Genomic DNA, 72,089 nt, shown 5'->3' on the forward strand with positions numbered 1-72,089 from the left:
GCCGCCGCCGCCGCCTCCGCGGGCGCCCGCCGGGGACTGAGCGCCGCCTCGGCCCGCCGCCCCTGGCACTGGCCTCTCCCGAGCGCCTCCCAGGCTTTCCTGGCCCCTTGTCTTCCTGAAGGATGTCAGACACCGGGCACTACCTCTGGAGGGGCCCCACTGGGAGCCGCCTCTCCTGTCCCTGGGCGCTGCTTCTGCCTCCACTCGTTCTGGACCTCGGGGGACCCTTCGCTGTGTCCCCCGTGCCCCACTTAACCCCAGCTTTTACGCTGGTCCTGGGAGAGGGGCCACTGGGCAACCATGCCTGATTTGGACATCCCCAAGGACCCCACTAGCCTGGCCCATAGCCCAGCGGTGCTGGGACTTGCGAGAGAAGGCGCCAAGGAACGAGCGCCCCCAGAGGCGCACCGCAGCTCTCTGGCTGGGCGGGTGGGGTGGGTGTGTACTGGGGTGAGTGGTCGTCCAGCCGCTGTTTCCTCACTCCCTTTTCTCCAGGACCCTTCCTTCTTATTGCTGCCGGGCTGCGTTCGGTCGGAACCCGCGAAGGCTTCCCCAAGTCCTGCGCCCGAGCTCTGCGATGTGCCCGCCCTTGCCTGGGGCTGGGGGCTTCTTCTCAAGGAAGAGGCTTCTGCCTGCTCGCTGCTGAGTCCCTTCAAGGCTGCCGGCCAGGGGAAAGTGTTGCTTCTCCCCTTGGCGCCACTCTCAGAGGTGCCTCGTGTCTCCAGAAAAGCCCAGCGTCGCTGTTCCCTGTCTCTTCTCTTCCCTGCCCCAGCGGCGCCCGCCGGGAGCCAGGAACTGCGGAGCCCCGGCAACACCTCCCTGGAGTGACCCGGACACCTTGGTCCGTGAGCCCTTCTCCTCCTCTCGAGACTCCAAGCTCGCGGTGGCGGTGGCTGAGCTCCTCTCCCGGTTGCCCGGCCCTGCTTGGGCCCTGGGCCAACTTGAGCAGCGGCCGCTCAAGGAGAGCACCTGCTTCTCAGCTCGTTGGCCACGCGGCTCACGCTGGAGGGGTGCAGCGGTGGCGAGCGCGGTGCACTCCTGGAGACGCAATGCTGACGCGCCCGGCTCCTCCTCACTGCATTTTAATTCCTGGCCACTGTGGCCGCTGCACACTGAGCGGGATGCCTCTTGCAGGAGTTGGCCGCGTGGGGGATGCACTGCACCGATGGGCCCTGAGTGTGAGGGCTTATAGAAGAGATATAGAGTAGCGTCAACACGTGTTTATGCGCAGCCTTGTGCAAATAAGTGTGAGATGAGCTGGAGAGAGAGTGGCTGTGCAGCTAGGGCTGTGGTATCATGCAGTGTGTGTGCGTAGGATGTGCGTTGTGTATGAGTGAAATGCCTATTTCTGTGAAACCATTGAATGTGAAAATCGTGTTTGCAGGCCATGTAGTGTGGCTGCTAGAGAGTGTGTGTGTGTGTGTGTGTGTGTGTGTGTGTGTGTAGGATAGTCTACGATGGGATGCATGTACTGTGTGTGTTGTGTATGTGTGCATACACTATGTGGTGGGTGTGAGTGAGTTTCACTTCTGGATGTAATGCCTAGTTGGTGTGTTCTGTGTATGCCCATGTGTTGAGAGACATGTAAAAGAGTATGTATGCTGCGGTGCAGGGAGTAATTAGTTATTGGGCAGGTTGACCTTGCTGGGTTAATCTGCCCCTTTGAGAAGTTCCCAGGAACTCTGCCTGGGCATCCTTGCTCCGCCTCTTGTCCTAACCTAGTCAGTAAGGCACAAATCTCCCAAGAGCAAGGGCAGGGGGAGACTCCATCTCATCCCAGTGGCTGATACCACAGCCCTAGCTGCACAGCCACTCTCTCTCCAGCTCATCTCACACTGATGGTGGGGCTTAGGGGATTCCACTCACCCCTGGACACTTTTTGGATCTTTAATTTGGTCTTTTTAATATTCTACTTTAACTTGTTTGTGACTCTGAATGAGGTGTGTAGTTTAATGCTGGCTTCATTTCACAGGTGAGATCAGGGAGGCCAAGTACCTGCCCACGGTCACTGGATTCAGCACCCAGGTTTCCTGGCACTTTCTAGTGTCCCAAAGAGCCCTATAGCTTTCATTCTCTGGGCCAGGACCTTGAGGGCAGGGCTGGGATCTTACTCCTGTGGCTGGCTGGCTGTGGAGAGTGCCTGGTAGGATCTTACCTACATTTCCTGTTAAGGACTCACTGAGGCTTCTAGAGACAGGTAACTTGTTGAGCCCCACTGCTCCCTGGGAGTTTCCCAGACATTTCCCAGAGATTCAATTTGACAAGTGAGACACCTAGGAGGGATTCTGAGTGGGAGAGCACTCTAGTGGAAGAAGGGCCAAAGTTTTGTCCTTTGGTGCAAGAGACTTGAGGAATGAAATATTTGGACACAGAGAAGATTTTCACTCACTTTATGATGATGAATTAGGAGTAGTTCAGCCAGATCTGTCAAATAGCAGCAGTTTTCCAAGCAGGAGGGCTGAAGTACTAAGGTGGGCTTCAGAGCCTCCCTCCCGGTGGCAACTCTGAATCCTGACTCTGCAGAAGAGGACTTCAAAGCCCCTTATCTCTCACTCACATACATCCACACAGTCATATACATGAACAGACATGTACACACAGTGCATGTATACACAAACCACACTCCACACACATGCATATATGCCTGCTACATATACTACACAAAATGCACACACAATAAACAATGTATGACATGCCCACAAACATATGTGCATATTTCACTATCTATGCCACTACATATAAACACATTTACATTTATACAACCATGCATTACATATAACACATGCATACACAAGCCCACATGTACACACAATTCACATACACTCATACAAACACACATGCACTGTACACACACACACACACACACACACACACACACTACATATGATCACACACACCTGGGGGCCTTGCTCATTCTCCTGAGGAAGAAGTTACTAGTGCAGTTTTGGATTTGAATCCTTGAGGACATCTGTGCTGGCTGTGGCAAGAAGGGTCTGAGGCTGCCAACAGTGTGAGGGCTTCTGACGGAAGCTCATACTCCAGGGCCCCTAGCTGGGACTCAGAGTTCCAGCCCAGGTATGCCAGTGACCCATGCTCTGGCCAAGGTGGGGTGACTCTGGAGTGGCATGAAGCTCCATTTTATTAAAAGCATTTAAAACACACCACATTTCTGACTTGTCCATCTGGGGTTCACTTTAACTTTCCTGGCAATGTCCCCCTTGAGGTGTACGCATGCTACTTTGGATTTGAGTGTCTTCTATGCCAGGGGTTTTCCTGTGTATTCTCCACATGAGCAGCTTGTTCAGGGTGGGGAGGATGTACTGTTTAGACCCCAAGGGGTTTGGCACAGAAACCAGAGATGCAGGGTGGCTAGTGATCCCAACAAAGCCTGTGGCTCTCTTCACAGCCCATCCTCTGTGCTGCCTGAAATGTCCCAGCTCCTCTCCCTCCAATACTTGGACCAGCGCAGCATCCTGGTCTTTCTCAAACCTCAGCCCAAGTGCTGCCTCCCAGGCAATGATTTCCTCGAGTCTCCCAGATCAACTTTGTTTGGATCTTTTCCCCTATGATCCTGGAACCCTTTGTATTGGTACTTCCATGAGAGTCCTTGTCACAGCACTTTGTCATCGTGTGCATCCAGGTCTTTCTTAAGGACCAGGAGCCCTTTGAGAATAGGGACTACATCTCATTCTCATGTGGGTCCTTGTCTTCTAGCAGTGTTTGGGCACTGACAAGAAACACTGGCCAGGGGAAGAGGGAAATAGAAAGTTTCTTGAACAGGTACTCTATGCCAGGCATAGAAATGAGTGCATATTTCATTTCTCATTCCAACCCTGCAGAGGAAGGATTCTGACCGTTTTTCTAGCTATTGTTGAACAAAGTACTTAGGGTGCAGGATATGAATCCAGTTGTAAATCATTTCAAAGCCCAAGATTTCCCCTTTCCATCATGCCTCTTCCAACAGTACTTTAAGAAATACTACTACTAATAATAATAATATTATAACAAATGTAGGCCTTCCTAAGTGCTAGGGTTCGTTCTAAGCATTTTATATTAAAAAAACAAATGTCATAAATGTTCAAACTGCTTATTCCTCAAAAATATCATAATAGATAAATACTAATGTTTTCTCTAAAGAAGAGAAATTCTTGCCACAGAGAGGTAAAGTAACTCCTGGAAGCCACATAGCTTCTCAGCAGGAGAGCAGGATTTGAATCCAGGCAGCTGGGGGCTCCCTCCCTCTGCACTCAAAGAATAGCTCATGTGAATTAGCTTTCACATCCTGGCCCATGTCCCTGGCCAGAAAAAAATGAATTCACAAGGCAGCACAGAAGCTGACCTATGTAACCTCTCTTCCAAGAAACTGGAATTTAGCATTGTGATTTCTGAACAATGAGCTTTTAAGAAACATTTCCTTTGCTTGTTTATTTCTACAGTATGTGCTGCCCTGCACCTGGCACCAGGTATTCTGTGTGATGTGGGTGTGCAGTGGCAGAAAGATATTCCAGGCAGACAGGGCATATTCTGGGCTGTGACCGCTGCCACAGCTGATTAGCTCTTTTCTCCCATAAAATGGGGGTTTGCAGGGAGGAGAAGATCAGATCAAGTTAATGTGGTTTTCTGTTTTAATAATGCAATTTTAGGAACTGGCACCTTTGTTGGCTTGATGAGGTTTTACTGAAGCCCTCAATGTTCCTATTTATCCCCAGTGAGAACTGGACAGTATTGAGAGGTCACTTAACCCTGCTCTCTGCCTGCTTCAGAAAGCCCTTCAACACCTCCTTGCAGCAACCAGCATCTTGCCTTGTTTAATGCTTCTTCCTTCCACCCAGTTGAAACCTCTCTCCTTATGCATTTCTCCCCTTTCTCCTACTTTATTTCTGGGGAGCCACACAAAATAAGCTTGGTGTCTCTTTTGTTACAGGAACTCTTCAGATACTTTGTAGACTCCAAGTCCTTCTGTGCTGATGGAGCTTCCAAAGTCTGTTTACCCAGCAAGGTCTGCAAGCCAGTCTTTTCTTCTCCAGGTTAAATGTCACCAGTTCCTAACAGTTGTTTCCCCTGTAAGTTCCACTCTTGGGATGGGATCACACATGCCAACATCCTTAGACCGTGGTCCTTCATGCCGGCAGAGTGTGAGTCTATGGACCCAGCATTCTGGTCTGACCCTTCTAGTCTACTGGTCTTTTATTCTACTCCTCATAGGCTCTTAATTCTTGCCTTTGGGATTTTGTGGAGGCTTTGGGTGGCAAGATGGGTCAGTAGGACAGGTTCTAACCTTCCCTGCTTAGAAGGTTGTGTGCACTGTCCTTTGGGATCATGTTGCTAATAGTGATGACACCTACCTTTGTGTGTGTGTGTGTGTGTGTGTGTTACTGCTGAGGATTGAACCCTGATCCTCATGCATGCCAGGCAAGCACTAAACCATGGAGCCACATCCCCAGCACTCAGTTAGCACTACTTTCAGTATTAGAGTTTTTTAATAATATGAGGCACTGGGGCTTTTGTGGCTCTACTTGTGAACTTGAATCTCTGTCTTTTTCTTCTCTCGCATTCATTTTTGTTTCTATATTGTCCATGGCTCTCTGGGACTCTGCCTCCCTTTCTCTTTTCCCTTTCTCTTCTTTCCCTACCCTTTCTCCTCTCCCCACCTGTGCTGGAAGCTTAGGAGCCCTCTTGACACCTTCTTGGCTCATTCTGCAGGTGGCCTCGGTTCCCTAGAGGTGGATTGGGCCTCAGGACCTCCAGTAGTCATGATGGAGGTTCTCATGCTGGTGGAAGGAGAGCAGGGAGGACTCCTCACTCACTACAGTTGCTGCTAAACTTTCCTTTCTTCTCCCCTCCATGGTTTTCTTCACACTTGGCTTCTTCTGGTTCTCTCTTCTTCTGCGCTTTTTTTTTCTTCTTCTTCTTCTTTTTGGTACCAGGGAGTGAACCCAGAGGTGTTTAACCACTGAGCCACATCCCCAGCCTTTTTATCATTTATTTTTGAGGCAGGTATCACTAAGTTGCTGAGACTGGCTTTGAACTCGTGATTCTCCTGCCTTAGCCCCTTGAATGGCTGGGATTACAGGTGTGCACCCCTGCATGAGGTTCTCCTGGGCTTTTTCTTACACTCATAGGATATATTCATATATAGTTGCCCTTTCAGTCATCCTTATTTTACTTGATTTCAAGCTTGGAGACGCCACCCTTTTCTCACCAGCAAATTGCAGGCTTCAGAGGTCAAACTATGGCCAGCAGAAGGGGGATTCCAGGGTGAAAGGACCAGGTCTGGAAAAGACCGGTGGGCAGGCTTATGGACATGGGGCTGGAAGTAGCTTGGCTGAAACACCTGGTCTCTGTTGAAGGAGAAGCCTGCAAAGCAGAAGCTGAATATAAAACCTAATTTAATTCCTCCATTTCAGGCTAGGAAGTCCAGGGCCAGAGAGAAAAGAAGTTTGCTATCCATCACACTGATTGATCCTGATCAAGGCAGGACCAGCACTCAGGTCCTACTTCATTCTCTGCGCACCTTATGAAATTATTATTTTTTAAAATTATCTAGAAATTTGTAACGCATTCACATGGTTCAAAAACACAAAGTAATTTCCAGTAAAAAGTCCACATACGCATCCCCAGCCACCCATTTTTTTTCCTTCCTGAAGGCGAATGAAGTCATCCATTTCCTGTGTGATCTTTTAGAGAACGTTTATGAATATTCATATGTATATATAATCTTCACATGACCCCCATTTTTTACATACAATGTTGCATTCCGTGACTACCATTGACTAGAATAATTACAGTTTCTGTTCTCCAATCTTTTTTTTTTCCCTGTGATTTTATGGTTTCCTTCTTCTGGCACCTCATTCCAACTTCTGTTATCCTCCTCAACTTCTCATTTCACATTACCCTGCTCTCCCATCCAAAAAGGACAGTAGGTTCTTTGACAAGGTGGTACACAGAGCTTGCCATTTTATTATTAGATTTTTTCTTTAACCCTGTGCTAGATACGCTAATGGATAAAAGCTCTCATGTGGATAATCTCCAACAGCAGGTAATGCAAAGATATATGTTTGCTTCTGAGTTGTACAATATGATGTATTTACATGAACCTAATTTTCTACTCATGTTTTCCTTTGGCTAATCATGACAGACACATGAATGCATTTACACACACACACACACACACACACACACACACACACACACACAACTAAGTGCCCTGAGCACACAGCTCTTATTGGTCAAGGAAGGTGTCCAAACATGGATTGGCGAAGAAAGCTAGCTTGGGATTTAGATGTTTCTGAAATTAATATGCAGAGTGGCTGAAACATACCATGGAGAGAACCAGAAGTCACCAGGGCCCAACATGACCTTCACGATCATGCAGTTGGACTGAGAAGAGGCAACGGAGGCCCAGAGGTTAGTGGGTGTCACCTGGTTTCTGAGAAGTTGATCTAACAGTAATGATGATGATAAGGATATTAGGTAGCTGACATTGTCAGACCAGGTGTCAGGTACTGTGCTCAATGGATAAGAATTAACTCAGTTAATCCTCACAGAAACCTCTGAGGTATGTATCACCATTATAGTTCTTTTTTTTTTCTTTTTTTAAACAGGAGGAAACTGTATAAAAATTATCCAGTCAGTGGCTGGGATAAAAACCCAAGTAGTTTGGCTGTACAGTGCAAGGTCCTAATTAACTTGGTTGTAATTAGCTGAAGGTAATGTCTGTAGTGAACATTTATCGAGCACCCAAAGGATGTGGGCCTTGTCTTTGGCACTGAGAATACAGCATCTGCTCAGATGTCCCTGCCGTAGGTTTCAGTCTAGTGAGGGAAGAGAACAGTAAATTCTAATATTAAATTCTAATGAAATATTTACAGGTAGTTCTTATAAAAATTAATGAATGCTCTACCAGCCATGAACTTAATGAGAGGGTCCCTATGAAGGGACCTCCCTTGATTGGTTTGAGAAACTTTGCCATATAATTTCTCTGTTTTCCACTGGATTTTTCCATTTGTTGTCATTTTATTACCCAAACTCTTTGAGCATTGATCTCTGTCCCAGTGGTCTCCCTTTGATTCAGGACAGAGGCGACACACCAGTGCCACCGAACATTCCCCACGTTGAGTATGGCGGATTTTCTTTGTCCACAACATCCACATTTACAAAGTCCTGCTCCTCCTCCTCCTAACATGGGCTTTTGAGTTCCCAGTGACGTCTTTTCAACCTGTGACTTTTAGCTTCTAAGTTCAGGTCACTCTGACAATTACTAGGTCTCCTCCCCCCAGCACCCCATGCCTAGCAGGACTTTATTCTGCATTTGAACTTAAATACCTGAAACTTGATTGTAACCTTGGCCGTGGCCATAAAGTTAGCAGAGAAATGGAGCCTCGCACACTTTTCTACCCAATTTGTTCCTCTATACACATAAGAAAGCTCTCGTTAAAATAGTTAAGCATAATAACCCTCTCCAGCAGTAACCACCCACTCGTATTATGAAAAGGCAGGCAGTGAAAATAGAATTTAATGAAATATAAAACCCCAGGTACAATTAGGCATTTTATTCCCCATGGCTTGACTGTCCCCTTGCTCTTTTCCATCATGACAATCTTGCCCTGGCCCTCACCTCCACCTTGGGGAGCACTAACTCACTGATCCCGAATCTGTCTTGCCGACAGGCCCTCTGCCTTGGCTCGGAGATTTAAGGCCAGTCAATTTGTCAAAAGTTCTACTCAAGCTACTTTTCCTCCTCGCCACAGCTTGCCCCTGTCTCAGGCATCAGAGTGCGTTTTCTCTTCTCGCTCAGAGAAGACCTGGCCAAGCCATTTCCCCAGGGATCTTTGCTCCTAGTTGATCTCCCTGTGCACCCAGGAAGAGCAGAAATGGAGGGATTCAGTTGGTGTGGACCATGCGATTATCCAAACAGAAGAAAAGATGAGACGGGGAGGGCAGGAAAATAACGGAGTATCCACCAGAGCACCCCCTATTCTGTGCATCATGGAAGGTTTCTGCACAGCAGCCCCTCAGGTGGTGGACAGCCCCCATCCCCCATTTTATGGATGATGCTGTAGGAAGTTTGTCTTATTTATTTTCTTCTCTGTCACTCGATGCTGAAACCATGACAGTGTGATCACGTAACTCAACCATTTACTGAGTGCTTAACCAGAGTCAGGCACAGAGTTAAGCCTCCTTTTCCAGGGGAAGGAAAGAAGGCCCAGAGAGGTGAAGTCACTTTGCCAGGGCCACACAGAGTGTTGGAAAAGCACAAACCCAGGACTTAAGAAAAGAGAAAAGATGAAGTGAGTGGCAAGATAATTCTTAGTTTCATAGAAATCCTTAGAGGAGGGGCAGTTGGAGGAACTGGAAGCAGATTTGCTGGGGCCAGATCTTGGGCTCTGGGGTTCTGCGATGGATGAAGAGCTACACTCTTCCCAGTGTTGGTGTGAGGCTGTTGGTGTAGATAAATCCATGTTGGGAGGGGTTCAGGGAGGCCCCCAAGGTTCCAGGCTGATGTCAGTAAGCTAGAAAAGGCCAGATAAGATATTCTGTCTCTTGACATGAAAGTGACATTGCTGACCAAGAGCCACCATGTGGCCCCTGGGTAGGGACTCATCTTTGTAAACCAAGGGGTTCCAAGCCAGCTTCCTTTGTTTCCTGCTCTCCCTCCCTCCTTTCCTCTCTTTCTCCCTCCTCCCCTTCCTCCTCCCCTCCCTCCCTGGCTCAGCCTTGCTCTCCTTTCTAATCAATATTTCCTTAGCCCGACAGTGCTTAAGTTTCCCCACTCAATATTTCTCGGCAGCCTACAGCACTAACACATACCATTAGATTCAAAACAGTTTTCTGAAATTTCTTGGAGTTTTGAAGGCAAGTTCATAAACTTGGTGAGTCACAAGAGCCACGAAGCAGCTCGTGCCCTTCAAACTGGCAATTCTACACACCCTGCAAGATTCCCTGTGGAAATAACCCAAAAGTAAAGAGAAACTGCCCAGGGTGTTCACAGTGGGGCGTTTTGTTGTATTTCACGTGCACAATCACAGGGAGAGAGTCAGACAAATGAGATGGTGGTGCTCTGTCATGAAAACACTGTGCCATTGTTGCAAAACAACACTATGAGGGGGGCTGGGGTTGTGGCTCAGCGGTAGAGTGCTTGCCTAGCACGTGTGAGGCTCTGGGTTCAATCCTCAGCACCACATAAAAATAAATAAATAAAATAAAGGTATTGTGTCCATCTAGAGCTTAAAAAGAAATGATGAGGATGCCAGTGTTTTGCTTTGGATAGAAAAGTATTGAGTAAGAAAGATCTGAGTCCAAAAAGTACACAACCCCTGACCACTGCTGCTGCAGAGAAACATTGCTTCAAACATGAACAATGGTCAGAAAGACAGTAAAATTATCTGAATTTCATGCAAATAAACAAAACCCAGGCAAGCTTGGGAAGGTGAACTGGAGCCAGAAAGGGGTCCCTGTCTCTGTAAAGGGACACCATGGAACTTTGGGGCATCAGCACCTCTGACCATCTTCCTAGTCCTGTTCTGCCCACCAACCAGAGGAAGCAAGCTGGTCAACCTGACCCATGAGTGTTCCAGCATTTCCCTTCTGGCTTCTAGCTTCTAGGTGTCCCTTTATTATCAGGCTGCACCAGGACTGCCACCTGCCTCAATCTACTCAAATCCCAGGGAGTCCCTGTAACCACAGAGTGATCCACAACCAAGACCAACTCAGAACTCTTCCCAACAAGGGAGAGGTATTTGGGTGAGAGTGAGTTCTGAGGTCCTGGTTTTCTTGAACTTTCTGCTTACTGTGTCTCTGTCCTCTGTTCCCAGTCTCTGACTGGAGACCTTAGTGACTTGTGAATGAATCTTGGTTGGGTGACCTGATTTTGTGCCCTTGACCGTGGCTGGACCTCAACCAACAGGGAGGGCCTGAGCCTTTTCCCCGACAACAACTACCCTTCCATCTTGAACTCTGGTTTGAATTTCTCTGTGGCCTTAATTTGCATAATATTCTTCTTTCCTGCTTCGAGGCGGTGCAAGAAGATGTCAAAAAGAAGCTCTAGAGCAGTCGAGATGTACATCACAAAATCCATAATAATTAATAATAGCTTTGATTCACAGAGGACAGCGTTGTGGCAGGACTGGTGCTAAGAACTTTGCACAAATTATCTCAAGCCCCACAGTAACACTAATGAAGCTGCTGTTATTATTTCTGTTTCCATCCAGGATGAGTCTGAGCTGGAGAGATAGAAAGTGATTTATTAAGGTCAAACTCAGGTTTTCCTGATGTCAAATCCTCCCCCCAACCCTTGCATCACATGACACTGAAGCTACCACATTGTTGCAGACCCTTGTCTATTCCTGGAGCCTACTTACTCTTGCTTTATGTACAACCCTGATAACATGCTTGGTTATTTGCTTTTCGGTAACTCAGTAGACTAGGAATAATATGAATTACGAAAAGGAAAAAGTAGGCTTAAGAATCAAGAGGACTGATAGTGTGCAGGGACCGCCAAAGCCTGAGTACAAAGGAGAGGAAAAACCACTACAGAAACAGATAAAAGGACTAAAAAAATGGATGCCATTAAACATTATGGCAAACTCTACACCTTTCAAATAATTCTGAGTCTTTTAGCCCAGAACAATAGCTGGAACTCAGGAGGACGACCTTGAGCCATTAAGATTATACTTCATTCTCTCTAATCCACACATGGAGGTAGAAGAGGATGGGATGTATTTCAGAAGGAGTTTTCACTGGAGGGTTCCAATAAAAAGAAAAAAAAGTCGTGCTTAAAGGAAGACATAAATCCTTAACACTTGGAAACCTTGGCTCCCCCGAAAAGTGACATTTTTTCCAAGGGGGAAGGTCTAAATAACAAAGGTTTCTCTGTCTCATTGTTCCATTGTTTCAGCCATCAGGGTGGATTTAAGTTTCCCTATGGTCATATTTTTTAATGTTTTTATTAGTGTAGTCTATTTTCAGATAATTGTGGGGTTCATTTCGACATATTCATGAATGCATATAACATAATTTGCTCCATTCCAGTCCCCAGTACTACCTTCCTCCTCCTCCTCCCTCCCTCAACCCCCTGCCTCGACTCTGTCTTCTTTCTATTAATTTTTAAAAATTGGTGCATTGTAGTTATACTTGTAAGTGGAATTCATTGTGGTACAGTCATACATGCATGTAGCATAATTTGATCACTTTCATTCCACGGTTCCTCTCTTTCTCATCCCTCCCCCTCCCCCTCGGCCCCCTTCCTCTATCTACAGTCATTATTTTTGATGGCTAAGCAGTTATTCAATTCATGGCTTAAAAATCCAGAATGCTCACATCGTTGTCAGTTGGGTTATGCTTTGAACACAGTCGCTGTAAAATAGGGAGTTTTGTGACATTTAAATGCTTCTATATCTTTTCTGTTTCTTAAACTCAAAACAATGAAAGACCAGTTTTGCCACATTTTTCCCCCTGCCGGAAGAAACAATAAAAGAGAAATGGAATTCTATTTGAAAAATCAGTTCTACCTTTCCTAACTGTATCAGAGATATTTGGGGGTTTTATTCTGTAGGACTTGGAAGTCTTGTTGCAGCAAGTGATAGCGGGCTTCTGACTTATGGAGGTTGTCAGATATCAGAAGGTCTCAGTAAACAGCTTATCTGTGACCTCCTGGACGCAGACTTCCCTTACAGAGTTTTTTTTTTTTTTTCCTTTTGCATACCCACATGTTGATTGATAGAGTGAAATGTCTGCACTGCTTTGGGAAGTATTGACAAAAATAGTCTTTTACATTTGGAACTGGAATTTTACGTATGGGAGGAGGTATTTTGCTCATAAATTCTAAGTTCCTTTTTTTATCTAGAAGCCTTGGAATTAGCCTCATCTAAGCCCTCACCGGCCACCATTCGGGTCGATGCTACCTCCTAAATCACTCTCTGGCACAGGCCTGAGATGAGTTCTCATGGCTGCCTCCTGGGTCCTTTGGTCTACAGCTTATCTCTTACCCTGCTATTACAGTCCTGCACGGGTTCAGGTTCCTTGCCTTAGATTTCCCCTCTCTTGGCCCCAATCTCCCTCTGGCATTCCAGGGATGTTGATGCCATTGCTTTGCTTGAGACCCTTTGATGGCTCTTCACTGCTTGCTACATATCACTATGGTCTGCACATTGTGTCACACAACGGGAGACAGGGAGTAAAGATGTCAATACTCACAGCTTTGGGGATGGCAAGGTAGGCTTGGGACAGCAGGAGCTGCAGGGACTGTAAAGATCTGCGCCTTGCCATTTGCCCCAATGTGCTCTGTGTGTGTGTGTGTGTGTGTGTGTGTGTGTATATATATATATATATATATATATATATATATATATATATACATTTACTTGAAAAAATTCCAGAAGGTTCTACAAAAGTCTACAAAAGTTTACAAAAGTCTATCTTATAAGGAAGGCCCTGCCGGCTCTTGTCTCATCTTCCCCACTGACCTCTTGGGCAACTTCCAACCCCACAAACCCTTCCTCCAGCTATGGAAGCCTCTTGTTTTCCCAGCTTAAATACACATCACATGTTTTTCAACTTCTTGACTTTGAACTTGAGGCCCAGATGGGATCCTCTTTCTTTTTAGCTCAGTGAACTTCCATTCATTTTTTTTTGAGACCCCGCTCAACGTGCCCCTCTTGAAATCTCACCTTTGTTTCCACAAACAGGATTAATCATTTCCTCTACTTGGCTCCAACACAAGCCAGCCGGAGGAACTGGAGAAGGTTATTGAAACTCTCTGAGTCTTAATTTCCTCACTTGAAAAATGGAGATAATAATACCTGCCTTGCAGGGTTAGCATAAAGATTAAATAAAACAACATATGTAACACATTAAGCATGGAGCTTGACATACGGTAAGCACTCAGTAAATATTTGTTGAATAATAAATGGTGGTGGTTATTAACTATCAAACTTTTGCCAGTGCACTTCTCCTGTAACTGTGCAATGGTTGTGAACTCCTCTTTTGTTGAAGATTTTCCCACTTATCTCAGCACAACAGGTTTTGCTCTGCTGGGCTTCCAGATCCACAAAGGAGAAGCCCTTGAGTATACTAAATCCACGAAGGAGATGTCCACTTGTGTATACTAAACACCTTGAACTGTGCCTGGAATTTAGTGGACCTTCTTATTTGCTGATATTTGCTTTCCTCATTTGGCTCTTGTGAGGGTCCAATATAATGTATGTGATATATAAAAAAAATATGTGCATTTTACAAATACCTTGTGAACCCATGCATTGCCCCTTCATTTAAGCTTTTGGTCTCAAGGCAGATGCATGGGATGAGCTGCCAATACACAACCCTGCTTGTGGACTCATGTTCCCTGATGTAACAGTGTGAGGCCCACAGAGAATACTACCCCTGTTATTTGATAGACAGGGGTAACCAAGGCAGGCATTCCAATTTGTATTATGATCTTCTGATATAGGTGTCTGAGTCATTTCTCCATCTTTTGTTTCTAGTACACATAGTTTGGGATATTTTGAAAACTGAGTCCAGTTACCCTCCATCTCTATACCAGGGTGTGACCATCATGTCAAAGAAGGAGAATTCATCTTGGGATAGGCAGGTGAGGGAGACTCTTGGGTGAATTTCATTTTAGATGAGAGGTAGGGTCATCTTAGAGATCAACTTGTCCCATCTCATATAGACAAGGAAATTGAAGCCCAGAGACACTCAGTATCTTGTCCAGGGGCATTCATCCAGCTCCAGAACTCCTTATTTAGCATTCCTCCCTCCTGATAAACTACAGAATCTGTACCACAGAGGAGTAAAAGGCCTTCCAGCAGAGGAAATGACAACACCCGAGAAATATCAGCTGCATATGATCTATGGAGAGCTCCATTCATGCGTGTTTGGCAGTCCAGGCCTGTGCACATGAAGGCGAATGAACATAGACATGTATGAAGGTGGTTCAAGGCCAGGTTGATGCATGTTTGTGCATGTGCATGCAAATGTGTGAGCGTGTGCACATGAGTGTGCACGTGTGTATATGTTTGTGCATGCATGAGCACAAGTACTCGCGCTTTATTATTTAGAAAATTGAGAGGGTTTCTTTATTTTGTTTCATCTGTAGGAAGTCTGGCTGGGGAAATATAAGGATGAGGAAGCTTTTAGAACATTAGTTCTCAATAGGTAGCCGAATGGATTGGAGAAGGTGAGAAAAAGAGGAGGCAGGAGACAATACAGTTTCCTCAGCTTGAATTGATGAAGGCCTGAGCATGGTGGCAACTGTGGGCCTGGAAAGGAAGGGGGGATATGTGAGAGCCATGGGGAAGCTGCTTAGTGAGGTGGTAGGAAAGGTGAATCAGGGGGTGGGGTGAAACTCAGGCAGGCAAACCAGATGGATGCACACACCCCTTAAGATGCTAAGGAGGCCAAAAAGACAAGGAGCCTCATTTAAGCAAACAAGTTTCAACTTGAATAAGGGGGATTTCTTGCCTGGGAGAGAGCATGAAGCTAATTAAGGAGAGTGACTCACTGGCCTCCAGATTATTATTTAAGAAATCTCTAAATGTATATGTTTTACCATTGAGATAATATTGACTCAAACCAGGCAGGGTTACTTTTAGCCACAATGTCTTCCTCTTCTCCTGTCCTGGAGAGGAAGCTGACCTTCCCCAAGGTTTGAGGCCCAGGTTCTGTGCAGGGGGGTTGCTTTATCCTACCTCCAGGACTTCCTGCTTTGTGTTCCTCGATCTTCCTTCTCTAAAAAACAAAACAAAACAAAACAAAAAACACCTGGGAATGAACCTAGGGACATTCTATCACTGAGCTGCATCCCCAGCCTTTTTATTTTTTGGGGGCAGGTAAATTCTGACCACATTGCAGGCACGGGGGTTAGGTACTGTGGTGCCTATCTGAGGGAACAGCCTGGACTTTGATTCTCAGGCTCAGAACCTATGTAAAAAATGCCTCTGAAGAAGTTGGATACTGGCTGTGCGTGGGTTTGATCCTTACCTTGTATCCTCTGCTGTTCTCTCTTTTCATGTTTTTCTAGAAGAGAAAAATTACTTAAATAGAGTCCAGGGATAGTATCTTCTCTGGGAACATACACCTGCTGATTTCAGTGATGTTTGTTGTACGTGAGATTGCTTGGGGGCTGGGAAGAAAAAAATTCCCTTTCCCCTTTAGATATGAGAAAGGAAGGTGGGGCACTTTTGTTCTAGCATCACTAATCTGGTTCAAGGGCTGGAGCTTTCTTAGGGAATCACGGAGCCTGATTCTGCAGCCTCCAGTTAGAGAGGCAGACTTAGGAAAACACAGACCTGTCGGAACTCCCTCTGGGCTCCAACAATTTGTGAGGAGTGTCACAAAGACTGGACTCTCTGCACATCTCTGGCTCCATCCCAGTCTGGGGAGAGGAAGAGGAGGAAGGCAGAGCTCCCTTTGTCAAATAACTCTTACATACAAGGTAACAGGCTGCTTTGCATCTCTCCTGATCTTTCCAGTCATGCTTCTAGGTCTCCAGGTATGATTAGCCCATTGCATAATTAGAGGAAATATAGAAAGTTGAATTAAGTTGCTGGATGTTCCAGGTTAAACCTGGGATTTGAACCCAGGTCTGTCTGACTTAAAGACAGTGATTTTTTTTTTTAGTACCAGGGTTTGAACCCAGGGATGCTTAACCACTGAGCCACATCCCCAGCCCTATTTTGTATTTTATTTAGAGACAGGGTCTCCCTGAGTTGCTTAGGGCCTTGCTATGTTGCTGAGACTGGCTTTAAACTTACCATCCTCCTGCCCCAGCCTCCAGAGCCACTGGGATTAGAGGTGTGTGCCGCAGAGGACTAGCAAGACAGTGCTCTTTCTGTTAAGGGCACATGGGGCAATATCTTACCACACACACATTCTGGATGCTCCTAGCAAGTGTGTGTGTGTGTGTGTGTGTGTGTGTGTGTGTGTGGCAGTGGTAATAGGATGGGGAAGTGCAGGGCTGCTCAGTCTCCCCTGAACATACATTTATCTTACAGGCAGGAAACTTCTAATTTCTCATGTCCTTGTTTGCCCTACTAGGGGCAGAACATCAAGGAATTTGGGAGATGGAGACAGAATTTCTTCTCACTCATGCTTGCAGAATTCAACCCTATTAACATCCTGAGGAGTGTAGGGTGGCAGGTAGCCCTGGGTGCAGGAAGAAAGCTGAAGATTTTCTTTTGAACCCAGAAAGAACATGCTTTCCTATCATTAGCCACATCTCTGAGTCTCTCTCTTCATCTCACTTCTTATTCTATATATTTTCTTTGGAGCATCTTCTGTCTCCCTGGTTTTAACTTTCATGAGTAAAGTAATGACTCCCAAACCTACAATTTCTGCCAAATCTCCCTTCTGAGTGTAGGCCTGCCTATGTGACTCTTTCCGTATGCTCCACTGAATGCTTGACAGGAATCTGAACCTCAGCATGGCAGCACAGGCCCCCTCATCTTTTTCTCCCCAGTACCCTCCTTTAAGTGTATCACCTTATCAGTCTGTTCCATCATTCATTAATCTGCCCAGCAAAGAAACCCAGGTGTCATCTGGCCTTCTTCCTCTGCCTACCCCCAGATATTGTTGCTCCCAACTCTGCATCTCCCAAATCCATTCTCCTTTCTCTCCTTGTCTCCATGCACTGATTCTGTCAAGACCATCGTTATCTGGAATATTGCCATCGTCTCCATCTCCATTCCTATTTGCCCATTCTCCATGCTGCTTCCAAATTGAATCACTTGGCTCCTCCTTGTTCAGATCCTGTAGGGCTCCCCTCACCTTTGGGATCACTGTCAAGTACACAAGGACCTAATTTGAATATCAACGCTACAACCTATTCCACATGAACGAGCCATGCAATGTCCCCAACTCTGTCTCCTTATGTGGAGTTAATGGTGCTGAGATTTAAACTTCTTTTGTGAACATTGAATCAAACAAAAGTGGCAAAAGTTATTAAAAACTAGTACCGGGTGTGTGATAAACAACTGTTACTCATTCTTAAATGGCAGAACCCAATAGTTATTGAGACATCACTTGGTGTGACACAAGAAGTGTCGTAATGTACAACCTTCTACTTAATGAGAATTCTATTGTATAATGGACCTCAATTTAGGAAGTGATTTTTCTTTTTTTTGCTAAGTAGAGTATATTGTGCTTTTCCCAGTGCATTGTAGAGAAGCATCATGGAACCCTCTTATGGAACCAATATGGCAGACCTCACCCAGCCATCCTATGAATAGAAGAGCAGCAGATAGCAAGGGCAGCACATACTTAAGATTTTGGAGAGAAGTAAATAGATCCATAGTGATCACTGAGAAAGACTCAGTGAAAAATGGATATGTGGAGGCAAAAACTCAGGATTTCTATCATTGGTAGACAAAGACCTAGGGTAGAAAGTGAATCTCTCAACACGAGCAGTGTGGGTTAGGAGCAGCCCTCATACTCAACGAAGCATCCTGACATCATTCAAAATGTCCCTTAACCATGGTGGCTAAGAGCTATTCTTGGCAGTTATCACTTATTCTATCAACCAGTATCCTAAGCCATTGTATGGTTTATTGTCAACAATTATGCCAATGAAGGTGTATCTTTTTCATTTACAAGAGTGTGGACTTTGTCATTTTCTACCCATTTCTGTATTTTCTTTACCAAATGCAGAGATAAAAACCCTTCGAGTTACTATGGCACACAGATATCTGGTGCTGGGAGAGATGCTACGCAACATTTGTTAAGAAATCCCTTCTCTGTGAAGCTGATTGACTGTCAGTTCTCATCTCTTCTGTCTTGTGCTTGCCCATTATATATGCTGTTTGAAGTATTCCAATTGTTTCCTGGCTGCATCTAGGAAGAAAGAGACTCTTTTCTACTTGGACTAAGAATAAGCAGAGCAAGAAAAGGCCATCCTGAGAAGCCACAGGGGTAGGGACAGACAGGGCTGCTGCCCAGAAGTCTCCCCTGAGGGATTGATGGTGCACTTAGGCTAGTTAAACAGGGGGTAGTTCAGGAAAAGAGAAGACGGGGATAGTTGTCATGGGTGACACCTTCCTTCTAGAGTTCTCTCACAGATGGCGTGCTGTTCTTTGTGGATCTCGAGATGTTGTTTTATCTGGGTTATGTGGGGGTGGCCATAGGGTCTGAAGCTATAGAGAGATGGGTTGCCTCTGTGGCTTCACCCTTTGAGAGCTGTCAGGTTCTTACCAGTCATACCCTGAGTTTTCTCATTGGAACTCTGAGGAAAGGCTGCCAGGAGGATTCGATTAGAGAGAGCTGGCCTAGGGAGCTCTCAGCACTGTTCTGGACACAGTAATGTCAATCTCTGTCTCTCTCCTTCTTTTTTCTTCCCTTTCACCCCAGCCCATGAGGAGGGGACTCTCTGAATACCATTAGCTAAGTTTGCTGAGATTTCCTAGGGACACAATTTCTTCTAGGCTGAGTATTGTGTTTTCAGGAAGGTGGACATTCTGAGAGGTGGATTTCAGCACAAAAAAACACCATTCTGCCCCCAGGTGAACAGGGAGGAAGTGAGATTGCCAACACTGTGCAGAAGCATTTCTAGCACTTCAGTTCTGAAACATTCTCACTGAAATCTGTTCTGGAGAGAGCTGGAAAGGCAGGGGTTTATTATGCAACATGGATTTGATGTTATGATTTGCACATTGAGTTTTCATTACCAGTCTTCATTAAAAAAAGCAGAAGAGCTATGTTGAAAAGGTTGAATTTTTTTTTTACAACCATAGACAAGTCAGGGGGTCTGACACATTCTTCACTCTGTGGTTCTTAAGAACAAAGATAAATGGAAAAGAAAGATTCTATTTTATGCTTTGAAAGCACTTGCTTTCCATCAGAAAAAAATAGCCAGTAAAGATGTTTAGTCTTGCCAATAAAGCGTGGACCAATCTCTTCATTTTATTTCCCCCCTTTTAAAAATTTAATTGGGGAGTTGACAGGGTAGAGAGATAGGAGGTTGCATGAGACATAAACCCACCCCATCACAAAACAAGTAAGAAAATTGGAGCTCCTGCAGTCGAGGGAAAGCAAGCTAACTTTGGGACCAGAGGAATCTCAATTCAAATCTCATCTCCACTCCTTACCACCTGTGTGACTCTGGACAAGTCATTTAAGGGCTCTGAGCTTTGGTTTTCTCATCTGTACAATGGGGTGGGTAACATAAGTACCTAGCATGGTAGAGCAATTCAGTGTGATCAGGCACATAACATCAAAACCAAGCATCAGGTACCTCAAAGGTACAAATGCATGATTGAAAGAATACCTGGGACATGTAGAAAATATACCAAGGTAGAACAATGCTGCTGTCTAAGAGCGCCTCTCAATTAGAACCCACCCAGGAGTGAGAAGCCTCGTGCCTGCCCACTGTCGCAATTATTCTGAGATTTGCTCAGAAAAAATGATGGAAAAAAGAACTGGGTAAGGAGAAAGTACATTTTGTATTGTTATTCTTAGACATCCTCTATTTATATATCAAAAAGCTTTGAGTTATCTATACCTCTATCTATATGGATACAACAAAATGAGAGACTTAAAAAATCTGTAAAGGGTTAGGAGAGCATATATTTATTGTAATTACTTGGATGAAGGTGGTTACTGAGTTTAAAGACAGAATTTGGAGCTTCCTGGTAAACAAGCCAAGAGCGGGAAATATGCAAAATAATTCTGCTCAACTGAGAGCACATGATTCTACTGTTTAAGGAAAAGAAATGTTTCCTGAGCATTCCATTTCCAAAGGAATTTATCACAAACCACTAAGGAATTTATGACATTACATCTAATGACCCATTCACAACTGCATACATGTCTTCCACTTGCCCGTTAGTGTTTTGGCCCATGATGAAAGAAACCAAGGACTTTGACACCAATTAGACTTGCACTTGAATTCTGGTTGGGCAAACTGTGTGACCTTATGAGTCGACTCACCTTCACTGAGCCCCTTTCCTCTCTCCTCTGCAAGATGGAGCTAATAATTCCCCTAACCCATCCTGCGGTATCATCCTGAGCAACGAGTGAGTAGAAAGGCAGAACCATCCATCTTGGATACTGGTACCAAGTAGCACATTAATAAGTTGGACCAACTTCTTTCCTCCTTCCATGATGAGCAGGTAATTTCATGTGGAATTTCCTGGGAGTGTCTCAGCTAATGAGATGATTCATTTTCAAGCCTTCCTGCATTTAGTTTCATTCTCTCTTCTCCTCCGAGGGCACCAAAGGGAGTTCTAGAATATAGACAAGGACGTGTCCATCCCCCACTTAACAGTCCCCAGTGGATCTCAACTGTCTTCAAACTAAAGTGGCATTCCTTGGCTGGGCATTCTGAGCTCCTCACCCTGGAACTTCTGCTATATTGAGCCACTGCTGTCCAACAGGTACTTCCAAGTCTTTAAATCATTTATCTCTCCCTGGATACATAATAGCGTTGCACAGTCTTTCCCCTCTGCCTAGAACTTCCCTTCCCTCACCTTCCATGTCAGCTAGGCACATGAGCTCATTCATTTTTCAAGATTATATAAATGGCACCTTTTCTGTTAGGGCATCCCTGGCTACCCAGAGGTGTTGTCCCTCTTCCTAGAGATGCCTGGAGACCCTTACATTCTCTTGCAATAGGCTGTCTTTCTCTGGCTTGACAATGGGATCTTTGAGGCCTGAGTGGGCTCACGGTCATGTCTGCCTTTGCTTTGATGCTTAATTTGGTGCTAGTTGGTGCCTAGTGCTAGTTGGTGCTGCCGCCATACCTTAGAAAATGCTTCCGCTTTTAACCTCCTCTGCCCTCTGAACCCCGAACTGCTCCTATGGTAACATTTCCTGCTGCACTGTGGTTCCTTGAGAGCAGAGAAGCAGGGACAGGGCCTATTTCACTTTGGCATCCCCAGCGCTAACCAACCTGCCCATCCATCATGGGTAAATAGAATCTTATTAAAGAATCAATTGATGCATGATGAGTGAATAAATAAGTGGAAACCTCTGAACCCAATCCCACCTACCTATCACCTAAGAGAAGAGACTGAGATTGTGCTTGAAATTTTTATCTATTTCCATCATAGTTGCATCTCATTCCATGGAATTCTCTGGAATTACATCTTAGGTGGGGTTAGGTTCTAATAATGGGGTATAGGGTAAAAATTAGAGCAAATAAAAACCATGCTGACAATTTCTTAGGAAGACACGCAATCGAGAAGGCTATTTATCAACAAGAAGAACCTATTTTATTTCTCTTCTGCACTAGGAAGTTTGATTTTTTATTTAGCGGACCCTAGAAATAAGTAATTGGTTTAGTTTATGGTTGGTATTGAATCATGCTAAGCGAAATAACCCAATCCCAAATAACCAAAGTCAGAATGTTCTCTCTGATATGTTGGCGATAATTCATAGTGGCTGGGGTAGGGAGGAATAGGGGTACTTTGGGTTAGACAGGGGGGAATGAAGGGAGGGTAGGGTGTATGGCGGTGGTAAAGACAGTGGAATAAATTGGACATTATTACTCTATGTTTTTTTTACACGACCAGTGTCATTCTACATCATGTACAACCAGAAGAATGAAAAGTTATACTCCATTTAGGTATGATATGTCAAAATGCATTCTACTGTTATGAATAACTAATTAAAACAACTTCAAAAATAATTGGGAACCTCTCAAGATCCATTATAATCACAGTAAAACTACTGCCCACACATAACTTCTGAATGTTTTACCCGTGATCTAAGCTTCCATCTTCAGTGTAACTTTATAGTTTTGAAAAAGTTAAAATGTTTGTCCAATGGTTTCTGTTTGTCACCTTACAAAAATATATAGGTATCATTAAACAGGGTCTGGGAGCTCAGAGGGAGGAGCCTTAGGCGGGCAGGTGTGATGGCATGAAGAGAGGCTGGGTACCGAGATCAGAAGAGGTTCAAGGTGGAAGAGTAAAGGTGGGCACCATGATAGAATCCAAAGATTAAGAAAGAGCTGGTCTGGGGTCAATGTAGGGACCCAGGAGGGATCCCAAGGAAAGTGGAGAAGTTAAGAAAGAGTTGCAAGTTCTAGGGGCAGTTTCCCAGGGCAAAATCCAGGGAAGCAAGCAGAGAGGTCCAGGTTCCACCAGATGTCTCTGGAAGAATAATAAAAGGTGCCCTGAGACCATGGATGCTCTGCAGCCCTGCGTGCAAGACTCCCCAGGCAGAGCTTTGGTGCTGCAATTACCTTTGTTGTTTCAAAGAGTATTCATTTTCAGATTTTTTTAAAAGCTTTACTTGCAAATGTAATACTTCTGTATTAAAATTCAAGCTTCCATACTGTAATATTTAAAATGGAAGCAAAGAATCCCTTTTCACCACTCTGCTGATCCTAGACCTGCTCTCCAGTGGCAGCTAATCAGTGTGAACAGTTTGGTACACACCCTCCCACGTGTTTTGAGCACACAAACACTTTCATGGTAGCTTTCTAAAAATTATTTTTTAAAAATGTTACTGTCACCTACGTTCTGTTCTGCCTCATTTTTTTCTCACTCAGTAACATATCATGGCATCCATTTCCATCTTTAGCTTTATCGCTGGGTATTTCTCAAAGCGCAGACGACTCATTAAAGTATTAGATGACAGGTGATGGGTAAGACCACATCTTTGCGTTTGAAGAAAGCTTTTGCAACATCCTACTCTCTGTCTCCTGGCCCCGGTGAACCAGAAATTAAAGATTTATGCTACTAATTACTATTTTTTAAATAAAATTTTAAGGACAATGCTTTGCAGGAAATATTCTACACAGTAATTGTATTTACTGATCGTCGCTGCTCCCGAACGGCGATGCACGGTACCAAACTCGAGTAATTAGAACAATAAGCCCAGGTTAATTAAAATACTGGGTAACATTCGGGCAAGAATAAAATCCACTTTGGAGATTCTCCCAACGCACATTCATTTTGTAGGCTCTTCATTCACCCCAGGAATTGGTGCTGACAGGGTGCGACACTGGGCGCTAATCAGCGCTGGTCCACCTTTGATCACACCCTCCCTGCACATTCCTCTTTCCTGGCTCCTGGTCCAGCCTCACAGAACAGGTTCCAGTCACCAGGAAAGCAGCATTGCCATCAAGGGGGCCTAATCTTGGGTACCACTCTCGTGTTATTGCCTTCCATGCCACTTGCCTTAATGGTTACAGGCTGGCTAATTAAAGCAATTAAACAAGGCCCCAATAAATTTGGATGCTGTCTGGAATTTCTTCTACCTCTGCCTCCATCCAGGAGGCTGCTTCCCCTGGAATGCCATGGTCCCCAAGCTTGGTCGATGTATTGGGCAAGCTTCTTTCCTCTCATGGCAATCAAGGGCTCCTATGAGCTTGGAGAGTGGACATAAAGGTCACCCCTCCCCAACAATGCTCTCTGGCAGGGGGGTCTTCCGACCCCAGGATGGGTCAGCAGCCCCTCTGTCGTTCTTCATCTGTCACACTTGCATTGTCAGTACCCCTATACTGTTATCCCTAAGTGCCTGTGAAATTGGTTCCAGGACCCCAAGATATACCAAAGCCCACAGATGCTCAAGTTCCTTACAGAACGTGGTATAGTGTTTGCATGTGACCTCACACATCCTCCTGTAGGCTTTAAAATATTTCTAAAGTGTTTGCAATGCCTAAGGCCATTAAAAATGCCATGCAAACCGTTGCTATTGTATGTTGTTTGGAGAATAATGACAAGAAAGAAGTCTGTCTGTGCTCAGTATAATGCAGTTTTTTTTTTTTCCCTAAATATTTTCAATCCACAGCTGGTTGATGAAGTCTGTGGATGAGGAATCCATGGATATAGAAGGACAACTGCATATGTCCTTGAGCTTCATGAGGACGGACCTGTGCTTTTTCATTCTATATCTTCAGAGCTGTGTTCAAGGCCAATGTATAGGGGTCACTCAAAAAAAAAATTCCCTCATCTCTTCTATCATTCCTTTTCACCTGATGCATATTGGCTTGGGAGAATAATTACATCAACAAATATATTTGGAGGACCCCTTTGGGTCAACTGTTATGCTGGGCACTGTTAGGAAACAGAGAGAATGAACACACAGCTTTCACATGCAGTCTAGTTGGAGGTGAAACACATTTAGGAATGGCTGTAAGTCATGAATCTCATAAAGGAAGGTCAAAGACAGTGCCATGCGCTCTCTGAGCAAGACAAGAACGCTCTGACCGGAGAGATCCGAAGAGCTTCATGGAGGAGGTAACATTTCAGCTGGGGATTTGAGTTTCATGAAACAGATTTGGATAGGTGGAGGGGTGTGTTTGTGTGTGTGTGTGTGTGTGTGTGTGTGTGTGTGTGTGTGTGTGTGTAGGATGTGTCTACATGCAGATTTATAGGTCAGGCAAAGAGAAAAGATTGGGATGCTCCTAGAAAATAAAACCTCCCACATGAGCAAAGACACTGTCTATGGAAAAGACCCAACGGTTGCATGTTTGCAGAGCGTCTTTTTTGTCACAGAGATAAAACATTGTGAAGGTAACAGAATTGCTGACCCACTGTTCCCCAAGGGGGTTCCTATTATCTCTGTGAGAGTCCCACAAGGATTTTGAGCTGTTTCCTTTGCCTTATCCACTGCTGAGTCTTGACAATTCTTTCTCCATAATTTCTTTCACCTTGCTCTTTTCTTTCCTATCCCAACACTGCTCCAGTACAGATCCCATTAGGGATGAACCTGATCCACCATGATAAACGTTAACTTTGAACCCAGAGCATTCTACCTCCAAGCTATATCCCTAGTCCTTTTATTTTTCTTTGGTATTTTATTTTGAAACAGGGTCTTGCTAAGTTGCTGAGGCTAGCCTCAATCTTTCAACCCAATTGCCTGAGCCTCCCAAGTCTTTGGGATTATAGGCATGCACCTCAGGGCCTGGTTTAAACTTTTTAACTCAAAATTATAGCACACCACTCATTGCCCAATCTCTCACGTACTTCCCTGTTTTCTCATTGTCTATACAACAAGTCAAGAATCTTTACTGTTCCCCCGTCAATCTCTTTTAAACTCACCTCCCAATGCTCTTCAACAGTTTCCACCAACTAAAAAAGCCAACCCATCATCTCCCAAGACATCACCCGCAACCTCTCCACTATACTTCTAACAATATGGTTCCTTCCAGAGCACCCTTTTCCTTCCTTTCCAATCATCTTTTCATTTCTTCCAGGTCCCACCCAAGTCTCATTTTGGTGAAGCTTCTACTGAATCTCTAGACTAGAAATATCTTCTTCCACTGATTCTACAAGCATTTGGTGCATTTCCCAAAACTTGAGGGTTGGAATGGCTTCCTATCTCAGCCTGAATGCCCAGCACAGCACTTCATACATCACAAAATTAAAGACTTTTGATAGTCATAAACATACAGTGGTTATCTGATATGTACTTTAAGTCCATGAAAAAACCAATAAATGAACCTATCACTCACGTATTTGGTTCACCACAACAGAACAAATTGTCCAAATACTGTGCACTCTGTACAATGCAGCAGGGGATGCCAGAATGAGTGAGACAGACTCCTTGCAGGAGAAGATATGGCAAGAAATCGGATACTTATCATCAGTGTAATTTGTGCTGTACAGAAGTACAGAATGCTCAGGCAGTTCATTAGAAGAGACCCCCCATTCCAGGTTGAGATATTGATAGAGGTGTCATGGTTGGATTCTGTTTCCTGGAAAGATACAATAGCATTCCCTCCCTTTTCTGCCACAGTTTCAGTTACACATGGTCAACTATGTCATGGAAATACTAAAAAGAAAATTCCATAAATAAAAAAAGACTTAAGTTTTTAATTGTGTGTTATTCTGAGTAGTGTGTAGAAATCTCATGCCACTCACTTCATCCTGCCCAGGACATGGATCAATCCCCTTTGTCCAGTGTATCCACACTGTATACATGACCTGCCTATTAGGCATAGCTGTCCTAGTTATCAGACTGACCATTGTGGTATCACATTGCTTCTTTTCAAGCAATCTCATGTCACTCAATAATGGCCTGGAAGATTGAGGAAGATTGAAATAATGGGTTGGAAGATTGAGGCTAGCCTCAGCAACTTAGCAAGACATGTTCTAGAACCTCAGGCTGTGGTCTACATATCTGTAAGTGTGGTTGACCTACAGGCGAACCTATGCTTCTGAGAGGTTCCAATGAAAAAAAATGGTATGTCCCAAGGACTGCCATCTGGGTCACCAAGGGAGTAGCAGAAGCATGTCCAAGCAAAAGAGGTCTGACAGCTGAGATGGTACAACTATAGGCACAAATGTGGGGATGCCCAATGTCAGAATCACCGATTCAACACTTAACCTGGCATTTAGGATTTAGGACTGAGACAGAAAGACTCAGCCTCAAGTTAAGCTTTCCTGCTCCCAACCCAGACACACAAGTTGTACTCAGAAATAATAGATTCACAGAAGGGAGGGAGTCTAAGTCACAGACTCTCCTTTGATTAGAGGTGACATTTGAATGATGTCATCATTCGGGGATGATTAGCAATTTGCTTGGAAGAAAACAGGAAGAGCACAGAGGAAGAAGTCTGAGCCAAGGTACAGAGGCACAGGAGACCCCGCGTCTTGGGACCTGTGACTGTCACCAGCGTGTGGGGCAGAGAAACGCAGCAGGGTTGGGGAGAGACACGGGCCATCACGGGATGTGGGCAGATTGTGATAAGCCGTGCATGCCACGTAGGCAGTGTGGACTCTCTAGGAGCAACGGGAGCAGGGCAGAGCAGTCATGATTGTGGGGAAAAGACACTCAGGACGTCAAAAGAGTTGGCAGGTGGGCAGTGAGAACCAGGCACGGGATCTGGAATCCAGGCTGCAGGGGACTGGCAGACTGTAAGCACAGGAAGCAGGGGCAGAGAGAGGCTGCCTGCAAAGCCAGAGGCAGAAGTCTGGGCTGAGCCTCACAGGGGAAGATGGAGCAGGGGTGACCCTGCAGGGACCCCCTGCTGGACGGCAGCTATTTGAGCCTGGGATTCCCATAGGCAGGTCTTAGGTAGGGCAAAGCCCCAGTCAGGGATTTCTTTTCCAAAGACTTCCCTATAGCTCTCCTGGTATTAATGCATCCCGACCTCGGCAATAATCTCCATGCTATGTTATCCTCCAACCACCCCCCTCCTCGGGTGCCACTCTCTGTGGGGGAGTAGGCAGGGGCAGGAGAGGTCAGAGAGAGTCCCTCCCTCTGCTCAGCCTCCCAGTACTGCTGCATGCTTCCCTCATCCCAACCTCTCTGAATTATTAAAAAAATATTCTATTTTCATGTATAACTAAAAAGAAAAATATAAAAAAGAAGAAGAAGCGTTTATAACCACAGAGTCCCTAGCCTCTTTAAGTTTGTCATGGGTGCTGTGCACAGGGCCAAGCCATATTGGAACCTGAAGCAAAGGAATGTCACTAAGACAGATGCTGTCTTTATTTAAAATCTGGATCTTTTGATCATCACGGATTTTCTTTTTTTGACATCAGTTTTGATTCTTTTTTTTTTTATCAGAGTTGCCGCATTAAAATTTATCTTGGTTTCTGACATGTTGGGAACACTTCCAGTTTTCCACCTGAAACAAGTGCCTCTTGCTTTTCCTAGTCCTGGTGTCGGGGCAGGGGGGAATTGAAAGAGGTGAGTGCCTACTGTGTGCCAGTGATTGGCAGAGCTCCCCAGTGGTTGAGGAGGTTGATCCCCCCAACAGCTATTCAGGAGATTCTCAGTGACCCACCCCACAAGATGAGGACAGAGAAGCCCAGGGAGGATGTGGCACCCACGGGTCTTGGGTCTGGCAGGTGACACAAGACCCAGGTCCCTTCATCGAGCCTGCTCTTTTTAGCTTGGGTACTTACTCTTGCTGGCTGGAGTCTGTGACTGATTCTGTAAAGCCAGGCCCAATTGATGCTGATGTAACTTGTCAGACAGAAGGTAACGGGGCTCTGTTGACTGATACAGAAAGGAGTGGGACAGTCAGATTTGTCAGTGTGATCATGGCCCAGAGGAGCCGGCCAGGCTCTGACCCTACGCAAATGGCCTTGGTTCTTGAGCAAGAAGTATTCCTAGAGAGAAGGGTGATTCATCAGGCTGTCTGGGCCGGGTAGAAATGCCTCCTGAGAATTTCCAGCTCCCTTTATTCTTCTATGTTGGGCTCACGGCCTGTATGTTCCTAAAAGGTCCTTCCCCCTCATGGAGGGTTATGGAAGATAAGTGGCCCCAGGGTATCGGTAGGGCCTGACTCAGTTTCCACCATCCTGGGGCACATTGACATTCCAGTGAGGTAGCACAGACATAACCAAAAGGTACTCCGACTCTGCAGTCCAACGGACCTAGGTTTAAATTGCAGCGGTACCATAGAATGGAGTAATAATGGCTACTACTTACTGAGTCCTGCCTGGGCCCCTTTATATCTATCAGCTCACTGATCCTCATCACAAGTCTGTATTCTGCAGGTATAGAAACTGGGGCTCTGCAGAGTGCTGTTGCCCCATGACTTGCAGTAATTAATGGCAGGATCCAGATCGTAATGCTGAGTGGTCTGGCTCCAACGTCCTTGCTACGCATGCTTCCTCCAAGTCAAGTGACCTGAGGCAGACTACTCTACTTCTCTGAGTCTCAATTTTTCTTCACCAGTCAAAAGGGCTAGGAATTACTTTTAGCATTTTTTTTTGTGAAATGAGGTAATTCATACAGCAAATATTTATTAGCAAATATTAATTCATACAACAAATATTTCTGTTCCTGAGTCTTTACAAGGCAAAGACAATGAAGATTTTTTTTCTGAGGTGTTCTGGAAAGGCAAAGAGGCCCTTCCATTGGGATCTCATGGAGTATTGGGTGAGACGAGGGACTTCAGCATCCTCTGGTATGTGTGTGGAAGAAGTGAGAGCCCAGTGACAATGAGAGAGGGTATAAGCAGGACAATCCAGGGTGGCTTCTTGGAAGAGATGATGTTCACCCTGAGCTTTGAAGAAACAAGGGGAGGGAAATTCCTGGCTGACAGAGCAGAATGCACATCACAGAGGTAAGAAGGAATGAACAACATGGAAGGAAACCCAACCCTGCAAGGCTCTGGGGCTCAGGTTCCATAGACTGGAGTTTCAATTCTATAAAACTGGGGTCAGAAATATTTTTCCGTGAATATTTTAATGTTGTGGTTCATGTGATGTCCTCCACCTTCTGCTGTCTTAGAGTAAAAGTGACCCTATGTAAAATTGACCCATATGTAAATGAATCAGCATGGATGTGTTCCAATAAAATTTTACTCACAAAGATAGATGTAGCTGGATTTGGCTGATGGGCCACACTCTGCTAAGCCCTGCTCTGCCCTTGGAAAAATTACTCAGGGGGGGCCCAACTTGTATCTTAAGAAGCCACTTGGATTTCTGTGCAAATTGGATTAGAGAGCATAGTGCACAGAAAGGATCCCCTCATAATGTATGACTCTCAGAAAATTGGGGGCCCTTCATTCCTCATGCCAGGCCCACGTAGCACTAGGGTAAAGTTGTCTGTGTGGGGCTGACTCTTCTTTCTGACCTTATCCAATCTCAAGGCTGTGATGACTTCCCAGCTCCCAACATCCCAGGAAGGCAGGAACTGGGCCTCTTTGACATCTTTTTAGCTGTAGTGTTGCCACTTGAATGGGGATTTGCTATTTTGCTGGAGGTCATTTGTTATCAAAATCCTCCTCTCCATCCTGTGGCCTCCCACACGTCCCTGCATTTCATAGCTTTGATTCATTAACTCCAACTGCTGGGAATGCAGGTAGCACTCAGAGTTGCATTTTAAGCAGGCAGGGATGACTGCTTAAAATGTGGCCCCTCTAAAAAGGTTAAAATTATAAATGCATCTTAAATGCCTAATACATAACCAAATGCCACAAATATAGAAATGTCAGCAGCTTCAAAACTCAGAGAGCAAGTAAAACACAGGTCACCTTTGCTCTCTGTGTGCTGTATTTGACGAAGGTCTTCGCTGGTAAGTCAGGCTGCTGTTAGAGAAACACCTTCATCTCCTTGGGGACCAGTGTACCACGCGTGCAAGCTGCCATAGGCTTGCAGAGAAAGACTCCAGAGAATGAGACCATAGTCAGGGGCTAGTCTCTGAACCTGCCTGAGAGTTGGTTTTTTTTTTCTAGTGCAAAGGGAGAATGTTAATTATTCTTACCTTGCTCACCTCACTTAGAAGGCCCAGAAAGTTTTATGAACTGTGAGTCCACCATCAATGTTGAATAGTTTTTCCTAGCATTTAAGCCAGTGCTCTATAAATGCTCATTGAATGACTCTTTGGTATCTTTCCTCCCCTCTTTCCCTGGGCCTCAAGGTTGGCAAACATTGATTTAGACAAATAGTATTGTAGATGGGACCTTCCTCAGGCATGCTTGGGTTTCCTGGGAGATGAAGTCAGAGAGAAACATTTCTAGAATTTGAAGGAATAAATGTCTAACAGAAGAATTTCAAGTGTATCAATGATTTTAGGGAGGGAGGCATTCTTCATCTTCAGCGTAAACCATAGAGGGGCTCCAGCCTAACAAGTGCTTTGTACACATGAGAACAGTGTGTGCTTGGATGGTGTGTAAGCCAGTGCCCGTGTGAATGAATATGTGCATATGTGTTTGCACGAGGAAGCCCAGACCAGGACTAGGTGAGACACACAAGGAGCCCTGGGAACATCATTGAAAGAAGCAACCACTGTCTGGGGCCACTGGTACTTGCATGACCCTGAGACTCTCTGATTCCTTGAATTTTGGGTCCTAAGTACTGCATGTCCTATGTTGCTATACCAAGTCTTGGTCTTGGGATAGTCATGTATATAGGGAAGGGGCAGGATTTAAAATGTTGTTCACAGGGAAGAGCTTATACTCTTATCTGAAAGATCTTTCCAAAAAAGAGCATGGATTTTCTTAAATTTTGGACCAGTTAAGACCATCTAACCCATCCAATCTGGCAGTAATCAATGTTAGAGTACATCATATTCTCCTGGGGGAATTTATTCAAGTAATCCTCTAGATTTCCCTGCTCCCAACCCAAGACTGTGATTCAGTAGTCAGGGCTGGGGACATGGGATCTGCATGTTCAATACGCATCCACTCTTCCCATTCTGAGTAACTCTGATAAAGATTGTCCAAGGACCATGCATGAAGAAACTTTTATAATTAGGGTGACCATGTGATCCATCATCTGAACCAGGTCACTTTGGAGAGTGAAATGAATCTGTGATAGTTTAAATCAGGAATTGGTAAACTAAGCCAGTTTTGACAAATAGTTTTATTGGTTCACAACTGCAGTTATTTTTTGCATAATATCTCTGGTTGTTTTTTTAAGTTATAATGCCTGAGCTGAGCAGTTGTGACAGAGACGCTATGGTCTGTAAAACATTAAAATATTTATTATATAGTTCTTCATAGAAACAGTTTGTCAACCCCCTGGTTTGAATTATTATTCAGCAAATATTTGCCCCTCACCTCTTCCTCCTGTGAACAGAATATACCTTTCTCTGTATCATTGATATTGGGATTAGCCATGTCTCTTACCTTGGGCAATGACATAAGGTAGGGGACATGACATGAACTGGCATTGTGAGGCTTGCTCTCTTTATTCTCTCATTTCAATGATAAGAACACGTCATAGCCAGCCTGCCTGTTCAAGGGGAATGAACGATGTGGAGGGGACCCAGATGCTACTCATATGGAGTCAAGCTCAGCAGAGCCCACCCCAGATCAGCTAATCTCAGTATATGTAGAGACTTTAGAGCAATTATAACTGAGGGTTATTAAGCCACTGAATTTTGGGGTAGTTCATTCAATAGCATCACTGTGTTAATAATTCATTGATGCAGAGACACTATTAATAATAACCCATAGGCATAATCTGGGTATCATTACCTTAACTATAATATCCCCCTTTTATTTAGAGGAAAGGCAAGGTTCCAGAGGGGTTAGGATTTGACCAAGCACATTTTAGGCAACACCTGGATGCTTCATTGCATTGAACCACTCTAAATTCAGTTGTGGATACATTGGCGACAACCTCTAAAGGGAGATGCTGCTTAGTGATCCTTGAGATAAACCATAGTGGGCCCAGGGGGAAGATGTGGGTTAAGCTGAGGGTTTTCCCTGCCTGCTGACTCTCCTTTGCCAGGATGCTGGGTAAAGACCTCCCTCAGAGGGACATTTCTTGAGAAGAATGCTCCCTATCCACTCCTCCCTTCCTCAACAAATAAAATAGAGACAAATGCAACCAAAGGGAAGTGAGCACCAAGAATAATTACATGGCAGTCACATATTTGGATTTAAACTTAATATTGCTTAGCACAAGAAAATGTACTATGAATACACAGAGATCAATCTATGCCACCATCAAGTGGCAGGTGACATTAGCAGAAGATGTCCTTAACTCTTTTGAGAGCCTTGATATTATCAACTCACACAGTACAGAAGGACAAGAGCACTCCCCTGGAGGTAAAAATAAAAGTAAATAAGGAAAAGTAAATTTTGGATCATGATTTCAGAGCTTCAGTTCATAGTGGGCCAGCTCCTTTGCTCTGGATCCAAAATGAGGCACATCATCATGGCAGAAAGGCGTGGTGGAAGAGGCTGCTCCATTCATGGTGGCCGGGAAGCAAAGAGAGCAAGGGGAAGTGGCCACAGAGAAGATGAATGATGGCTTCCAGGGCACGGTCCGAGTGACCTACCTCTCTCAGCCACACCTGCCTACAGTTACCATTCAGTTAGACCATTCAAACTAGGCTGGACAGATTAAGCTATAGTTTTCACAATCCAAACATTTCATCTCTGAATATTCCTGCACTAACATGAGCTTTTGGGGGACCCTTCACATCCAAACAGCCCCTCTTCTTGATAGTTGCCCTCCTCACAGCCTGGCTTCTTGGAGACGAATATGACTCTCTTATCCTTCACTAACAGATTCAATCCACATTAGAACCACGAGTGGCCATGAATTCTCTGCCCAGCCTGCCTAGGCCAGGAAGGCCACAGCTGTGTTTGGGGGGCTTGTAGGACATGGAGATGACTCTTCTTGATATGGCTCTGTCTGATCACTTCTGCAGATCTGTGGATCTCTTGTGGGTCAAGCTCAGATCTTCTCCCCGAATCCCCTTCATCCCTCCTGTTAATTCCAGATGGAGCCTGCTTTGCTGGTTGATAACATGATATTACTCTATCACTTCCTTTTGGGGAGCCCGATGGGCCAGGAAGGGCAGGGTTACAGGACTGGGTTGGAAAGACCAGAGATGTTATTCAGAGGGACCAGAAGTTCTTATATCCAGTGCAAATTCTGGACAAATAGGTGAGCCAAAGTCAGCATCCAGAAGTAGCTCCAAGCAACAGGTCTGAGGGATCATGTGTGAGCCATCCAAATCAGGGCAGGAAAAGGGACAGGCAGATTGGATCATAGAGTGTAGACACCTCCAAAGGTTCCAAGTCTCAGGTGGTTCCTGTCCAAACAGATCAGGGCCAGGTGGGCCTGACGACCTGTCCAGGGCTGGGCCCTTCACCCAAGAATCTTCCTCTTACAAAGTCCATTTATTCTTCAGCTACACAGGGAATCCCTGTTCCCTGTCCTCCTAATCCTCTCCAATGCAGTCATGTGATTCTTAACCAGTTATCTCAAGAATTTTTTCAATTTCCAAAGGACATTTAATCTGCTTTGTACATTAGCTGCCTGTGGTCCAAGCCACTGCCTTGACATTTGTCATGAACTGCCTCACCCTATTATTGATTTTTGCAGGTCTCCAAATCTTTCCTCTCTAGCCAGACTAAAGGCCCTTTGACATAGGTGGTGTGATCTGTGTCTGTGCTTTCTTTCTATACCATACACTTGCATGTGTTCAACCCATCTCTTCTGTGAAGTGGCAGTCGGTGTCACCGTCTTTTGTACCTGAAAGTCATTAGGCCTCAGCAACCGCATTCTCCAGTCTTGAAATTCTGTCTCTACCTTCATCCCATGACCTACAGCCTCAGCCCTGCATAATTCTTGAAATAACTCATGCTCATTACCACCAACCCTATCACCCTACATGTGCTCATCCAGGTGTGTTCCATCTCTTCTCCATGGGGAAATCATGGATGCGTCCTTACAGAGGCCCCTGAAAAGCCTTGGTGCCTTTCCCATAGTTTCCCAGTGGTACCTGGGCTGTCCTCTGCCTTTCTCAACCTTGCAGGGGTCCACCACTCTTTGAAGCTTGGATTTGCTTTGACTCTTCTTTTGAGATGCCTACAAGCTTAATCTTGTGCTCCAGTCTCTGTTCCACCATGGGACCTGCCTGGTTCATTGGCCATGGGACACTTATCATATTCAGGCATTGAAAGTGAGCTTGATGGTCAGCTTGTCCAGAAGATGCTTAGTTCTCCCAAGGTGGAGATCAGCTCTGAGTGGAGACCATGTCTCAGTCATCTTTGTGGCTCCCTAATCACCATTCCCCAGTGCCCAATACAGAGTGGATATTTCTCTAAACAATCCCTGGACTGATTGCTAGAAAAGGAGGTGGCCCTTCCCAGAAGCAGGAGGAGCAGAGTGGAGAGAGAAGGAGGCCTGGTTCATCAGGTGGTCAATGGCAGGGCTGTGTGGCACTGGGCAGGGAAGACTCTACTTGCAGTAGCACCCATGCCCCTGCAAGTCAGATGTCCACAGTCACTGTGACCAGGCAGGCGGGTGGCACCAGGAAGGTCTGGAGCAGGTCATGCATAGGTGTCTGGGGCACAACATTGGATGTAGCTGCCAGGGTCGGGGGAAGCCTTAGAAGAACTGAGTTATCATCCTGATATGGCCACTTTATATTGTGTAATCCTGGGCCAAGGATTTAATCTCCCTGGGCCTCAGTTTCCTTGTCTGTAAATCGGGGATAAAAATTCCTTCTCCTAGGGTTGGCAGAAGGGTTGAATGAGATAATGCAAGAAAGTAGTGCTCACATGGCTTTTTTTGACAATAGTGAATCTTTCTGTGGTCTCTTTTCCCACCTAAACCAGTTTCCATATTTACAAACTACTCAAGAATATATTGATTCATGTCCAGTGAATAGATGGGGTTCTTGTTGAGAACAGAGACTGTGTCTCAGCTTTGTATTCACATGTGTGTTAACACACAGGTGTTGACATGCTCTTGCTGAATGAATGAATGTGAACTGATAGTTGGGGGAACTCACTCCATTCTGTATAGCAAAATCTTGTTTCTTTGGGGCTGAAGACAGTAGCTTGAATTAGCAAACCAAAAGAACATTATCAAAGCCAAATTTAAAAAAAAATAAACAAATAAAAAGAATGTTCCAATTTGTAAACCACAGGAACTCCTGACTACCAAACTGTTTCTGGCCAGAGGTCTTGCTGGGTGGCTGTCATGTACAGATAAGGCTCATTTGTAACTAGTAAGTGTCCATTTGCATTCAAATGTAGCAAGGTGCTCAAGTTCTTAAAAAGAATATGTTTCTTTGGAGTGGGCTAAACATTATCTCTGTAATGATGGAGATTAGTGACTTTTTTTCTTGGTAATATCCTTTCATGTATGCTTTCAACAATGTTTGTTGGGCTCTTTTCCATTGGAAGGTTCCATCTAGGCACAGCAGAAAATAAGGCCAGGTCCCCAGTCTGCATATATATAATGTTCTAATGAGGGTGATGGTCAATAAATAAGTGGAAAGAAAATATGGAACACAGATTTAAAACAGAGTTATGTGCTCATGCCCTATTGGGTGGCTACTTTGGACTAAGTGATTCAGACCTGGGGGAGAGGGAATCCTGAATAGAAAGAAGAATTGGTCCCAAGACCCTGAGGTGGCAAAGAGATAGACATCATCAGTTACAGACAAGGGGGCAGAGTGGCACAGTGAAGCTGGAGAGGAAGGTAAAGGCTGAATTATGGCAGGTGTTATAATTCCTAGAGAAGAATATTTTGCTTTTTGTCCTAAATACAGCAGCTAGGTTATGTAGGGGCATAACATGATCAGATGTGTATCTTTAAAAAAAAAATATCTCTGACTCTTGCATGGAAACTGGGAAGGAAAGGGTCTAAAAATGGAAGCCAGATACCAGTTAGGAAGCTATTCTAGTTATATGATGAGAAATGATGGTGGCTGAGAGCAAGGTGTTAACAGCAGGGATGGAAACATGGAGACATCTATGCAGAGTTGCCAACATATTTTGGATGTAGAATCAGTAGCCTTTGTTGATCTATTATCTGGGGGACTGGGCAGAGAGTCAAAAAGAGGAATAAAGGGAACTCAAGATATTTGGCATGTGGCAGGGTGAGCAGTGGTGATACTTTCTGAGCTAGGAGAGAATCGGGTGGTGGGGAGTCATTTGGGGAGTTGCTCCGTATGTGTGAGAAAATGTGCCAGTTCACCTGTGTGTGTTCACGTGTGCCATCTTGCCAGTTTTCCCCAACACATCCGTAGCCAACTCTGGCGAACTCTCCCACACAGCTGCTGCAAATGCTCTGCTCCATCTGAATACAGGGTGACAGAGCGACTGGGCCAGGCAGCCATCCCAGGCAGGGTGAGCTTTCCCTCCAGGCCTGTCCAGAGGTGGGTCAGTTGTGGGTTTGGAAGCCAAGAGGGTGTCCCATAATACGTTAGCAGGAAACCTCGAAGTGCTGTGTGAGTCTCACACACGCGCTTGCTGAACACTCGCAATAAGCAACAACCTGGAAACAGCACACAAAGATCAACACCACATAGTCCTAGTCTTCAAAGATCTCACATTACAGTTAGTGGAACAGATATCTGCAAATAATATAACAGCATTTGCACAGTATTTAAATAATTTTTGACCACAAGTCATAATACCTGGTTTAAGAAATTTAAAGAAAAAATATATATGTTACATGGTCTTTGGAATTTTCCTAGACAGGGGACAGAATCCGTTTGGGGGGCATAAAAGAGCAAACCTTCATCCTAAGAGCATCTGGTCATAAGTTTTTTACTGTTCTATGATTTAAGACTTTTAAAATATCTACTGTTGTAAGAACTTCACACACATAGACTTTATCTGTGCTGATTCACCTGAGGATGGACATGCCCCTCCTGAGGTCGAGTCACAGGAAACCCTTACACACCAAGGGCCTCCAGTTTCCTTCACAGCTTCAACACAAACCCACCCAGTCAAAAGGAAGCTGCTGGTACCCTTCCCACTAGGCACCCAGGAAAAAAAACATCAAGGCGTCCAGCCCTCGTAAATAACTCCTGGTAAGTTCTGTGCTTTTACTTAAAAGCAGTAACGTATGCACCCATCTTTTAAAACAAAACATAAAAACCATCTCTATCAGAAAAATATGGCAAAATATTACCCAGTAGCAAATCCCAGTGAAGGCTATGGGGGGTTTGCATACTATCCCTTTACCTTTTTCTGTTTCTTAATTTTTTTTTAATAAAAAACTGGAACAAAAATGAAGGGACTGACTTCAGAACCTCAAGACCTCAGCCAGCTCCAACGTGGGTTGCTGACTCTGGAATCATCAAAGGAGCAGTCTTTGTGAAAAAACCAGGACAGCAAAGCAGGACACCTTGGGGAGGTTCACGTTCAAGCTGGACTCAAGGAGCCCTTGTGCTGTCTGTGCTGGGGCAGGGCTGCTGAGGCCACATGGGGACAAGATCCCTTCCCCAAAACCACAGAATTCCATCTGCACGGAGCCGTCCCTCTGGAGCCCAGGTCTGAAATGGTCCAAATGCAAGACATACTTTTCCAAGTACAAAAACCAGTGCGTCTCATGGAGCTTTTCGGTCTACGTGGGATCAGTGTGTTAATAACAGCTTACTGGCACTGAATGAAAAACACACAGGTCTTAATCTTCAGTCTTGAATTCTGGCCAGGTTCTATGTAATAGCTGGCTGCAAGGACTGGGCCCTAAGTGGGCTCCGTGACTGCAGGCTGTGTAGTGAGACCTGAGTTCTAAAACCAGGGTTGGTAGCTTAACAAAATTTACTGGTTGTAGAGAAAGTAACCTTGCCTCAAGGGAGGTGAGCTCAGCCTCGCCACTCTGACAGCAGCCCCTGGTGGCCAGTTCCGTAAAAAGTGTTGGCTCTGATGCCAAAGGCTCCAACCTTCCCTTCTTAATGAAGGTCGCTGGAGCAAGCAGGCCATTCTATGAAACAGCTGGAGGTCAGGAGGGAAGCACAAAACCCCACACTAAGGTGTGCCTTTGGGCCATGTAAGTTACCACGTTATTAGATGACCTGCCTCTTACACTCAAAGTAAAAATGATGTCCTCGCTTTCATAAGTGGAAAAGGGGCAGTGGGCAGAGTGCTTGGCGTGTGTGTGAGACCCTGGGTTCCCACCCCAGCACCACCCCCACCACACACACACACACACACACACACACACTAGGGAAGAAAGAGAAGAGGATCTATTATAAAGGCTCAAGCCACAGGCAGATATCACTTGGACTGTACTGTTATTCTTAATTGTGTAGAAAACCTTAAATATTTCAGGAGTGCAGAGTCCTGTATAAAATAAAGCAGCCTCTGATGCTTACCTACACAGCACCAAACAGTAGGCTAATTTTTACATGCTGAACGCTAGGAATTCTTACTGGAATATAAGGAAACGCTCCTTATGGCAGAAACTTCTAGAAAATGTTGCTGCCATTCAGAGAATAAGAGAACACTCAGGATTGTGAGACCTGATTTCTAGTGGCCCAGATTCACACCATCTCTCCCGATATAAATAGAAGAATGATCACAGGCTGACAGCTGGCTTTAAATGCAGGCAGCACAAGAAGTGGAAGCCGTCAGCTTCAAGCCTACCGACTTCTTGGTAAGGTGCACTCCGTCCTCAGCCATGAGAGAACAATCTGGAAACAAACTGCTGGGCAGCTGCTCTCATCAACAAACTGTTTATTGTAAGAAAGTGGCTGGGTCAAAGGCTAAACGTCAACCTGAACTGAAAGCATATGAGCAAAAATCAATACCGTCCCTCTAAGGAAACCCCAACATGCAGAAAAGGAAGGGTGAGAAGCTCCTGCCTAGCTCTGAAAGGCCCAAAACAAAGTCCACGTACTTCAGCCTGTAGGGCTGTTCTGCATGTTACCACAACTGCTGCTGTTTTCAGAATGGCCTTATGAAAAGGGGCTAAATACTGCATTCAAAGAGATGTAGAAATCAGCTTCCCAGATCCCTTCCCCCTAAAAGTCACAATGGCTCATCTTAGTTTCTTCCTCCTCCGTGTGTTTTACAAAGGGCCCAACACGTACACGGGATGTGCAGGCAGTGCACCCCGTCTTCACATAGGCCACTTGGAAACAGAAAGTCCAACTAGATCTGATCATGAGAAGGAACTTCTTTACCTGAGGGGTGACAGGTCTTGTGATCAAGAAAGAAGATAAAATATTAATAAGTTTTTACCTTTTAGAGACACATACTTAAATTTTCACAGATGAGAAATACAATATCTGGGCTTTGGTTCAAAACAGTTCAGCAGAAGAAGCGGCAGGAATGAAGGAAATAAGACTGGCCAAATGTCGGTAACGGCGAAGGGGACTGAGGGGGACATGGGGGCTCACCGGGTTCCTCCAATGACTTCTGTATTTCTGAAATTTTCTGCAAAATGTTTTCTTTTGCTTATCTTCACAGTTCAACAACTACTTCAAAAGAAAAGAAAAGCTTTCCTTAAATATGAGAATTAACCAACCAACACAAATGTACTAACTGCCACAAGTACACACGCAGACACACAATGCAGTTGTTACCAGGTGTGACCGAGTTCTGAGCCATGTCTGAGACAGGGCTGGTATATTCTAACAAAAAACTGGAGAAGCAGAAAGGGACGGTCCATGGCTTCCTGCTGGGCCTGCGGTCCATCCTGCCAGACTCCGACACAGACACGGTGCCCTAAGGTTCTCCAGGACAGCAACCAGCAAGGGATGGAATGGAGAGAGGGGCAGAGCACTCACCTGGCAGGACGAGGCAGGTGGATCCTGCTCCACACACATTACATAAAGCAACATTTAAATTACTTTGTGACAAATATAAAGTTGCATCCAAGACAGTATCTTATGGTTTAACTGCACTATTGAGCAAGAGAATATGTGAGCTGACAGGGAAACCCAAGGGCCACATGGAGAGGGAGATTTTGAACAGACAATACAGCACACACACTTGGAAAATGCAGCTTCTGTAAATGTGCAGCTCCTACACGCTGCAATCATGACTCTCAAACTTAAAGTAAAGTTAATCCGAGAAAGAGCCTGAAGTAAATAAAAGTAAGCAGAAAGCGAAATACTTTTTCATTGTACTCAAATGTGAAGCTGCACCTATCGACAATTCTAAGTTGTTCCAGTATAAAAATGAATATGGCAATCATCACAAATTCTTAGTAAAGGATACACTGATGTGAACCTCGTAAAAAGCCTTTTTAAAGTTTGTTTTTTAGTCTAATTGCTTTATCAAATTATTTTGTAGTCTGACAGCTTTGCCAAGACTAGCGCAAACACCGCGAAGCCTGGAAAGGATCAGAAAGGCTGTCTTGTCCTCCTGCCTCCTGACAAAACTGTTTTGCAATGAGAATTTGGTGACCGGCCTTTAAAAGGCCATCTCCTCTGATGAGCTCATTTAGCCAATCTGAGATACCACACCCAACCCAACATCACGGAAAAAAAATACACCCAAATGGGAGAATTTAAAATTACAGACTTTTGACCTCCATTGCATTTTTATGGACCAAAAAGCTGCCGAAAAACAAACCGTCAGTGTATCAGGGCCACCAGTGGAAAGTGATACCGCCGGGTAATAACCTGGGCATTCCAGAGAGCCAGGGTCTGGATGTGCCCGACTCTCCAAAAATTGGCCATCTTTTTTAAATTTATGAAACCACTGCTTGATGATTCTTTTAAAAGATAAACATCTTTATTAACAGAGATTTAAAATGGGAAGGGGTAATGGATTTAAACACTACACCATGTACATGTGTATCAAAGCATCATATTGTACCCCACAAATGTGTTTGATTTTTATATTTTTATGTATCAGCTTTTAAAAATGGGAAGGAAACTAATGAATGCCATCACTCAACTGCTCTCCAATAACAGCTGTGTGTAGGATTCAGTTTTGTTCAAAGAGAAGAAAATCACTTGCCAGATGCTTTTCTAAGGCTCAGAAAAGCAGATCCTTGCATGCAGAAGGCAAATTGGCTTTAAAGCACAAGTTTCTGCAGCTCAGTCCTCGGGAAAGACTGTGGTCTGTGACCCCAGCAGTCGGAGGACGCAGGTGTCCTTGCAGACTGCTAACGGATAATGCCTTCCCACCTCCGCTCGGTCAGAATCTGAATTTCAGTCTTGAAGCAAAAACGTCCAGGGCTAAAGCAAGCCCTCTGTTCACCCTTAGCCCAAATCATGTAGCCACACACCTTCCACTGTGAATCTCCCCTCAGCAGAAATGTCCAGACGTTCCAGCTCATGCCTTGGCATCCCCAGGGTCAATGGGGAGAAGACTGCAACCACAAGGTCAGGTTCTAGTTCAGTAATCTTACTTTCTCCTGCAGCTTTAATTAAAGTGGACATATGGGGTTAAATACATATTTATTTACATAAATATGAGTTTAAATAAATGTACATATGTGTGTATTTCTACACATCCATCCACTAACATACATGCTTCAAATTGAGAAAGATGAAACACCACTAAGAAGAATCAAATAAAACAAATATTCTAAAGGCTAAGTTGTACTCATTTAAAATCATGTTCCTCAGTTGATGAAATGGAATTTAGGGCTGGGGTTACGGCTCAGGGGTAGAGCACTTGCCTAGCATGTGTGGGAGGATTTGGGTTTGATCCTTAGCACCACATAAAAAAATAGAATAAACTTAAAAAAAAAAACAAGATTTGGAGTTTAAACTGTACAACTTTTTATGAGGAATACTGTCTCCCACTAAGAACTGAAATCATGATCAACTCCAACATTTCTCCTTTCTAAAATAAATCTATTTTAATTTGTAAAAATTGTATCTATTCTTTGTGTGCAACATGTTTTGATAAATGTATTTGTTGATTCCAGCATTTCTTCCACAGATATTTTTATAACAAAGACCAAAAACATTTTAAGAAACAAAAATGCTCATGCCCCAAGTAACAGAAGTGCATGGACTGGTGCTAAAACACGCAGTCCTAGACACTGTGTGTGGTCCAGCTCAGCCCTGTAGTGCCTGGAAAGACATGCGCACCTGCTCACAGGTGGCCGTGGGGCCAAGGCAGAAAACTGACCATGGAGAAGACAGCTGAGAAGAAATGAGCACTCTTCTATCTGCAGGAGAAAGAGCCCAATGGACAGATGGACAGATAGACGAACTAACCTTGGCTGTGTGTCCTGCTTTCCTAAAGAAGCCAGAGAAATGTACTTGCATGCCCTGGTGTCCCCGCTGAGCTGCGGCCAGGAAAGAGGTACTCCAGCACCCTGAGATGCAGAGGCTGCCTCCACCATCCCACTCAGGCAGGAGAAAGGCCGGATTCAACACCGTTCCACCCACAAATTGCCTGTCAGGTCTGAACCCCCCAAAACCCACCAGTGCTTTCCCAGACGGTCAGCACCATACTTGGAGGAATATTCTCAAACTATTAGCATGACTGAAAACTCTGATTCACATCCCAAAAGCTGAAGGAGAACATTTATCAAACAGCACTCAGGTCTCAGACCCCAGCATTCCTGAGCTGACACGCAGGCTCTGCGGTCGTGGACAGCCTCCTCCAAGGGCCGTTCCGATGCCACGCATGGGACACTGCGCACCCTCGCCCTCTAACCCAACCTTGCTTCTGCACCTGATTGCAGGACCTTTGACCGTGCCCTCTAACCTGGTGCCAGTGTGGGCTTGTTCCCTTGGATGTGTTTTTTAGACCTGGGAAACAAAAATCTGCTGTTAAGAATGTTCCAAGATTTCCTAAAGACAGCTTCAATCGACTTCCCAGGAAGTAGGGCCATAATCCATACCCGCTCACACATGGCAGCTATTAGGAACTGGTGGAGAAGACAAAAAGCATTTGGTCTTGGAGAATTTTTTATTCCGAAAGAGCCTGTTTCCCATCCACGAATTTGTGACTGTATAAGTGGTAGATATAAATAGTATGAGGAAAGAAAGCCGCCCTTCCTAGACACGGTGCCACCCCGAGAAGGTAATGGCTAGGCAGCATGTCCCTACAGCCCAGAGCCCACCTTCCCTTCCCAGACCCCACAGCGAAATCATAACCCAGAGAAAGCCACCACCCCAAAACTCAGAAAAAGTGGAAAACAACCAACTGTGTTTCTCTGTCACCCCAGTTTGCGCTCTCGATTTTTACACTGGAGTAAGGACTCTGCAGGAGGCTAGAGACATGCCAGTGGAAACTAGATCCCAGCAAAGAGGTCACACAGGAGCCGGAAAGCCTTCTCACAAAAGCAGACTTCTGAGGATGAATTAAGGGGAACACGCCACCTACGATTTCTTCTGCCTTTTGACATCAAGTGGCATCAGGCCTTTTGCCCCAGGCACTACGTGTGACAACAGGAAGCCCATCAAAAGGAACAGAAAATGTCCAGTTTCAGTGAAGAACGAAGGAAGAAAGGAGAGAGGTACATGAAAGACCCTTAAAAACACTCCTGGCTATAAAAGCTCTAGAATGCTTGCCTTAATCCTCCAGCTGCCTCGGCTGTGGTACAGTAAAAGAGCCGGCCACCCCCGGCCACCCCGCAGCCACGGCTGCAGCGATTCAGGCTGCACCTGGGATTCTGGCTTTTCTCTCCTATTTGTGTCTCCAAAAAAGGAGCATATCACCTGCACTGCAGAGCAGTACTGGCCGCCTCTGTGCCGGCCAGGTTCAGAACGAGGGCTAAAGGCAGCAGAGGCAGGATTCCAGGCCAAATGCTACAAGTCAAAGTTGCAGGCAAAGTTTTTGGTTCTTCGTTTGAAAGGGGAATTCTAATTAATTCATTAGAAAACTACACCATGCTCTTCTGTGTTGAAACCCAGTCTCTGGGATGAGGGTAAAGCTCAGTGGCAGAGCTTTTGCCTGACCCGGGCAAGGACCTGGGCTCAATCCCCAACATGGCCAAATATTAAACAAATAAACAAAACCCCAACTCCTAAGGCTGAGGAGCTCTGCTTGGCCTCACCCACCAGTCAGGGTTACTGATACTGAGCTCGGGTGCCTGTGTAGCTCCAGAGCGTGCTGCGAAGATCAGAAATATGCTCTCGCAGAAGCCCCCATGGCAAGGGTCTTACACTCGATAGGCACTCAAATGTTTGCTGAATAAAGTGGTCTATTAGACGGGGAGGGGTGAGGACTGCGTGATGTGACTTAGTCTGAGCTTCTTCCCAAAGACACCATTAGCAAAGTCATTGCCACTTCACTACAGATGAGTAGATCAAAACACACGTTGGACACCTAAGCCCTGACAATAAAAGATAATTTTTTTTTTTTAAAGGAACTCTTTGGGTAGAAGGGGCTATAGTAGGAGTTTTTCAAGTTTTTTTATATTGATAAATATCAAAATATTCTTGCCAACAATACCTGTTTTTTAAAGGGAGGAAGTTTCAGAGTAAATAATTTGGGGTTGAGTTAAAATGAAACTCATTTTTGTTCCTAAGCATGTGTTATCCCTTCCACAATCCCACACCACCAAAACAACACACATACACACCACGGTGATTTTGCCCAGTTACTTCAATAACAAACTCAGTTGTCACTTCTTGTTATGGTTACATCTTGATCCCAAGGGTGAAGTAACAGGACACCTTCACAGAACCCTTGCCGGCTTCCATTTCTCAGGTCACCTATGTTCCTAGCCACCATGAATGCCCAAAAGAAATTCCAAGAGTTTCCATTTTAGGGGGAAAAATCTGTGCTCCCCAGTTGCTGAGCAGGAAGCTCAGGGAGCTCTGCAAACGGCCCTGAGCCACAGCCGCCGCTGCCCACCTTCTCCCCACCCTCTGCTGCATCCTCCAGCCTCAATGGGAGAGGGAAAGGGACTGGCTGGTGACGATGCCGAAGTGGAGGGGGGGTCTGGCTCTGTGCCAATGCAAGGGTTCAGGGTCCCACAGGTCCCCGTCACTTGGCCTTGCCACAGGAACCCCTCTGGCTGGGTAGAATGACCTCTTCCCCTTTGTCCTGACTCCGGCAGAGATTAACTGGAAATGGAACCAGAGACCAGAAACAATACAGCTAGATTTTAAAATGGGGAAGAATTGTATTATCTATAAAATCAAATTTTATACAAAATAAATCTATTAAAATCATCCTATGACACATCAAAGAATTGTGGGTTTTTTCTACAAAATCAGTGTTTCCCATAAACACGACCATGCTTCCTCACAGCAAAGTCCCCAACCGCATGGAGGCCGCCATGCAAGGTCACTTCACAATACCCACATCAACAGCACAGCCTCAGTCTCCCAGTCCTGCAGAAAGAAAGCTGCAGGCAGCATGTCACATCCAGAGAGCCCTCCCAAGAAACGGGACAGCCAAGCAGGGCTAGCACTGAAACTGGGAGCTAACACCAGAAGCACCTTCCCCGAGGCACCGCACGCCAACTCGAGAGCTCCTGATCGGTCACACCACTTACCAGAGTCGAGTGATTTACTAGCAAAGCTGAGCCTTTTAAATAACTAAACAGATGCCAAATATCCACTAAGTATCAATATCTACGCAAGATACTTGACCTTTTAACATTCAAGTTTTATCCATATATGGGGCAACTCCCAAGTTCAATGACATACACTAATTTGGTTTTTTAGTTTTTAATAACTGGTTTGCTCATTATAGAAAGTAACATCCACCCATTGTACTAATTTGGAAAACAGAAAGTTTTAAAAGACTATTAAAATCATTCACAAGCCCACCATCAGAATTTACTCCACACATATATACATGGACACACACACACACACACACACACACACGTAGACAGGGAAATACAGAGACAGACAGACAGACATGAGTGTACTACATTTCCTTCCAGTCTTGATTCTGTGGACAGAGGTGTGGGCTTCATGGTTTAACATACTAGAACTCTGCTGAAGCAAGCCCAGATTTTGACCCTGCCCCTGGGAGGCTGAATTACAAGAGGGGTTCTGGTCAGAGGGGAAGCCCAGCTGGCCACCCAGAGGCACACCCAGCACAGCCTTGCCTGCGCTTCTTGTGCACAGGGATGCTCATGAAGACACACGTGGCAGGATGTTCCAGTAGGAGTCTCAGACTTGCTGTGGGGTCTGGGTGTTGGAGAGCCTCAGAACACAACCCTATCACATGGGTCAATGTCCGCCAGGTGGGTTTCTCCTGTGTGGAACTCTCCCATTCTTCTCCATTGAGTCACAGTAACATAGAAGCACACAGGGGCTTCATAGATCTTCTGTGCCACTCGCTATCAAGAGCAGGGTTAGGGCACCAAACTGTATCAACTCGCTGGGAATCAGTAAAACTATTCAAGTAACTCATGCATGCATTTCGTTTACATATTCTTTACTATAATAGGACCTAGTATACGGTAAATGCTAACTCAAACTCATTATGAGCTATGACACTAAAATAATTTCTACAGGCCTAAAAGAAAGTGCCACCAAAATAATGCAAAACTTCTAAATTATACTAGGTGACACTGATAAAGAGAAAAAGAAAAAAAACAAATTTCTCAAGAACTACTTTGTGGTTCTAGGGGCCCATAGGCAGGCAGCCTAGATCAGCAGCGACACCTTGTGGTGGAAGCTTGGCTTACAGCAGCAGAGTATTTTCCAGGAAGTAGGAAATAAAACCCTGAGACATCCAAGTTCTAGGACAGGTGATTCCAGCAGTTGGCAGTACCAAGGTACTTTTATGTAACGTAATCCCACAGGTGTCAATGTGATCTATTAAGGCCACAGGAAAGAAAGCTAAAGGACAACCCACTTGTATTCCCAACTCTTGGGTCTGTGTCTGTAAATATGAATCCAGCAGCACGATGACTAGGTACTCAGATGTGTCTGTCTCAGCCTCAGTGACATCAGGACAACCACAGCAAGAGCAACCATCTGGCCACCTCCAGAAAGGCCATCTCAGTTTATCTATTCTCAAATTCATTGGAAAATAATAATATTAAATTTCTGACAATGTCCTTCTTAGTAGATTCAAGGTCTTTTAAGAGGAGTTGATAAATATTAAGGAATGGATATAGTCTCGGGGCTTAGTTCAAGGGAAGAGCACTTGCCTAGCATGAGGCCCTGGGTTCAATCCCAGTACAGCAAAAATAAAAATATGTACAAGTGTGTGCAGACATGCGTACACACACACACACACACACACAGTACAGCCAGAAATGAGCAAATAGAAAAAAGCAGTCCACAGCAGAGACACCCAAGAAGACCAAACAGGACCCAACATTTCTGAGGCTAGTATGTAAGGTGGGGCTGATAGGGAGCATTTGTGTGTCCACAGAGCAAATGCTTGCTTTAACCAGCCTCGCCTAGTTTATGAAGGGTGAATCAATATTCCCCCAATTGATCAATAATAGGGGAAAATTTTCTCCCACACCTGCTGCCCCAGAGAGTTTAAATAACTGGAAGGTCAAAAATATGTTCTAAGGTAAGTAGACACATAACACAAAGTTTTAGCTTGGGTATTTCCTTTATGCCCACCCTAAAGAATATACCAGAATGGGCTGAGGTTGTGGCTCAAAGATAGAGCACTCGCCTAGCATGCGTCGGGTACTGGGTTTAATCCTCAGCACCACATAAAAATAAAATAAAGGTATCGTGTCCACCTAAACTTAAAAAAAAAAGAATATACCAGAAAAGACCAGTGTTCAAAAAGTCTGCTCACAGGCCACTCTTTCCTCTCTGTTCTCAGTCCAAGAGTCCCAAGGTCCCAGTCCCGAGTCCACCATGGTCAGAGCTCCCAGGAAAGGTGAGGGAGCACTACCAAGGGCCAGTCTGGTCCACGTGGGGGGAGCCCGGGAGCAGACAGGCACTCCTTCCCAGTCCAGTCCAGCTCAGGGAAGGAGGGAAAAGCTTCAGACCGTGACGTTATACTCCCCCAGGACCCACAGTCCTCACCCACAGGGCCCAGCCCCTCCTATAAGGGGCTTGTCTACAGGAACCTGAAATGCCACAGATGGCTTTATTGTGGTGTTTCTGTACGACAGAGTGGTGCTTTTCCTTCTAGTATCTGAATGCATGAAACAGATGAAAGATGGGGAATTCTGAGTTCCTGAGACGAAGGTACAAACAAAAGCCCCATCATAACTCCCCAGAGCATGCATCAGGAGCAGGGCAAGCTGACAAGAGCTGGGTGAGGAAAACACAGCAAGAGCATGTTTCTTAAACAAGAAACAATCCCTTGCTGCATTTTAAAAAATATTATTTTAGTTGTCAATGGACCCTTATTTATTTATATGCAGTGCTGAGAACTGAACCCAGGGCCTCACACATGCAGACAAGCACTCCTCACTGAGCCACAACCCCAGCCCTCATTGCTGTACTATTAATTTTTAAAATTAAACTCATTACCTTTGGTTTTTCTAGACTAGGTGCCAGGCACTGGTCAAGCACATTCTAAACTTTAACTCATTCAACCTCCCAAAAACCTATAATAATCATTATTACATTGTTATTTAAATAATAATTCTTTATATCATACATAATGTATATTATATATAATCATATAGTACATAATTATATTTTATTAAAATAAATTGTTATCATGATATTTTATTATTATAATAAGCTGTTATTTAATAATAATTCACACAGAACTTCCACAGATATTATTTCACTCTGTCCTCAGGGAATCCTGCGAGGCAGCTCTGGGGTTTGACATCTGTCTTCTCCAAGGAGCAGATGGCATCCCTCTGTAAATTCAGCTTGCAAAGGACCCGAGTGGTCAGGAAGACAGTGCCCTCTCTAGCCCCTCTGTTGGGGCGAAGGATATGTTTTGTTCTTCTCAAGGGAGGGCAGGTGAACCCGGCGTGTACGTCACCTGGGCAGCAGGGTATTTTCTGAAGCTACATGGTCACATCACTAAACTCAGATCCCCCTGTTAAGGGGAGACAATGGAGAGACACCCCCAAGATAACCAGATTGTCACTAGGAATAAGAAACTGACAGGCAGGGCCACATGAGGGGATTAGCAGAAACACACACCTGTAGAATTTGGCGGCCTGCCCAAAACCTGGTTTCAACAACAGGGAGCAAATGTAGACCCGAGGCCAGAGAATCCCCAAACACATCCCCAGCTCAGGGCATTTTCCTTCAAGACACAAGTGACAAGGATGGAGATCCAGAGCACTTTTGCCACAAGATGGCAGATGTCTGCACAACACAGGGAAGCTGGGACTTTCTCATCCAAAGATATGCTGAGGAAGGACTAGAACAAAAGAACTCATTTTGATCCCAAACAATTATGGTTCCCAAATGTAGCCATCCCTCGGGATCCATGGGGGACTGGGTCCAGCACTGCCTTCCAATGCACACTGAGGTCCACAGGTGCCCAGGTCCCTCATATCAAAGGACAGAGTATTTGCATTTAACATACGCACATCCTCTGAATCCCCTAAATGAACTCCAGATGACCTGCACACCTCCCACAATGTGAATGCTGTGTGAGTAGTATCACACTGTGTTGTCTAGGGAGTGAGGACAGGAGAGAAGCCTGTACGTGCTCAGTAGAGACAATTAATGTCTCCACTATCTTTTGCAGTTGGCTGGCTACACCCTCAGATGCAGAGCCCACAGATGTGGAGGGGCACTGTTCACTCTCAACACACACAACAGGGATCCTGCCCCTAAAAAGGGCCATAACTTGCAGACCTGACACCTCCTGAATTCCAGTCTTCTCCACCTCCCTTACCTACACACACCAAAACAAGTCAGACACCTGCACATCAGTAAGAGGGTTCCTAAACTCAAAGTCAAAGCAGAAATGGAAAATCATGATAAAAATAAACACCAAAGCCAATGGAAACAGCCACAGAGCGGAGTATGAGGTGCTCACCTCCAAAGCCAACAGCAGGTACAGGGGTGTTAAGGCAGGAGCTTCTCACAGGTCACAGCTGACACCCAGGGCCAAGAGGGTCTCCTGGAGAACTTCGTATCTTCTCATGTTGCTGGATTTCAGCAGGTAGAAGTCTTCTTGGGTCTGCACCATGAAGGAACTGGGAGGTAGTTCTAAGTGCATCTGGACAAAAACACAACACTTGTTAAATCAAGGCACTTACAGTCTCAGAGAGCTTCTTCAACGGGTTTTCTAAAAGTGTGAATTCCTCTCCTCACCAACAGCAATATAAACTTGGGACCTGAATATCTGAAAAGTAATGGCAGTAAAAACAAAAATATTTGAAAGGACCCTTTCATTGTTGTTGTTGTTGGTGGTGGTGGTGATGTTACTGGGGACTGAACCCAGGGGTGCTCCACCACTGAGCTACTTCCCCAGGCATCTTCAATTTTTATTTTGGTGGCCATCCTGGGGGTTAATATCCTGAGTTGCCCAGCTGGCCATGAACTTGTGATCCTCCTGCCTCAGCCTCCTGAGTTCCTGAGATGACAGGTGTGTGCTACCACACCGGGCTCTGGAGGGCCTCTTGCACTTGTTGCTACCAGGCTGAGACGTTGGGTAGAGTCAACCCTAAGGGGTTATCAAACTCTTTACAGGTTGATTTTTATCACCAGCTGTGTGACCTTGGGAAAGTCACTTTAAGTTGGTTGTAAGCCTAAGTCACCTGCAGTATCCTTGTGCTGAGAGCCTAAATGAGGTGCTACTGAGCTCACACAGGGAGGCAGAGGGCCAAGATGAGAACTTCCACCCTGTCCATCAGTCCAAACTGGGAAGCAACCCCTGGAAAACAGCATGGGGAGCATCTGTAGGACCTGAAACACAGGGGACCTCCCCCACTGCCCTACTCGATCTCGTGCAATTCTAAGACTCAGAGCCTCACGTGCTTACCCAGACCTGCTGTTCAGTGAAAATCAAATCATCTCTACCACCAACCTCTGTCTCGCACACTGGAACTTCCAGCTCCCCTGAGATCAGATTTTAGTTGTGTTTTAAAGCCTAGAGCTTCCAGGATACCAGCAAAGTGACCAGAACTAGTTTGCTTTACTTGGTTTTTGTCCACTGAATGGAGACCTTCTGACCTGGAGATTAGGAAAATAAACAGCAAGGTGCCAGCCTTCGGGTACCTGCACAACTCTCGATTCCCACCTGAGCTCTGACCAAGCCAAAGACTGTCCCAATATATTGTCTATAATGGTCCAGATGCTAACATCAAGGCCACATCTGAAAAGGTTTGCAAACACTGTCCAACATGGTCCCCACGCTCCAGTTAGGCACCAGTGGCTGGGGCTTTCCCACAGACTGAGCAGGACTGCCAGTGGGCAGCAGGGTCCCGCCTGTCCTGCAGACAGCTCTGGGCAGGGAGGAGGCAGAAGCGGGAGCATGGATGGGATCTGTGTACTCTTGTCTCCTTGCCCCAAGATGGGCCTCTGCTCTCAAGTAGACACAGCCAGGCTGGTGGACAAGCCACACCACAGTGGACACACTTCCTTTAAGTGAACAGGTGGCCATCCTGGGGGTTAACATGCCAGGAATTAAAATGAAGGAGAAATAAAACAAGCACAGTTCTGTTCCCACCAGAGCTCAGGGAGAGAGGGAGGCATTGAGTGAACACACATGAATTCACTGGATGGGGTGAATACACAGAATATTCTAGAAGCTGGGGCAGTGAAACGTGCTGAACTCATCCTCACACGAGAAGGACACCGAGGGGGACTCCATCCACTGAGCCACCATTAGGTCTCTGAGTTCCAGGAGACAAGCCACTGAATGGGGAAAACACTTCTACTTACTATCTTACGGTTTCAAGATTTTAGGTGCTGGGCCTGGTAGAGTGTGGCACATGCCTGTAATCTCAGCAACTCTGGAGGCTGAGGAAGGAGGATCACAAGTTCGAGGCCAGCCTCAGCAACTTAGCAAGGCCCGAAGCAATGTGCTGATGGAGGCCATGGTTGGGTACTCTGCTATAAAAGCAGAACCAATCCTGCCCTAAGTTAAAGACTCTGTCTCAATAAATAAAAAGGGCTGAAGTTGTAGCTCAGTGGTAAGCACTCCTGGGTTCAATCCCTGGTACCAAAAATAAAATTTAAAAAGAAAAAAAAATGTTAGATGCTGGACTGGGGTGTAGGTCAGTGGTAGGACACCTCCTGGCATGCACCAGGTCCTGGGTTCAATCCCTAGCACCACAGGAAAAGGTTTAGGTGCCATGAGAAAAGAGGCTGCATCTGGCTCTGTGCTGTTAATAAGGGACAGAACAGCACCATGGGTATGTGTGTCAGGTGTGTAACTGGTTCTCCACGGTGTCAAACCTCAGTCTCACCCTCTGCTTATAAAACTACTACCACAGAGACAGGCCTATCTCCATAACTCAGCTTCTAAACTTCAGGCTTTTTAACTGGACTGAAAGTTAGAACATCTCTGGCTACAAATGGGGTTAAAGGCCTCTAGAAGGCAGAGCCGAGGGATCTTGCCAACCATCCTAACATGCACAAGGACCATCCCTCCCCACAAAGAGTTATTAGGCCCCAAATGTTGATGGGGCCATGGTTGGGAACTCTGCTATAAAAGCAGAACCAACCCTTCCCTGAGTTAAAGCTCAATAAGAAAACACAAAAATCTTAGCTGGGCGCAGTGGCCCATGCCTGTAACCCCAGCAGCTCAGTGCTGAGGCAGGAGGATCACAAGTTCAAAGTCAACCTCAGCAATTTAGCAAGGCCCTAAGCAACTGAGCAAGACCCTGTTTCTAAATAAAATACCTTTTTAAAAAGGGATGGGGATGTGGCTCAGTGTTTAAGAATCCCTGAGTTCAATCCCTGGTACCAAAACAAAACAAAATCTTTCTAGATCCATTTTTGAGCTTTATCTGAACAACTTCATGCCAAACTCTTGATACATTTGATAATCAAATAACAGCTTTAATCCATGGCCTTAGATTTTCCCTGCAAACTTGGTCAGCACCCGGAGCATCCAAATGTGTCCTTTTTTCCTGCATCACTGAAATTGAGCAGGCATCTAACAGGCAGCCTGCCTGCTGGGGTGCCTCAGCCAGCACAGCTGTGTGTCGCCTGCAGTGATTTTTCTCCCCATCACCAAATTAATCACAGAGATGAAGACGATGAAACTGAACAGTGAAAGGAAACTACCCAGACTATAATATTTACTGGTTGATCCCACCGAGGGGTCACAGCAACACAGCCTGAGGAAGAAACACGGACCGTGTCACACAGAAGACTGGAAGTCATCTAAAATCAAAAATGGCATTCTAATCCTCAGAATCTGATGTGTATAGTGGCATCATGTTGCCTTTTGTCCTTGGGCTACGCACTGCAGTATCAAGTTTTACGACAGTGATGGGGTCAATTTAAATGGTGCAGCCAAGAGATTGGCTAGGTAACTAGAAGAAGTGGATCACAACAGTGCCGAATCGATTTCCTACTACAAATCTGCACTCAGAGGCAGTAAAATTCGCTCTTCAGAACTGAAATATGGCTCTCAGAAGTCAGGGGTTTAGGTGGATTTTTTGAGAATGCACAGTTACTATAGTGACCATATTTGCAGAGAAGATAAGAAGTACATTTATTAGAACTCCAAAAACCAAACCAGGTGGCTTGCAGCCCTACAGGAAACCTACTTAGATTGCACACATTCATCTGGACCAATGTCCAGATTTCTTAATCTTAAGCATCTCTGTCCGAGTTCTCATCAGAACAGATGGGTGGGCTCTAGGATAGCAAAGAAACTGACCTGACCCACCGGAAGGGCACCGGCTCAGAAAACTCAGGGGATTGGAGCTTCCAGAGGGATAGGAAAGAGACAAGGCCTACAAAAGGAAAACAAACAGAGGAAGTGAGCGATTCTCAAACCCAATAAATAAAACCAAATCCAGGACGGCCACCGTTGGGAGCCTTCTGGGCAAAACACCTTCATCTCCTCAGCTCTTTAGATCCTGGTGCCTTGAGGAGGGAGCATTCCTCTAAAAACTTGTGCGCTCAGTGTGCAGGATTTGCAGTAGATGATGAATGATGCTGATCTCATCTGTGACTTTGCCCCCAACAACAAAAAGCCAAAGGGGAAACCGCAGAAGAATCCAAGCACTTCCTAAGCTTGGGAAGTAAATCTGCATTTCTCTTGTCATTTTTTTCCATTTTCTTCTTACCTCTGTATGAGTATGCCATTATAAATCTACACAAATTCCACCTTATTTATTTAATTTTTTGGTAGTGAGAATTGAACCCAGTGGCACCTAACCACTGAGCGACATCCCCAGCCCTTTTTATATTTTATTTTGAGACAGGGTCTCAGGGAGTTGCTTAGGGCCTCACTAAGTTGCTGAGGCTGACTTTGAACTTGTGATCCTTCTGCCTCAGCTTCCTGAGCCTCTGGGCATGTGCCACCAGGCCCGGCTCCACATTCTCTTACTTGGAAGTTTCCTCAATGCTTAGTTTTAAGAGTGACAGAAAGGAACTGTGGATTGGAGGATGTTTCTAACCCTAACTCCCTCCACGACTGACTGCAATATTTTAACAAGATCATCAGTCACTGATGTCTGGAATCACCACCCCTGAGTCTTCCAACTTCCCACATTAAATAAAGGCTCCTGATATTACCCAGAGTGTACTTGAAGGCAATGTGTTTTAGAAAGACTGCAACCAGTAAAGATGGGAACAAGAAAGAACTTCCGGGCTAATGCTTGCTTAGCAAGAAGCCCTCCTGCCTCCTGCCTCCTTCACAACACGTGGCTCGTCGGGGTTTTCACAAAAGCCCTGGACCAAACTAAACTTCCCCTCACCTCAAAACAACTCTCAGTTGGAGTCAAAAGTGCCCAGTGAGCCAGGCAGGCTCAGCCGAGGAGCACTTGCCCAGCTCACGTGAGGCCCTGGCCTCTGTCCCCAGCACCGTGGCACACAGCATTGAGACCTATACACATACAGCCTTCAAGAGCATTCTCCTTCCCAAAGACACCCAACAGCATCACACCAACTCAGTACCTGGAAAAGAATGGCTTCCCCTCCGCAGGTTCCAAAAGACACTTGCATGATCATCCTGTCCTTGTCCTCATTGTCCAGGTGGCCCTGGAGCTTTCCAGGGCTGAGCTGCTTCCCGGGGCCCTCCTCATAAACATAGCCACTGCTCAGAATGCTGAGCTTCACCTCGCTCTGGTCAGCCTTGGAGAAAACCAGGCTCTGGACTGTCTTCTGCAGCACACCCTTGCTTGTCACCTGCAAGCCATCAAACGTGAAGGATGAAGACAGGCCCAGTACCTTCCTTCCCTGAGAAAGATAGGCTAGGAACTTCTGGTACAGGTCTTCAGGGATGGGTTCCCTGATGGGAATGACCAACAACAGACAGTTGTCTGGCCATGGGTCCCTGAGCACACTTTCCTCCTGCAGGTGGTACAGAACATAGCTGTCGGTGTCCACACAGTCAGCCAGGATGGCCCACACCTGCTGGAGCCACCCGAGGGCCTCCTGGGAGTCGGGGCCTATGTACAGAAGGATGTTGGGTGCCTTTCCCATGATGTTGACTCTCCTCCCTTCTTCTTTAAGGCAGATCTCATCGGCAACACCCTCCAAACTGCTGCCATGATCATAGGGAAGGTCTGGAATGTTCTCTGCAGATGCAAACTTGACCGAATCAATGGTGCTATTCTCAAGTTCTAAGCATTTGTGGCAACTAGACAGGTGGAGGTGAAAATGCTCCAGAGGGCCCGCTCCCTGATCACTGTCCCCAGGAGGCTCACTCCCAGAGGCACTGCCCCTCCTCGGCTTGGAAGAACCTTCTGGAAGAGAAGAACCTTCTGGAAGAGCCTTTGGGTCATCCTTGCCAGGGTGCTCCATAAAGTCCCGCGCAGGCTCAGTCTCCAGGGAGGGCTCAGGGTTTGGCTGTAGGACTTGGGCTTGCTTGTGTTCAGCCTGATCCTTGAGTTCCTTCAGAGCAGAGTCTTGCAAGTGCACAGCTGGAGTACAGGAAAGATCAAAGAGGGCTCATCAGCACTTATTTGTCATGCAGCTGGCAAAAGAGCCTCACCAGCTCTCCACATTCTGCCACCTACAGTATGGCAGAGCCACCTGCACAGCTCCCACTCACATCCCCACCTCAACTCTGGGTATCCCTGGGAGCCACACAATCGCTGCCACCAGCTGGAAGGGTGCTCCTGAAGACCCCCAGTGAAATTCCTGATTTCCACATCAAATCAGAACCCCAGATCATCTTCTTGACTGGTGAAGAAGGTGAGATTAAGAGGGGAGATTTTTGCCTATTAGAGATTCAACTAGGCTAGGCTGTTATTCTCCTACATGACACTGAAACTGAGGAATAAAAAGGACACATTCATAGACCCTACCCAAGCATGCCCCAGGAGGAGTCATGCACAGGACACTTCAGAGGGTCTGCGAAATGGTCTATCCAGTGCAACATAAGCTTACAATAACTGATCCAAAAAACAGGTATTGAGCGCTTTCTGCACATGGCACACAATATTAGGCATGTGTGCATGGTAAATCAAATTCCCAGAGCCAATAAGTGGCACTTACTTGCCCCTGAAACAAATGAAAGCGTCACACACAAGCCTAAGGAAAGCAGGTCATGTGCTACCTGTCCAAAACTGTGAAATGCATATTTAAATAAAAAGCCTTTAGATTTAGACCTTCACAGTACAACTGGCTATTATTCCCTTTCAGTCAGAACTATAGGCGAGAACCATTATATTGTGTTATGTTATGTAAAATAAACACTATAAGTCATCCAATATGGATGCTATGTCACAGATATTGCAATTATGAAAAACCCTGGTTTTTAATTAAGCACTAAAGATACATCTCCCTGACCCCAAAAAACCTCAACACTTGTGTGAATCATATACTTTCCTTGTTAAATCAAATCAGTTTTCTGAATCAAACTGAAACCAAGCACTGCCCTAAGTTACACCAACAGCAGCACTCCAGAGTCTATAAGCTGACAACCTAGGACGTTCCACACAGGACAGAAACATTTCCTAAAGTTATGTACAGACGATCTTTTGGGGCACCAGTCCATTATCCATCTGGAGAACATCCATCTGGAAAACATCGCCAGAATGTTTTTTTGTTGTTGTTGTTGTTTTTAATTTTTGAGACAGGCTTTCACTAGGTTGCCCAGGCTGTCCTTGAACTTGCAATGCTCCTGTCTCAGCCTCTCCAGGTGCTGGGATCACAGGTGTGAACCATGCCCTATGTTATATGGCACACCATGTCTTTGTTCTTCTGTCAAGAAGGGGATGTTGAAATCAGCAGGAATCAGTCAGGACCCTTCCTGAGAAGTTTGCAGAAAACCAAGCATGAAAATTAATAAATGAGAATAACTTGAATTCCAAATCCCACAATACCTGGAATCAATTTTTATATATTCAAGCTTTTTTCTCTCTTTTTTCCCCCTAAGCACATCTTTTCTATTTTGTCTAAGCCAGGGATCCACCCCTCCAGGTTCTCTTATAGTAACATTTGGAAAATTAGCTGCTTCCATGGATCAGAATTTCAGAGTAAAGTTTCCTCCAGAGCCCAGAGGGTTCCATTTTCCATGCTCAAAAGATGGGGGTGGAATGGGGCCTGGGTCCTAAATGGGACATCATTATCCCAGAGGTCTCAAGTTGTCCATTTAATCAGAGTGGGCTTATTAATTCTGGAATCCAGTGTTTTCAGTAGCATATTCTCTTTGTTGAAGTGCACCTTTTCAGGTCAAAAAATTGATTTGCTCATTCAGAGTTCTGATCTAGTGTGGGGTTTATTACCAAGTCCCCTATCTAGGTGGCCACAGTTTCATGCTCTACTAACTTAAAATCCACTGTATGTAGGGAAGGCAAAATCAGATAGGAAGATGGGGGAGTTAGCTGCTTCTGGGGAAGAGAGTCTTGGTAGTGTAGGCCAGTTTTCAGGTTGATTAATGATGTATTTGTTTCTTAAATATTAGACTTTATTTACCCATTTCAAAGCGTCAAGAATACCTGCAGAGTTCCGGGGAGAAGGTGCTAGCCAGTTTCCCAGTGCAAGCCACCCTTCATTTCTACAATAATGAGTCTGAGCTGGATTCAGATGAGGAAGAACAAGGGGAGGAAACGCAGACCTACCATCTTCAGTGCCAGGAGTCAGAAGGTCATCAGGAAAATGGCCCAGGGGGACAGGGCAGAGGTGGGCTGGTAAACCCATCTAGAGAAGGGGATGGTCTAAGGGGCGGCCTTCGTGGTAAGGGTCAGCTCCCTCGTGGTGACCCTCCTGGGGGCAGTGAGTGTGTCTCATGCAAATAAATTGGGTCTCTTCCGTGTCTGCCCCACTGTTCCCTGGGGCTGCTGCAAGACCCCTGCTTGTGTCCTAGAGACAGCCCTGGCAGGACATGACATCTTCCACTAGATATTCAGAGGCTGGGAACTGCATGCGCTGCCTCTGCTTAGCAGGCTGAGAACACAGCTTTTACTTTTTCTTCTCCTGGTTATTCTTTTTTGGTGCACTCATGCAGACCTTTTCAGAAAAGGTGCCAGGACAAAGAGGTCTGTGTCCACACAGGTTGTTATCAGGAAAGGCCAGCTTTCAAAGCTCACACAGCGTCATCACGCTCCTCATCAGATTACAAGTGATTCCTATTAATAGACTGTCAACCATGCTTGCCTCTCACTTAAACAGAGTCATAATGTAGCTATTTTTGCTTTTGCAAAAATAATTTAAATATTAAATCCCAATTTTAACTCATTGTCCAATGAAAAACTAGGTGATGCTCCGTAATTAGAGAGTTTGTTTCTTTAGAGACTAATTATGAACTCTGATAATCAGTGTCAGCCTTTGCCTGGAAGGAAATGAGTCACCTTCTCATTAGTAATCAAGTTTGTCCATTTTTTAAGAGTGACCCAGAAATTCAAGGATATGAGTTTCAGAAATACAAGACAGAACATCAGACACCACAAACATTATACACAAATAGGACTAAGGCAGAAAAATTAAAGTCAAGGAGGTTCTTGAGGTACTTTTTAGGATGACTGAGGTTTTAGAAAGGACAAGCTGCCTGGTGAAATAAAATGTGTCTGGCTTACACAAGAACCAACATTTCAAAATCTTAAAGGGATGAGTGTTTAAATGACTTAAGGCACTGCCATGGTCTAGGCAGGAGAATTTAAACCACTATTAAATGTTTTCCACACAGAATAGGCAGTCCTGGTTTATTCTGGATAATTGAGGGTTTGGATATGTAGTATATAATCAGAGGAAACAAGCAGTAAAGAACAATTCAGGTGGTGTTTTTATGTTAGGATTTCTCTCTGGCACCACTGCCCAGGTGATGAACACTGTCCATTTCCAGGTTAGTCCAGGCTCTCATCAGGCTTGGGAGGAGTCTCCATTTATAGCTAGCTCTACAGCTGCTCTAATGTAATTAGCAACCTGGATGCTTTCTTCAGGAACCTGTTGCATCTGTTAGATACAAAACTAAAACCAGTTTACTATAGGAGGAGTGCAGCCGGCTCTCTGTTTCTTCAGTGTTACAGATGTCTTTCCACTGCCTGTGTTCATTGGAAATGTGGTGCCTCATCTTTGTAGATTTGTAGAAACACAGGTTCCCCTTGACTGCTTTTTAAGTGCTTACCTTTATTATTGGTTTTGAAAAATGTAATCATGATGCACCTTGCTATGGTTTCTTCATGTTCCTGGAGTTTGGGATTTTTTTTTAACTGCTTGGATCTGCAAGTTTACATTTTTTTTTCATTAAATTTGAAAAAATTTCAAATCTTTATTCTTTCAACTTTTTTGGTCCTCTTGCTCCTTTCTCTCTCCTCTCATTTGGTGACTCCAAATACTAATTGATGATGTTCATTAACAACCTGTATGTTTTCTTTTTCTTTCAGTTTTTTATTTGAGATAGTTTCTATTCCCATTTTCCAAGTCACTATTTTTTTCTTCTACAGTATCTAATCTGCAGATATCCAATGTATTGTTTTTCATTTTACTCATTGTACTTTCAACTCTAAAAGTTTCATTTCATTCTTTTATGTAGTGTTTCTATCTAAATTTATGAACACATATAAAACTAAAAGTTATAAAAAATTCCTGTTTGCCAATTTTAACTGTCAGTTCTGAGCTGGTTTCTCATTATGAATTGTACTTTTAAAAAATTTTATGTGGTAACAGGGTAATTTTCAACTAGATGCCAGATGTTCTTAAATTCAATACTGGGTGCTCTTGTATTCCCACAGATATTTTAAAACTTCCTTCAGGAATGCAACTAATTTTCTTGGAAACTGTTGATGTGTTTGGATGTCACATTTAAGATTCAACAGGAAAGATTAGCACATGTTTAGTCTGGAGCTAATTATTCCTCACATGGAGGCAAGATCCTCTAAGTGCTCTACCAGATTGCTCATGCTTTATGAGGTTTTCCTGTCTCTTAGAAACACACACTATACCCATCCTATGCAAGTGCTGAATTTCACTCTCTCTTGTAATTTCAGATGGCCTTCTCCAGACTTGGGTATTTCCCTCATACGCATGTGCTGATGTTTCTCTGCTGCATAGCGGAGGGGAATCCTCTTTGTATCTCCAGGTCTAGGTACTCTAGTCCATTTGATCTCCCCAGATTCCCAGCTCCATCTTGTCCATGCAGAATATTTACAGGCTTCCCTGGGGGTTCTCAGTCCTTACACCATGGCTTGGCATAGCTGAGGCCAACAGGGCTCATCATGTTTGTTTCCTGTCTCTTGAGATCACCGTCTTTCCTTGACTAATGCTTAGTGTCTTATCAACAACCCACACTGTTTCATATATTTCCATTTTAGGGTAAATCAGAGCTTTGCCACTCCATCTTTGCTATCTCAGCTGGAAGTGAAAGGTCCTTTGGTTAAGTGGTTTCTATAACTTCAGAATGGAGTTCCATAACTTAGCACTTCAGAAATCTTTGAAATCAATGACCATCAAAAAAAAAAATGGGTCCACTGCCCAGGTGGTGTAAATGCAGATGACATCTTCCAGACAGTACAGCTCTTGGGTGGGTATTCTCAGTACTTCTTTTAGAGAAGGAACTGCTGAGTCACGTGTGGCTGTGGGCTAGGCCTGCTCCTCAGGGTGGGCCTCTCCTTCCTGCTTCAGGCTGAACATCAGCTCCACTCAAGCCCTGTCTCTGAGAGACTTCCAATAGAGAAGAGTCCTCAGATACTCTGGTGCTGATTCTGGCCCAGTCCAAACCCATGAGGCATGATGCTTCATGCCCCGTTTTCTTTATAATCTTTCAAAACTCTCAATAGTCTTTCTTTGCATTTAAACCTCTTGCTTTTCCTCACACTGTTAACTGAGACAGAGGCAATTCACTTTGTCTTAGATGTGAACTCATGACTTTAACTTCTCTTTGTTGAACTCCCCTAATCTTGCCTGGTTCTCTTCCCCATGCCCACTGAGCACTAAGCTATGCTAATCAGTGTCCTTCCTCAGGCTATTGACTCTGTCTGTAAGAATAGGTCTCGAATTTCCTGGTTCCCTTATAATTTTTAGTCAATTGGTCCATGTGGTCACAGATTCTGTTTCCTTCACTAAGTCTCTGTTGCTATCATGTTAACTCATTAAATACTGACGTATTATTATCCAAGTATTCTTTTCTCCTATCTTATTTTTAAAACCAGTGGGAGCATATTCACATTTTAGGGGGGAAGTTGAAAATACGAAGATACCAAACATGCTTGACTTCATAGCCAGTACAGATTTTATTTTTGTAGTTTAATCCCTAGGTTTCCATAAAGCTCAATTACAATAGAAATATCCATAAATAGAATGAAGGAGCATTCATTCACATTTTGGAAATCTTCAGGCTACTATATCCAATTGTTTTAATATTCTGCCACAAACAAAACCATTGTACTGTAAATGAGAAAAAGGTAACTGATGTGCATGTCAGCTATGAAAAACATGTATCACTTTGCTTCTGCATAATGCCATTATCTTTTCCTGATGCTCATAAACCAAGTAATGAATGTTTTAAACTTTAAAAAGTGTTTAGGGCCATTATGAAGATCTAGTTTGCTAGTCAATTTGTTACAGAAAAAAAAAAGTGTGCATGCTCTTCCCATTATGGAAAGTTATTGTTTGAGACAATGAGGTCTATAAAAAGCTATCTCCATGCAAAATTCTGGTGTTTTACCTTCACATTTATGTTTTTGTTGGGCCATAAAAAGTTAAGGACACTAAATTTTGACAATTGCTATAAAAACACATTCTTAGACTCTATATTTCAGACAGCAATACTATCTGTGTGAAAGTCAATTCTATTGTGTATCCTGTCAATATTTTAATTATTCAAGAACTGTCTTTTGAAATAGACTTTTGAAAGTAAGGGTTTCCATGCTTGGTTTCTGCACACTTAATTCTCAATTTTCTTGAAGCAATTTGTTAGTGTTTGGTCCAATGAAATTTTTCCCAATCTTGTCCAAGAATTGTCCACCTCCCTTCCCACATTGTAAATTAATAAATTATGTAATAGATGTTGATAATGTGATTGAATTATATATGTACCTGTGAATTTGTATTTTAATAAAAAAGACCCTACATAAGCATACATTTATTTAAAACTGCACAGAATGTTCCTTAGTAGCAACTCACCCTGCTTGAGGACTAACTCAGTTGTCTAGAATTATTGGGGAAGCAGAGCTTAGAATAAGACTGGCATTCTAAAATTCTTTCTTCGAAAATTTACTAGTGGCAATTTAACATGTTCTTGATGACAGAGGTCAGCACTATGACTACCAGAGGTTGTTCTAATAACTGGTAATCTGAGGCCAGGACGAGTGACATCTATGCCTCTGAGCTTCTGAAAATTCTGTAGCTATGTGTCAATGTTAACATCACTTTGAAGAGAATGAATGACAAAGAAAAAAGTGGTTTATGAACATCCCAAATCCTTACTTTGATATTAAATGGATGGAAAAAGGTGGCAAAATGAAAACTTTCTTAATGTTTTTTCTCTTGGCATTTCCCCATACATTCTATCTTCATTTCTCTAAGAGTGGTCACACATTTTTATATTTTAATGCAACAAGGCAAATTGGTGCTTGTAACTATGATGATCACAGTCAAGATATTTTTCCCTGGTGAATCTTTTCCTATCAAAAATTGGGGTCTTGAGAATTTTCTGTGAAAATCAAGCAGGAATAGTGTCAGTTTATAAGGACTTGGAGAAAGGATCCTCTTAATCTTGTCAAAATTATACATTTTTAAAAATATTTTTGCCAAATGGAATTAACAATACTGTTCTCCTCTGTAAGCTCATGATTTAAAAATGCAAGGGGTCTTTTTGGGGGCTGGGATCCAGTACAACATCTAGAATACTCATATGGGTGTTTGCAGATTAGCTCCCTTAACAGCCAATGATGGTGCTTTGAAAACATACACATGTCACAATTGTCCCTGAAAGTCAAGCAGCTCAGCTGTCCCCATAGAATCACAAGAATTTCACAGCCTTTTCAATGATCATATTATTCACCAGTGGTCTACAAAGACCTCAGAAACCTTAAGAAGAATTTCATTTTTTTAAGTTTTTTTCAACTTTCTAAGCCCAACAACTCAATATAATTTTTTTTTCCTAAACCTCTTTGTTAGAATTTCACCTCTTAGAACTACACTTGCATTACTTTCTCAAGACTTGCTGCAACTCCAGATTCTTTTGTATTGTAAGGAACTAGCCATACCTTCCATCTTCCGGCGGCCAAGTTCTGCAGGGCACCTGCCGCCCCTTCCAGCATGTCTGGGACTGAGCACTCAGAGAGCAGTGTGAGGTAGGGTTTGACTACGGAGGGGTGCCACAGCATCTGGATCCATTTGGGTGGTTCTGCACAGTCTGGAACAGGTCCTACTCCATCCCACGGGTGGAAGAAAAACAAGAGAGTAAACGTCTTTAACAACCTCCTCATATTTCCATCCTCAAACATCACAAACAAGACAAAAGCAGGTGTTATAGAATCCAGTGAATACTGGCGACAAGGTCAATTGTTCAGGGATTAGGAGAGCTATTCCTGCCACAGAGAGCTTAGGATGGAGTTTGTGAGGGGTTGGGACATGTATAAAAGTGACTGAAACTGGTAGCCATCCAGGATTAGCTCCCTGAGAACTTTTCTGACACAACCTACACAGGAAAGAACAAGCAGAGATGGGGCGGTTTTGGATGGGTGGAAGAAGGCTAAATATCAAGGTAGTACATATTATATTTACATATATCATCTGTTGCATAGGAAGTTATCAACAATGGAAAGCCTGCACTAATGCAAAATTATAATAATTTATGCATAACTCATGCATAACTGTTGTCAATTCTTATATAATTTGTAAATACATATTTGCTTGATTTGTGGTACCATATTGCATCTAACAAACAAATGACAGAATGGATGAAAGAGAGAAAATTGCTATGGTTTATTAGATGCACTGACATGAGCTATAGGCAAATCTGGATCTTACAGCAATCCTGATAGTTAAATTTGCTTTGAATTAAAAATAATGAATAATGGGAGCATGTGTAATTAAAAATTAATTACACATAATTTTAAAATTATGGCTTATATGCACAAAGAAATACCAGTCCACCACTAGAAATGAGAGTTATAAAGATTATAGCAACTTGCACAAATGATAACAACAAAAGTTAAATGAACAAATAAGATTCAAAGCACAATGGAAGATGGTGCTTTTCCCTAAGCAACATGCATCATAAAAACATGCAACAATTATAAAAGATGCTTTGATAAAATGTTTCTTTCATTTTTGTCTACACTTCAAATCTTCTATCTTCACTATGAATTTTAAAAATATTAAAATGTGAAATAACTATTCTGACCTTTGATTACATGAAGTTTTTGACTTTTGTGAAAAACAAAGGCAATGATTATAAAGAGGACAGAAATGAAATATGCATATATTTGGGGAAAATATTGTCATACTTCTGAGAAAAACCACAGTAAAACAAAGTTCTTCCTTTATAATTTTAGGGTGGGGTACCAATCTGTTTAGCCCATTTGTATCCATCAATGTATTTAAAATCAATATAACATATATGACACACACTAAGCTTCCTCACCGTCATTTTATATACATCCATCTGTATGTAGGTGTGTATATGTAAATAAATGTGAAAACAAAACTCTATTCCAGAATCTGAGTTAAGTTCCTTAGTCTTGAAATTTTTAGTGGAAGAAAGTAGACATTTGTCTCATATAAAAATGGAAATGTTGATAGAGATACTATAAAGTTATTTACCTGTCACAGATAATTTCCAGAATTTTATTACTTATTTTCCAAGAGACAAATTCAAAATTCATTACCTTATCCTCTCCATTATCATTCAGCTTAGCTTAAGTCAGAGCTAAATGATATCAATTGATGGATGTTAGACATCCCACTAAAGGTCATTTTCAATGAGTTTGTCACTCAGTTTCAACTTTATAAAAAGGAGGCTCAGTACATAAAACATGTTGGTTTTTTTAATCAAAACCATTCATAGATAACTTTGCATGAAGCCTTTAGATGACTATTCATGAAGCCTGCACACCTCTTCCAAGTATTAACAAAAACACTGAAAGTGAAATGCCCTTGTCATACTGCTCCTGGGTCCTTATTTGAGACCCGCCCCGCTCTTTGTGTTGGACAGAAAGCACACTAGGGAAAGACACAAGTCATTTTGCAAGTGTGTCAACTTGGATGATGGAGCAGTAGTAACACTGGCTTCTCAAAGGAAGCCAGTTAGAGCAGCGAATCTAGCTACTAATGTAACAAGAAATAGAAAAATATTGCATTGCCTATTTTGTTTGTTCTATTTTATACTTTATCATCCCCTTAAACATTTTAAATTAACATTATCATTTAAAGACCTGATAAGATCTAGAAAAATAAGAATACGAAATGTCAACTCAACAAGGATGAGATTTCCCTCTTCCAAAAGAGCTGACAGGTGAGCAGGGCAGGTAGAGAAGTAGTGTCTGTGGGCTCATCACAAATGTGACAGCTGAAGTGCAAAAGAGGGAAAGCAGCTGCATTATATTTTGCTGGCTCTTCTCTTGTTCCACGTTTCCAACTTCTCCACGATAAAACAGGATTAATAGTTATAGCAGTAGACAATTTTCTTCTGCTCTGACATGTCATCTATGTAGCTCTTAAATACCTTTTATTACAATCATTTTTTAATGGCTACAGAGACACACTGAAGGAAATAAAAGCACAATGGATGTGAATATAAATAATCTTTGATAGCAACTAGAGATAGAGTCCAAAGGGGATTCTTTGCTATTTCAGAATATTGATGGCCCCCTGACAGATTAACATGGAAGAAAAAGAACTACTTCAAAGCCAGTTGATGTAACTGACCTTTATTCAAACTTGAGTTAATAGGGGCAAATGTATCAGTATCCATTAAAGAAGAGATTTTCATTAATGAAAATGACTGGACTTTTTTCAAGGGTTATGTTAACATATTTGACATTATTTTGTCTAGCTAACCAACATTAACAGGCAACAGAGCAGTGGTCAGCTAGGGTCACACTTTGAAGTAGACAAAATTGTTCTGTAGTTGAAAACTTTTAATGTGATTATTTCTCTTGGTGAGGATCCTTAAGAAATTGTGGGATATGCAACTCTTGCTAAAATAGTAATACATCATTTATAAATTTAGATATACAATGCTTCTCTCCTAACATTTCTACTGGTATATTGAGTAAAGGCAAGTGGTGACTAAATCTTTAACATGTTCAAAAGGCTGACCAAACAAATAGCTATTTCGTCCCACAGAACACAGAACTGAATTTGTAAACCTTGTCCCAACTATGTTTGATATCCACTCTATCTTGAGTACATATAACTGAAAATTCTTGGAATATTAAAGAAGAATGAAATTAGGGCATTTTCCTATAAATGGATGGAGTTGGAGAATATCATGCTAAGCAAAATAAGCCAATCCTAAAAAAACTAAGGCTGAATTTTTTCTCTGATATGTAGATGTTAATTCACAATAAACAGTGGGTGGGGATAGGGAAGAAGAGAGTTACTTTGGATTAGATAGAGGGTAGTGAAGGGAGGGAAAGGGTATGGGGTAAGAAGGATACTAGAATGAATCTGATAATTAGTGAAAATACCCCTTCCTGGCATGGTTTTACTCCCAGGATTAACAATTATATAAGTGTTCTGCAATTTTGTGCAACATGTCTATTCATTACTTTTTAATAAATAAAAGGAACAAATGTAGCCATTCTTGATTTTTTCCATGTATCACTTCAAGATTCAAATTATACTTTGTAATTCACACACAGTTAAACAGGAAAAATACTAGAGATATGTTTCTAGTGTTAAATCTCCTCTAATTAATTGTCTTGTTTGTGGCAATGTAGGATTTTATGCATATATTTAGAGTTCATCAAGCTAAGGATTAAGATTATCTCATGGAAACACACACAGCAAGTACTAAGAACAGTGCTTCTAGGAGAGCCTGCCAACTACTTCTCAAACTCTCTGCCATGAAGTACTGGTGGGGACAGGCTGGCAGCAGAACAATGGAGGTGCTTAGAGGATGTGGAAAACAGATCATGAAACAAACCATGAGAGGAGAGAACACGTACACTTAGCCAGGGAGAAGCAAAAGGCCCGCCCGGCCCAGGCCGGCCCCAGCAGGGCTGGGCACCTTGAGAGCTCAGGAGCCAGGCTGCGCCAGCACTGAGACATGAACTCACGCCCCCTAATCTTCCCAAGCTGGTTCCTTTCCCAGCAGAAAGACACCAACTAGCAAAGGCCTGCTGACAAGAGGGTGGGAATCACGTCTGGCTAAGGAGACATGTGTCTGCTTACATTTTGGGGTGTTTCCGGAGTAGGAGGCATGGCATAAGCCACATAACGGTTTTAAAAGGCCACTCAACAGGGCAATCACGTCAGGCTGAGCTTCAGGCCAAGCCCCTGGCTGGCCAAGAAGGAGCAGGCAGCAACACTCCACGTGGGTGGGGACTCTGCCTCTTACAGGCCCATCCTCCTCTAGGCCAAGTTCCTTGCACTGTGGATACCGTTATGAGAAGCCACACTTCTCCTTCCACAGGGAAAGGCCCAGAAATTGAACTCACTGGCCCTCTGTAGAGCCTCCCTGAGCTGCTTCTGAGCTTCCAGAATGGGGCCTCTCCTAGGCTGGCCACTTGTCCCCTGCAAGGTTTCCTGTCTTGAGGACAGTGAAGGAATGAATTGAAGTGTTTAGGACAAAGGTCCACCAAAAAGGTGTTGGATATTCCCTGGAAATTCAAATGTGGCTGGGCCTCCTAGTTTTATCTACTAAATTCAGCAACCATTATTGTAGCTGGGTCTTCATATGTATGTCCCTACTAGCATATTGGCACATTGTTCTGTTTCTATTTTTTTATTTTGAAAAATGTCGCCCATCAAAGTTGAAATAGCACCCTGAACCCCTGAGTTCCCTTCATAGGATCCCAGAGTTGTTCATGTTCTGCAAAATCTCTCTTTCTCTCCCCTTTTCTCCCTGCATACCCCTTTTCTCTGTATATCTGTTTCTTTCTTTTTTTCTCTCTGTCTATATTCTGTCTGTCTCCATCTCTTTTCTCTCCTCTTTCCCTCTTCTTTATCTGTTTCTTTCTATTTTCTGTCTTATCCCTTATCTCTGTCTATCTCTGAGTCTCTCTCTTTTCATGTCTTCTTGTCTCTGTCTCTTTTTCTTCCCCCCCTCCTTCCTTCCCTTCCTACCTCAAAGTTAACAATATCCCTCCATTCACAGAAACAGGAGGTAGGATTTTAACACTTCTTTCTTGGAATCCAATGTTCTCTCATTTTCCTACATGCCTTTCTGCTTTATTCAGGTCAATGAGCTACTTTGTTGTATAAGTGATAGAACATTCTTGAGTTGATTAAACCTTTCTGAAAAGAGAAGACAGTTGTCCAAGAGCACATGCCACTTCAGATAGACTGTATCAATGAGGAGATGCCCACACCATTGTCCATGCCTCAGGCAATCCTAGGGCCTCTTGCTCACAGAGGTGTCCTGGGCCAAGGTCACTCCCCAGGGAGCTGCTTGAAATGGAGAGTCCCAGGTTCAACCCAGACCTACTGGTCCAGCAGCAGCACTGTAGCAAGACCTCCAGGGGATTTATTAGCATCTGAAAGTCTGCATGTGCAGAACTGAAGCAGTAAGTGAGCACATTCCCCCTGCCAGGAAGGGTACTGGTGAGGTTGGGGTGCTGAAGTGGTAACAACCTACCCAACTCACAGCACTCCAGGAAACATCTGAAATCCTCAGCCTAACTCTTCAGCCAGCTCTAGTCATGGGCATGGGCCATCACCATAGCCATGGGCAGTCACAATGGCCAGTACACACTACATGACCAGAAACTTGGACAAGCCTGACCAGAAGGCAGTGCATGGATAACTGAGGACACAGTGAGAAGCCAAAATGAGCCCAGACCTGTCACCCTCAGGATCCAGCTGCCAAATGGTCATATACACTATAGACTATCATAGCACCATCTCTGTGGAGGAAGGACTGCCAGGTGGATTAGGAGTGATTTACATATTTTGCTTATTTCCACTTTCAACCAATTGGCAAGGGGCTTCTGGCTTGTGAATTTGTTAAATTTAAGTGGAGATTTTACACTGAAATTTTGTTTCCCTCAAAAAGTAAAAGAAGCGCAAATAGAAAATCAAGATGACAAGATAAGCAAGTATTTTCTTCTTCCTGAAAACAAGGCTCATCCTCTGGGGCATGTAATGCTTTAGAAATGGCATCTGGGCTGCTGTGCTCTAGACAGCAATTGATACAAAGACTCAGCCTTCAGTTCCAAGGGCTGGCTGGGGACTGGGATAGTCTCAACCAAGCCCTGAAGTATTCCTGACATTTTTTTATGGGTTTGTTTCCTGCAAACAGCTTCCTCCTCTGACTCACAGCTTCTCTGATATCTGACCTGCCTGAACTCCTATTCACCATCCATCATCCTGTGTGGGCCCCTCCATTCAAACACCCACCAGCACCAACTGATTGTCCCTGCTCTTACTTCTATTGCAAATTCCTTTGGAGAGGATCTGAGGGTCTCTGCTTGAGTCAGCTTTGAGCCTGTGGCACCACATTGTGGAGGAAGCATATGGTACAGGAGGACCGTTTATCTCAGGCTCAAAGCAATACGACCAGTCCGTCATGGGGTGAAACCACCAAAACGGTGAGCCAAAAATAAAACTTTCTCCTTTTAAATTGACTTCTTGCAGGTATCTTTCACAGTGATGAAAAACTTACAGCACAGTGCCCAGGGTCACTCATCAAGTGGGTGGCAGATCTTCAAACCCACACTGCATGGCCTGGAGTTTGGTTTCAAACTACTGTACTATGGGCTTCCCCTTCAGACTGGGTCTTTTACTTTCTACACCATGAAGATTGCATACAGAAAAGAGAGATTTAAGAAGAAAGAAACCAAATTTGTTTCCTTTATTTTAAAGTTCAAATCTAATTCATTAAAGGAAGGAAATGATTTGCTCCTTCCTCCCTTTCTCCCTCCCTCCCTCCCTTCCTTCCTTTCCCAGTGCCATATTTAAATTCCAGGGCAGGCTACCTAAAAACTTCACAAAAATCCCTCATGCATTATCAGTCACTTCTCACTGTTTAATTGTTGGAATGAGCAGACACATTTCCAAAGAACATCAGTAAGTTGTCACAAATCAAACCCACAGATTACAAAATCTTGTGAGTTTCTATACTTGAGTCATCAGAAAAGCAGAGCATGATGGCAAATTTGTCTCAGAACCTGAGGTCTGCCTTGCAGCAGAAGTTGGGTTTTGTTGTGTGTCTTGTTTTCCCCATGTCAACAGGAAAGGCAAGTGTGAGTCACCCCAATGGTACTCCTATTCTGTTCTTGTGTGAAAGGTTATCCAAAGGAGCAAATGCAAATATCAAAAATTTTTTCTGGGCTCTTAAGCTTCATGTTAGTAATGAATAGCTGTTCGTGGCTTCTTACTCTTTCCTAGGTATCAGGGGCTCCAGGTTCATGAACATCTAAATCAGTACCCTGACACCCCTTTCTGGACTCATGTGTAAGACATTTATTCAGCCTCTTCAAGCCTCAGATTTTTCATGTGTGTTCATCACTGTAACAAAATACCTGAGATAATTTGCTTATAGAAAGAAAAGTTTTATTCTGTCTCATAAGTTTGGAGGT

General features: G+C 44.2%; 1 protein-coding gene across 1 annotated transcript; it reads right to left on the minus strand.

The window, feature by feature from the left end:
* Positions 1 to 702: 702 nt before the first annotated feature.
* Positions 703 to 58,503, minus strand: LOC144374072 (biotin--protein ligase-like). The gene is given in 4 exon segments (XM_078037022.1): positions 703 to 1,185; positions 50,867 to 51,049; positions 55,912 to 56,879; positions 57,932 to 58,503. Coding segments are annotated over 4 exon segments (1,683 nt in total). The 5' UTR covers positions 57,981 to 58,503.
* Positions 58,504 to 72,089: the final 13,586 nt, after the last annotated feature.

This window comes from Ictidomys tridecemlineatus, unplaced genomic scaffold (assembly GCF_052094955.1).
Source record: "Ictidomys tridecemlineatus isolate mIctTri1 unplaced genomic scaffold, mIctTri1.hap1 Scaffold_57, whole genome shotgun sequence".
Classification (NCBI taxonomy): Eukaryota; Metazoa; Chordata; class Mammalia; order Rodentia; family Sciuridae; genus Ictidomys; species Ictidomys tridecemlineatus.